Below are 72,089 nucleotides of genomic sequence, written 5' to 3'. Positions count from 1 at the left end.
GATATGGAAAGTTTGTTTTGGGCTTTGGATGGAAGTGAGAGGAGAGGTGTAGGGGTATGTGTAGCACCTCCTGTGATTTGCAGAGAAAGATGCTGGATGTGGTGGGGTCATACTCTTTCATTATTGACTCTTCAGCTAAGAGAAATAAGTGCCTCCTATCCACCTATCCATAGCCCCTCATAATTTTATACACCTCAATCAGGTTCCCTCTCAGCCTTTGCTCCAAAAAAAACTTGAGTACATGCAGCCTTTCTTCATAGGCACCTAGGAACATTTGATTACCTTAGTGGAATATAAATGGAAGTTGTTGTTGCATAGTCCAACAATATTGTTCAGCTAGACGTTATTCATCCCCTATATTGCCACGTATGTACTTGTTTCCAGCATAAACCCTTTTTGTGAAATAGATCTTTTTCAAAACTGCAACTGCTCAGTGCATGCAAAATAGGGCAGATATACTACATTTCCGCTTTCAGATTTTTGACAACTTGATTCCTGCTTGACTTCAGAAAATGAGTGCTGACGAGACTTTATTTCCCCGAAATAGCTCTCAGCAAAAACAGAAAGATCTCTGTGTCTGTAGCATTTTATCCTTTTGTCATCCTTACTTTGTTCTCAATCATGTAGCTTGCCAATTTTGGGTATCTGTCACTTACAAAGAAGGCTATTGGAAATTCTATAGGAATAATTATACGAAAGATATTAATAACAGAATATTGCTTACTGTTGGCTGAACAACAGATTTCTGTGGCATGGTAAGTGAATTTCAAAATATTTCACAGCTTGTACACAAAACAAGATAGCTATCCAATATTAATGAGAAGGGTGGAGGGGAGGCTGCGAATGGTCCATCAACTTCGAATTTGATGATGAAACATCAAGACGTTGTTATAATTTACTTTTACATCTCCCACCTGGCAGCCAGCCAAAGGCGCTGCATAGGGAAATCATTGACAGGAAGTCAGTGCCAGGAAGACCCCAGCAATTGGGAGAGAGATGGATGGGAGTAGCCATTATTGACACCACAGAGAGAGAAAGGCGCTATTTCATGGGGAATGAGATGTTGGTGGGGAAGAGGCTGCAATTGACAATGGAGGAGACAGAGGTTGTGTTGAGGGTTCCAGGGAAGCATTCCAGTTTCTGGAAAAAGCACTTAATTTTATAGAGCAATCATACCCATCTCCCTTTCACTGCTGAATTTTCTGACCATGGAATACTCATTTTGTAATAGTAACAATTAATACAGGCTCCCAATTACCCTATTTAAATATCAAACTCCAGAGCAGCAAGACAGCAACAGTTCATTGTTTTGTGAAATACATTAGTTTGATCCTCCAGCTATGGAAAAATTGTTTCACCAGGAATGAAACTACCAGCTTTTTATACGGCTATAAACTTGAGTCTCGTTTCTAGGTCTGTTCCACTGAGAAATAAAATGGAGGCATTACAATCAATAGAGGGGGATGTTTAAATCTAATAGGGATAATAGTAGATTGCTTGACAATGCACAGTGCACTTGGGCTGACCTACTAATACAACAGGAAGGTACCCAAATCTCAATTATGAATGCCATTGTGATTGGCATTTTGTGAATTCAAAAATACTTTTACCAATAATTTTATATGACTCAACGAACCAGATGGTTTAAAATTAAGTGCTGGCTCATGTGATATGAAATTTAGTCTAACGACTTGTCGGAAAGTCTGTGTCCTCCAGTTTTGATTGAGCCAGGCTTCATCCGATCATACATGGAATTACGAGTTCTGGTCATAAAACCATTGGAACCACGACTCGGGTTTAAACGCCAGAAGAAAATGAAGCCAAGCTGAGGTTAACGTGCTGCTGGTAATGAGTACTGAACATAATAACCAGTTTACAAGCAGAATGAAGCAGCACATCCAAATTGGAACTGGATAATTCCAATTGGCTTGAGTTGCCCATATGCGAATATTAAAATTCAACTCTTGCCACTGGTTGCTGACAGACAAAAGAAGGGTGTAAGAGATTATTTTAGATTGAAGTTTTGTTGTTGTGTGATATGTTCCAGATTGGAAGCCAAATTTTATGTTTCAGATTAGCAGAACAGGCTGATACCTGTGGCATAACGGGAATTAGGTTTAATCTGGTTGTTTGCTGATAAAGGATAGAAAATTTGATTTTTGACAGAATATTGTGGTGTTACAGTGTAGCACGGTAAGGTAGGAGCTAACTAAAAATATTATTTCCAGGATCACACTCTCTTCATAGCAGAATAAATTTTATTTCAGATGAAATACAAGACCTCATCCACCACATTTGCAATTCATTACCAAATTAATTGATTTTTTTTCCCCCTGTTGTTATTAAGACAAGATGTTGTTCCTTGAACGCATGCTGGATTAATCTTTTAAGAAAAAGGCGGGGAAAGAAAGCTTCAAATGAGTCATTTTTTCCAGTCCTGCCTAATTTAAAACTTGCTTAGAATCCTAAACAAAAGCTTCCATGCTGGTATTTTGCAGCTTAGCTCCATGGTGTCTGATTTCAGGCAACAATGCCAAGGTCATAATTTTCGGCCGCTGACAGGGCCCCCAGATGTCTTTGGTAAAATTAATCGCAGTTTGCCCGAAGGTCACCAGCAAGTAATCCATCAGGAAGTAATTTTAAATCACATTCCATGGCAAAAAACAAAAAGTAGCCATTTTAGCCCAGTTCATGCAGAGGTAACATAAAAGCAAGTTCGGCTCTCTTTCCCCTGCAGCTGGCAAGGGTGTAGCTTGTACCTATGATAACATTTCCATGCCAAAGATTTTGAGGAACATGAAAATTTTATTCCCTTTGGTGATCATATTTGCATTTAAATATTCTTTTTTTGGAAAAATTAGAATTTCCTACTGTTTTTAATTCTAGCAAATGTAATTAAAATATAATACAACAGTTCTGAGAATAAAAATCACTTATCTGTGTGCCAAGATATTCTGGCTTTTCCCTGTCTGAGGCAAATTTACGTTTCAGTTTTTAAACACAATCTGCTGTTGGCAATTGTTGTAACATGAACCCTGCTCTGAAATTCAGCTTTAAGCTGTCTGACTCATGACTCTCCTGTGAGAATTTATGTAATTTTGTATTTCCTTTACACATTGGGAATCAGAAATCTTTGCCACTTATTAGAAATGTACACCAAGGATACTACGGCTGAAAACCGGAGTTTGCAATTCTTCAGAAAACTACTTTGTAAGTTCAGTATCTCCCTTTCTGCGTCAAACTGGATCTTGGTCAGTTTGGCAGAATCAGGAAGAGCTAATATTGGCTTTGGGAAATTCATTTTGTCCATATAGATTTAATCCCACGGTTTAATAGTCTACCTTTGCCCTGTCTAATTGCATTCAGTAGAATAAAGCTGACCAAGAAATTCAATCTGAATTTCTGAGGAAGGGCTCCAACCCGAAACATTAACTTTCTTGTTCTTCTGATGCTGCCTGGCCTGCTGTGTTCCTTCAGCTCCATACTGTGTTGTACCTGTCACTGGCAACTGTAATTCCTGCTATCTCCAAGAAATTCAATTGCTACCTTTCCATATTTTAAATAAGCCAAATCACCTAATTATAACTAGTTAATTAAGATTAAACCTGTCTTCAATGCCAATTAAACAGTTTTCTACATTAGGTAGCAGACTATTTTGTTATATTCTATGGGGTCTACCAGGGATCATCACTGGACACAAGTGAGTGGTTGGTGGGGGTTGCAGGAAAGGGCAAGAGTTGGGGAGGGATGGCTTTCAGCAGTGCATCCCTTCTTCCTGATAGGCTTTTCTGGTTGGACATCATACAGCACAAGAGAGTCATGCCACTCAAACAGATATTGAGTTGTGCCAATCTCGCAATGACTGATAAACTTCATTATGCTAAGAGATTGATGTTGAGTGCCTCATGAATGAGCCAAACCATCTTCTAGCCATGAGTAAATTATTAATTGCAGGAGACTTCCCTGTCGCATTGGAGTGATGACATTGCCTCATCCTTGATTTAGTGGCTTTGACAACCATGTTTCCTGCTGTGACAGGAATTGGGAGCTCCATTGATCCCAGATGTCACTGTCCCAATACCTGCCCTGGAAGTTTATGTTGCTGATCCGTTGAGTGCGCTATTGATTTACAGGGTGTAGTGGTGATATCTATGGTCTAGTAATTCAGAACCATAGTATTCTTGGTACAAGGGATCAGATCTAATATAAGGAGTGGTGAAATTTGAGTTCAATAAAAATCTGAAATGAAAAAGCTTCAATGCTTGTTAATACTGGACATGTCTGTTTATGAAGTACGCTTGAACAATACAGTTTGAGTGCAATTGCCACATGAAACATCAGCTGGACTTTTGGCACTTTCAACCATGTTATAGGTGAGTCTGCTTGTTAAGTCCAGCAAATGTTTACACATACACTGAACAATGATTTGTTTATTTCAATGGTTTGTTTTATATCACTGCAGTTATTAAATTCATTGTGTTGAAGTTTAAAGGAGTTGTCACAAGAAGGACATTGATTGATGATTGTCAAGAGAATTAATTTATTTAAAATCAAAATCTGAATACAAGAGAAATTAAACTGTTCATTTAATTGTATCAAAATAGTTAATGATCAGTGAGACTCTTCATCTTCTGTTTTGTTCAGTTTGAAATCTGCTCTGCTGATTTTCATCTGAAAATTGGCAAGCTTTCTATTCTATACAATTCTCAGAACATCTACAATGTTTGTCATTCCCACGAGGTTTTGTTCTCTGTCTTTTCCAGATGCACAGAGCTGTACAGTTTAGGCAGAGCATCCGGTATATTTAGCTTGTAATGATGTTTCCTATTGCTTCTTCTCTATTTCACCATCAAACCCACAGGAGAAAAGATAGTAATGAGAAAATGTAAAAAGAACTGATACTTTATTATATTGCAGTGTTCCAAACTATGGGATCAAGTACAAGAGGTACAGTGTACCATTTTACTTCGCATTATGAAATGTACTTTCTGCTACTTAAACATGGAACACTGCTGCAAATTTCCATATCCTGCAGACCCACTAATGGAAAATAAGATAAATGATCGATAAGCTACAATTTTGGGAGGTGTCATTGGTTAAGGTAGAAAGTTGACAATGTCGTTAGGATGCAACATGAAATTTAAACACAGATGGCACAAAGATTGTGCTGAGTTTCACCTCTAATTTTCTCCTTGGCTATGCAGGTCATTGAGTCCAGTGCACAGCAGCATCTTCTGGAATCTGACTTCAATGCCCCCGTTGGTGAGTCGATGCTCACTGCTGTGCACAGAACCTTGGAGTGGCTGGACAAGTGTGCAGCCATGTTGTTTTGAGGGACCATTAGCCATTAAGCAGAGATCCTTTATTCCACTGACGTAAGGTCTTTACAAACATGAATGGTCATGAAGATTGAATGAGGAAACACTGTACATACATAGAATTAAGCTTGTAGTTCATATCTAGTTAAGAAAATGTTTTTTTCCCCCACTGGCCAGGCGAGAATATCATGTCCATCCCTCACTACATTTGAGCTGAGTCTCTTTGTCAAGTCATTGTGGAGAGCTTTTGGCTGCCCCTTGATTTGAGGATGACATCTAGTCAGGTTTGTTGATTTGCTTGCCGAGCTAACTTGTCTTCATTCAGACGTCTCAACACCATGCTGGGTGACATCATCAGTGAGGCGTCCAAGGAAACAATGCTGTTCTACTCCACTTGGAATTCATCCTGTCCTGTCCGATGTGGTAAGTAATGTCATTTTCCAGTTTTTATCTGTATGGGTTTGTATATGATGTCCAATTCTGTATGTTTGTTGATTACATTATGGGCGAGAATCATACCTCTAGGAATTCCTGTGTGTGTCTATGTTTGGCTTGAGCTACTATGGAGGCGTTGTCCCAGTCAAACTGATGGCCTTCATTGTCTGAGTGTATTGATATGAGAGACAGTTCATTGTGCTGTTTTTCTGCGAGTTGATGTTCAAGTATTCTGATAGCTAGTTTCCTTCCTGTCTGATGTAATGTTTATGGCAGTTGTTGCATGGTAATTTGTAAACCATGTTTGTTCTGTATGTTGTGGAGATGGGGTCTTTATTTCTTCTGAGTGTTTAATGTGGAGTGGCTGCGGGCTTGTGTGCCTCCATGATTCCTATTGGTCGTAGGAGTCTTGTTGTTAGTTCTGATATGTTCTTGATAAAGGGCATTGTGGACAGTGTGTTACGTCATACTGTGTTCTCTTCTTGTTGGCTGTTTAGTAGGCCTCTGTGGATGGAGTAGCAGGGATGACCATTCATAGCAAAGATTTTGTATAGGTGTTCTTCCGCCTTCCTGGGTAGTTCTGGAGTGTTGCAATGTGTCGTGGCCAATTTAAATAGTGTCCTAAAGCAGCTTTGTTTCTGGACATTGGGGTGGTCGCTGTGGGAGTTGGTGATTTGATCAGGGTGGGTTGCTTTTCTGTATACTGAGGTTTGGAATTCCTCATTGGTCTTATGCTCAAGTCTAACATCCAGAAACGGAAGTTGATTGTTGTTTTCTTCTTCCTTTGTGAATTTAATCCCTGCAATTACATTATTGATGAGGTGGTGGGTCTCTTACGATTTGTTGAGTTTAATAATGCCAACTGTGTCGCCTATGTACCAGATCCACAGCTTCGGTTGAATACTGGGGTGGGTGGTGTGTTCTAGTCTTTGCATGGCTGCTTCCACAATGAGTCCTGAAATAGAAATTAGCTATCAGAATACTTGAACATCAGCTAGCAGCAAAATGGTACAATGACCTCTCCTTTATATCAGTACACTCAGACAATGAAGGCCATCAGTTTAACTGGGACAACGTAACCATTGTAGCCCAAGCCAAACATAGACATGCATGGGAATTCCTAGAGACATAGTTCTCCACCTGTATTGCAATCAACAAACATATAGAATTGGATCCCATATGCAAACCTGTACATATCAAAACTGGAAATGACCCTACTCACTGTAACAGACCAGACAGTATAAATTCCAGGTGGGGTAGAACAACGTTGTTTCATTGGATGCCTCACTGATAATGTCACCTAGCACAATGATGAAATGTCTGAACGAAAACAAGCCAGTTCAGCGAGCGAGTCAACAACTTCAGCCACAACCCAAGCTACAGATCTTTGCTAAAACTTTAAACAAACTAGTTAGAGTCACAAGTTGTTGCTATGTGTCTTCTTGTGACTTATCACCCTGATTCTCAGACCTGCAATGTGGTAGAATGGCCTATGAAGCAGTGCACAATTTGCTTTCTCTCTCTCACTTCTGCTGCTCTGCCTCATCAGGAAGGCATTTGGCCTTGAGGTGTTATGCTTACTGATGGATAGGTTATTGTCTCCATGAAGCCTCTCCCTGTCAAAGATGCCCTTTTCTCTAGTAAGATCCTACTCAACTTCTCAGGCTCCCTTCCCGGTGACCTCTCTCACCATTACCATGTGCTGCTGAAGGCGCTGTTGCACAGGAATGAAAAGCCCCTGTAGAGATTTATATCTAATACATGTATGAAAAAGTTTGGCAAGAACAATTGCTTACAATAGCTGATGCTGCTTTATTAATTGACTGAGAAAAGCACCTCTGTTGTTTATACAAAATTGTCCCTTTCACAATGCTCTATCATTTATTTGTAATTTTTACTTTTATGTGAAAGCATAAATTTATTGAAGTGACAGCAATTGAAAACTGAGTAAATTCAGTAATAGAACAGAAATTCAAACAATACGTTTCTATCTGCCAGTACTGTAAGTGATAAATTCCATATTTGATCAGTTGTCCAATCACAGTTATTCTTGTCCCTTACACTGGTTATTTCCAGTAATGGGTGTTTATCTGATGATCCAGCAAATAGGAAGCTATTGGCAAGAGTACTTTCTGATGTGGCATTGAGCCATGCAAATAAAAACATGATCAGTTCAACTCCTGGCTTGTGCTAACTGGATGATCTCTGCCATCAAGGTATTAAAATATGCCTCGATTTTTCCTCAGTTAAGAAAAGGAAAGGCTAACTACCTTGGCAGTGCGGTGGCTCAGTGGTTATCACTGCTGCCTCACAGAACCAGGGACCTAGGTTCAATTCCACCCTCAGGCAACTGTCTGTCTGGAGTTTGCATGTTCTCCCTGTGTCTGCATGGGTTTCTTTTGGGCGCTCTGGTTTCCTCCCACAGTCTAAAGATATGCAGGCTAGGTGGATTGGCCACGCTAAATTGCCCAAAGTGTACAGGGATGTGTAGATTAGTTGGGTTTTTGGTGAATGGGTCTGGGTGGGATGCTCTGTGGGTCAGTGTGGCTTTGTTGGGCCAAAGGACCTGTTTCCACACTGTCGGAGTTCTATGATATTTATCATCCACATTTCATCTAGGTGTTTCCATTTCATCTAATTTGTCTGAAATGACAATTTGTGGTACTCAGCTGAAAGGCCTAAAATTGTGAATGAAAGCAAAATGTGCATTTTATTTTGTGAAAACTCTAAAAAATATCATGACATCTTCCTTTCTTTCTTACCTACCGAAAAACTAACTTGTATTCATTTTTAACTGAAGCACATTCAATTTTTCTATTTTTTTTTCTAAGAATTTGTACTCAAGAATCTGTGCCTAGGTACCTAAGATAGTGCCTAAGATTGATAAGTGGCAACTTGTAAACTTTTCACTGAACTCATGTGAGTACATGTAACAATGAAGCTAATTCAATTCAACATATCTGTTTTGAGGCCTGAGGAAACACCTTAGCAAACACTGAAATCAGTAAATCAGTTCAACAGTTTCCCAGCGCTGTTGGATTCCCCTTCTTGTATACAGAATGTAAAAATGGACATTAGAGCAACAAGTGTACGCAGAACTCTGACAGAATTCTCTTTGGTAGAATAGAACTTGAATATTGTTGACAAGAGTGACATGGCGTGGAAGCTTTTCATCTTGCATTCAACAGGTTAAGTGCAAAAATGCCCAGTTTCAAATCGTCACAACAAATTATACTACAGTCAAAAAAAAATCACTGCAAGTTCCTGGATAATTCAAAATATGCACCATATGCAAACATATTCCCTTGGTTTCCAGAGACTGTGTCCTGTGTGTGAATGTGAGCTGCTTCAGGCAAATGTGAATAAACTGGGGGCTTGAGGATCCAATAGTTCCCTGCTGCTTTTTTATGGTGGCAATCCATTGGCAATGCAGAGCCAATTTACCCGACCAAACAGCATGTTTTTGTGGCATAAATTGTGATCATTTGAAATTCACAATCTTAAAAAAAACTTTGTTGCCATTTTTTGTTATTTTTCATTTTGTAAAATGTCCTTTAGCAATATTCAAGAATTCTGTTTGTCAACACTTGAAAAGTAAGCATTTGAGGATGGTTTTGTGGCTTTGATCTATATAAACATGAATGCTACTTTGCCAGGCTCAAAATGCCCAATGGGGCTAGGGAACCTGTGTGTTGAACTCATTTAGAAGATGCTCCTAATGCCTGAGTAGCAGTCTTTATACATAACTCCTATTCCAACTGTGTGTTGCCACCTGGCATCTTTTATGCCCCCTTATTCAGTCTCATAGCAGTAGTGTATATGAATGACAATGTACAGCCATAAACCCTTAAGCAATAATTAAATATAGCAGATTGACAGACTAACAAGATATGTTGCCGGAGTAACTTATGAAATTTAGAAGTGTAAAATTAATATGATTTGTATCAACTATGAGATTAGCAGCAGGATCTTTTTCAGGCAGCCATTCTGTGTATCTGTTACTACATTATTGCACATTGACATTTAAAATTCTGTCCCAGGGGTTATTGATTGGTCCATTCAAGCTGTGTTCAATGTTTATTTTAATAATTCTGCAGGTGATCATAAAAAAAATCTCTCTTACATTTCACTCCCTTCCGACACTGTTTTGTGACAGAATACGAGGGGAAGTATAGCATTACTGGATCAAATTTCCTTCTTCTCAAATATTGTTCAGTCACAGTGACTCAAATCCACTTCAGCTTATCTGCCCTTTCTGCTGCTGGTCCTTTGGAAAAGCTGAATGCTCATGTATGGATGAGTATATAAGCTGTACAATAAAAAGGAAATGTGGTTGAAAATCATTGAATAGAACTGCCAACAGCTAAAGGATTATTGGCAACAAGAGTGTACATTATTAAATTCTATGAGATGGGATTAAGATAAAGAGTGCTCGGTATATAAGAAAGAATAGATTAAATTCTTGAAGATAAAAGCTCAAATGTTTGCTGTACAGGTAAAGCAAGTCAGAGCTCTTGACATTAAAGGGGCAATTTCTCATTTAATTCACTGTTTTAAAAAGATAAAACTAATGGAACGATTAATTTATTTAATTCCCTTTTATCCCCTAACGCTGATATCACACTTTACAGATCATTATCCCATTTTCATAGCTTTGCCAAAGTGGTCATTTCTTAAATGTGTAGTTTGATGATAAATGTTGGCAAGCTGTTACACTTTTGACAGAGGTATATGAGAGCCAAGTCAGAACTTACCCCAACATATGAACATGAGAATTATGAGCAGGACTAGGCTGCTTGGCACATTGGGTTTGCTCTGTCATTCAACAGGATGTTGACTGATCTGATTATTCCACATCCCCACCTACCTTAATAACCTTTCATCCTCTTGCTTATCAAAAGTTTATCTATGTCTCTGCTATTAAAAAATTCAAGAAAACTGCTTCCGCCACCTTTTAAGGAAGAGAGTTACAAAGGCCTACAGTCCTCTTTGAGAAAAAATTCCCATTTCTGTCTTAATTGGGCAGCACCTTATTTTTAAGCAGTGACATCTAGTTCTAAAAATCATCTCATAAGAAGAAACATCTTTTCTGCATTCATTCTGTCAAAATTCCTCACAATCTTATTTGTTTCAATCTCATTGCCTCTCACCTTTCGAAACTCCAGCAAACACAAGTCTGGTCCATCCAAGCTTTCTTTACATGATAACTTGCCTATTCAAAGTGTAAATACAGTAAATTTTCTCTGAACTGCTTTCAGGGTACTTACATCGTCCTTAAACAAGAAAGCCAATACTGTAGACAGTTCTCACTGTGACACACAAATACATTATGTAGCACAGGCCATCACCAACAGCTTTCTAGTTTAAAAGTAATATCTATATGTTTCAAGCAAATTTTACCACCAGCCAATGTTTTGTACACAAATAAGCAACAGGTCAATACAAGAAGAGATTTTTCCAGATTCCCCTCCTCTGTCTCAGTCATCACCTTGGTCTGCTCCTTCTCCACTCAATGCCCGCTATAACCCATAGAACCCATGCAATTACAGAAGGTGACACATGCCTGTTTAGTTCCTCCCTCCTCACTATCCAAGGCTCCAGACACACCTTTCAGATGAAGCAGCAATTTATCTGCACTTCACTCAATCTAGTCTTCGCTGCTCACAATGTGCTGTCCAGTACACTGGCGAGACCAAATGCAGACTGAGTGACAATTTCACTAAATATCTATGTCCTGTCTGTTAAAACGATTCCAAACTTCCAATTGCCTGCCACTTTAACACACCACAGTGTTCCCTGGCCAACAGTTCTTTCTCAAGCCTGCTGCAGTGATCCAGCGAAGGTTAACGCAAGCTGAAACAACAACATCTCATCTTCCACTTAGGTACCTTATAGCCCTCAGGACTCAACATTCCGTTTAACAATTTCAGAATGTGAACACCTTTCCCTCACATTGGTTAACACTACGGGCAATTTCGCATGGCCAGTCCACCTAGCCTGCATATCTTTGGTCTGTGGGAAGAAACCAGAGCACCTGGAGGAATCGCGCACAAACATGGGGAGAATGTGCAAACTCCACACAGACTCAACCATCACCTGAGGGTGGAATTGAACCCCAGGCCCCTGGCGCTGTAAGGCAGCAGTGCTAACCACTGAGCCACTGTGCCAACCTTAGGTAATTTAGGTGGATTGGCCATGGGAAATGCAGGGTTACTGGGATAAGGTAGGGGCATGGGTCTGGCTGGGATGCTCTTCAGAGGGCCAGTACAGAATTGGTGGGACAACTGGCCTGTTTTCGCACTGTGGGGATTCTTTGATTATGATTCTATTCAATCTCTCTTCAAAAGACAGCTTTCTCATGCCAGCCATTAACTTAATGAGCCTTTATACAGATTTTCAGTCAAGTATGTTCTTCCTTAGGCATAGAGAACAAAACTGCACATAATACTTCATGCATAGTCTCATCAAAATATTATGCAATTACAGCAAGACTACCTTACCTTTGTACTCCAACTCCTACTCCAATAAGGATCAACAAATCATTTACTTATCTTATTGTTGCTAGACCTGCAACTTAACTTTCTGCCTTTGGGGTGTACAAGGAGACCAGCATTTAATATTTTCTCACTGTTTGATAAAAATCTGCTTGCCTACTCTTCCAATGAAAGAAAATAACCTCATACTTCGTCCCTAACGTACATTCCCTAACTTTATATTATCAGCAAGCCTTGATGCATTACCCTAAGTTCCCTTGTCTGTTGTTAACATAATTTGTAAATAACTGACAATAGACAGTAGACAATAGGCAATAGGTGCAGGAGTAGGCCACTCAGCCCTTCGAGCCAGCACCGCAATTCATTATGATCATGGCTGATCACCCACAATCAATATCCTGTTCTTGCCTTATCGCCATAACCCTTGATTCCACTAACTTTAAGAGTGCTATCCATCTCTTTCTTGAAAGTATCCAGAAACTTGACCTCCACTGCCTTCTGGGGTAGAGCATTCCATATATCCACCACTGTCTGGGTGAAGAAGTTTTTCCTCAACTCTGTTCTAAATGGCCTACCCCTTATTTTTAAACTGTGTCCTCTGGTTCTGGACTCACCCATCAGCTGAAACATGCTCCCTGCCTCCAGAGTGTCCAATCCCTTAATAATCGTATATGTCTCAATCAGATCCCCTCTCATCCTTCTAAACTCAAGTGTATACAAGCCCAGTCACTCCAATCTTTCAACATATGATAGTCCCGCCATTTCGGGAATTGACCTTGTGAACCTACGCTGTACTCCTTCAATAGCAAGAATGTCCTTCCTCAAATTTGGAGAGCAAAACTGCGCACAATACTCCAGGTATGGTCTCACCAGGGCCCTGTTCAGCTGCAGAAGGACCTGTTTGCTCCTCTACTCTTTGACCTCTTTGACCTCTACTCAATTCCTCTTGTTATGAAGGCCAGCTGCGTTAAGTACCAATTCCTGTGGCACCCCATTAGTTACAGCCTGCAGATATGAAATTTATCCAGTTATTCCTGGTCTCTGCTTTTGTCCTTAGCCAATCTGTAATCAATTCTACTGTTCACCATAACTCCTCAGACACTTACCTTCTGTAATAAGCTCTTAACTGTCACTTATTGAAAAAGCCTTTTTAAAATCTGAATATACTGCACCCAATTGTTCCACTTTCTCTCCAAAGCTAGTTACATCCCAAATATTTCAAAAAAATTTGTTGAATATGGCTTTCTTTTCAAATAAACCCATGTTGACTCTGCCTAAACATACTGCAATGTTCTTAGCACTTTGTTACCACTTCTGTTATAATGGAAATTAGTGACTTCTGGTGATTGATGACTGATTTAAACTTGTCTTCTAACCCACTGGAACCTTGCCGGAATAAGAGTGAAATTTGAAAGACCACAATCAGTGCATTCAGTATCTCAGCAATTACCTCTTTATAATCAGAAGATATCTATATCTATTTGTAATTCATAAGTTACCTGAAATTAGACTGTTTTCTAAAAAAACGTTATCTAGAAAACACTGTTTCTCTTCAAAGGTCTTCTGTAGATTTTTTGAATTCTTGTAGAATATTGTTTTACACATGAAATTTATATGAAGTCTGAAAACTCTACTGCCCAAGATAAGATTTAGACAGCTGAGGTTCACCTCTCTAAAGTTGGGGACTGCAAAGGTTATTCTCATTCATTTCACCTGTCTGTGTGATAGACTCTACTGCAGCTAAAAATCAATCCTGCTAACTGGGACAAGAAAATCCAAAACTTCTTGAGGATTCCTAGCCTTCTACTAGCTTTCCCAGCCTCTTTTCCCATTTATATGTTTCTGCACATTTTGAATCTGATTAAAATGGTGAATGCTTGTGTTAACAAATGCTTTGTACGCTTATATAATGGGGATGGCTCTCAAGCAGGATCTTCATTGTGATGATAACAACCGATGAGGCCGGAAATCACAGGCCTCACTCCCAAACACCTCATTTCCCACTTTCATGTGGTTGGATGTCATAAAATCATCAAATGCTTATAGCATGGAAAGAAAGCATTCTAACCATCATGTCTATGCCTGCAGTCTACAAGAACAGCCCAGTTTGTTCCACCTCTCAGTTGGACTGTGCCTTGCTGCTAATAACCATATTTGTGAAACTTTGCAGTGAAGGCACTTGGGTAAGACTCCCGACCTACCTTTTAAGAATAGCATTTTCTGGAACTGTACCGTTACATAGTGCCACATTTGAACAGACAGCTAGGCAAATACTTGTGATTTTATAACATGTTTATTTGTTGCACAGTATTGACCCTTTATAGTGAAATGTAACTTCCTATTTGAAATATCATTTTCCTGTTAAGTTAGTAAATATATTGTCTTGGTTTACGGTTTCTCTGCAATTAAATGGATGAGAATGTACCCAGCCAGTGCAGTCAACACACTGAGTGTGCAAGTATGATTCATAGAGGCCATTGACCAAGTGAAATCATTAATTGCTTCCATTGGGGTGGAAATTTGGCAGCTTTGGAGTGTGAAAGACAATACGTGCACAGTAAATCTTATAAGTGCAGGTTTTGCCTTTGAACAGGTTTCTCTGAACAGCCAAAGTTTCGAGTGTATGTTCCAGATTTCCAGCATCCATAGTATTTTGTTTTTACACAGGCTTTTGAAGAACGTCATGTCCATTGTGAGCTCTGAGATATATTACTTTATCCAAAGATGTCATGTTATTTTGGGAGTAGAATTCTGCCAGCAAGCCATCATGATCACCCCAACTCAAATAAAAGGCTCCTTTCTATGTCATGACCATGGCCTTGCATACTTACCTTTCAGTGTGCAATTCTAGTAGCTGCAAACATTGCCTTACAGTGTTTGTTATGGAATGTGTCTGTGAACTGGAAACTTCAGATTCTGTTTCTATGTACCTAGGTCTCATTACGGTTGCTTGGCTAGCATGACCAGGAGGCAATTAGTGCACAGAATTTAAGGGTCATGATTTCTTGAGACTATAACTTTTAATGGTAATTCTTTGAATGGCCAATTAAGTGCAAATCAAAGTCAGATTGGCTACATTACAGAATTACTGCAGTCATGATTACTTCAATTGCCCCTAGCACGATCTTCAATTCCAAGAATTTTACTTTGCAACTGAAGAAGAAAACAATAACTCACTCAATCTACTTTGCATATAGTATCAGACATTGTGTTTTGTTATTGCACATCAGAAACTTGCCATGGAAGATTGTAAGTCCAAATCCATTTTTAACAACAATAATTTGCAACCTCTATCTGTGGCACATGAATTTCTCCTATCCTCCATGTTCCCTTTTGTGTTACTGTCTTGCTGACCCTTAAAACTCATATTCATTTATTTTAGCCCTATTATATAACTATTAATGTTGCCATTTTACATTGAGAGCCCATGGCTTTTGGAATTCCTATGCCTTTTTGAGCCTACACCTTGCCATGTTCAGTCCAGAGTGAACTCCCTCTCCTCCCTTTTGGAGATTCCAAAACCCTCTTCACAATGCGGGTCGTTTATTCATTGACAGGATGAGGGCATCGCTGGCTAGGCAACATTTATTGCCCATCTTTAATTGCCCAGAAGGAAGTTGTGAGTCAGCCACATTGCTATGGGTCTGGAGTCACATGTAGGTCAGGTCCACCCTATTAGATACAATTGTCCCTATGACTGGCACCATTCTCTCAGTGACCCAATACAATGAAGCCCCAAGATTTGAGTTGCCCACTTTCCCCAGGTTTCATGGACTGCTCCTTCACAAGCCCTATGGGCAGCACAGTGGCTCAGAAATGAGTCGGAGGGCCCACTATGTGAAAGGCGCAGGGATGCTTCAGAGTAATTAGGATCTGTTAATTGAGAAGGAAAATGCATGGCAGGTGAAGTGTAACACAGATAAATGTGACATTATCCAATTTTGTAGCAAAAACAGAAAGGTGATTATTATTTAAATGTCAATAGATGGGAAAGGAAGAGTGCGACGAGACTTGGCTGTCCTTGTACACTAGTTGCTAAAAATAAGCAGGCAGGTTCAGTACATTGTGAATAAGAAAAACAGTATGTTGGCCTTCATAATGAGAGGATCCACGTACAGGGGCGGGGATGTCTTGTTGCATTTGTACAGGGACTTGTCCAGCACATAAACAATTAATCAAACAAATGTAGCCTGGCTAGGAATCTAGATGTGGCATTTCTGATTAACAAATCAAAACAAAACACATCATAATCGGATGTGTAATAGGAATATTGATTTGTAAAGCCTATGTACTTTAACATTCTGTTGCATTTACGAGTAAAATTAAAAGGTACATAACTATGTTATTGGTGCTTTCTTGTTTACTGAATCGTGACATGAGTTAATAATATATTCGTGAAGCACATTAACTTATGGTGTTTGTGGCTTGAAGATATTTCCATCAAAATGAGTGTATGTGCCTAAAATGATGTCACAGTAGCTAATCCAACAATTAGTTAGCAAGTTCTCTTGGACAATAATGATCTAGTGCTTGAGATTGGAGCTGTAGAGAGGCACTTTGTTGAGATGTAGATAGATAGAGTGTCACTACTACTCTGATTCTTGTGTTAGCTCCTGTAATTCATAGGTGACAAATGATTCACACAGAACTGAAGAATAGAACAAATTGTTATGAAAGCACTAGGCATCTAAGTACTTGCATTATAATCATTGGCATATGCATGTCTGGACTCAAACTAAATAATTTGGATGTACTTCTCTCAGTCTCAGTTTAACATGCTGCAAGAAAACAAAGCTCTGTAAGATTCAGACCTCAAACTTGATATCATTAGGTCACAGTGACATCATTATGACCATGTCCCTTAAACATACACTGCATTTCTGTTGAAAGAGATTACACAATAGAGAACATCATTTAGCAAGGCCTTGACCTGTTTTTTTACTGGTATCTTACAAATTGTCAGGCCTGGAAGCATTCTGGACATCAGGTTTTGAACAAGTGTCAGTAGACCCCAAAGCCAGCATTTACTTCAACTGCTGCAGGGCTCTCAATAGAAGGTATAAACTTTTACCTTAAATTTATCTACCACTAGCAACCGTGAAAATTCACATTTATGAAGCAGTAAGTACGAATGGATTATGGTCAAATGGCAATGAACTTATGCTCAATTAGCACAGTGTAGGAGAGAGAGGAAATGCAGCCACATCCTTGTCCAATTTTGGTAGTTCACTCAATGCACTTCAAAAGGAGACCTTTTTAATGATCTTAAAGCCCCATGCCACTGATAAGCTGAGAAATGTTATGAGTTGTTTTTGTACTTGGGAAAGAAAGAATTGCTTAATTTCTAAGACCAAATATGTACTTTTCTTAGGCATTTTGTTGCAACAAAACAGCCAATCATTGTGGCTCAAATATTACAAAAGTTTGTCATTCCCAAGAGGTTAGCATGATGAGAAATCAGTTTTGGTCTGTATTGTGGTCAGACACTGATTTTTACTTGCTGATATTCGCATTCTTTTTTGACTCAGAGGGCAATGTAGTTGTTAAATACATCAGAGTAAAAGCAATTACTTTTGTTTCATAATTCTACGACACCTGCTCCAACATCCCTATCTTGACACTCATATCCTTCAATCAAAAAAAATCTTAAATATTTAAAATTCCTAATTTGAAACGCATTACAAGGTTACTTTGAGCAATCCTGCAATCAGGAACAATTCCAGACTTCCAAAATTCATTTGATCTCCAGATGAAAATCAATGAATAATATTTTATGCATCCTCCAACAATTAATCTGATTTAAAAAAGGAACTGAGACTGAGATACTATATTCATGAGAGTGAAGGTATCTTTGAGGAGTACAAATAGAACTAGGTCTATAGTGCCATGGTTGGTTCACTTTTACAGGGAAGTTAGGAAAGAATATTAATTGAGACCGTTAATGATAGGAAATTCTAAAATTAGGAGAGTCCATTACTACAGCCACAATGTAGATTTAAGATGGTATGTTGTCCTATAGATGCCAAGATCAATTACACCACTGAAAATCTGCATGAATTTTCTGCTGTCTTTAAGAAGCTTGGTAACGGCAAGAAATGTTTGCTAAATACAACAAAAATGGAAAAATCAGAATCACGATCTCAAGAAAAAATTCCAATCTTCCCCTTCAGGTTTGAATGTAAGTTTAGAATCTTTCTATTGAGCAGCAATTACCTTATTATCATGGGTTTGAATTTTATTATTAGCCGAATTCATCTCATTTCTATGCAGCTTCAAATTCTCCTCTCCTTCCTTGAGAGGCCCATCTACCCCAATTCCTGACAAGAAAATCAGGGCCATTACCTGACAGCAGCAGCTCACCCCTTCCTTGTCTGGGCCTTCATCCAACTCTAACTACACCAGAACACACCATCATGCTACAATGACACCATCCTCCTCCACTCTCCACCCAAACAAATTGGCAACAAGCAGACACCAACCTCATCACATCATCATGCTTCCTTTCGGACCAACTCACATGCCACTTTAGTCCTCCAGAACTTCATTTTGGAGCTCAGGGACACTTATGCTTAGAGGTTTCTGCCAGGTCATTTTGCACAAAGGGACACCCAGCTATGTCATAATTCTACTCAGAATACATCTTAATGCACTTAGTCATTTCTTAGCGCTTGATCACTTTGTGCCTAATTTTATGTTATCATCTTCTGTGGCTTGCATTGCTTTTAAATGCATTTGTTGGTCAGTGAGATAAAGTACTACCCACAATTCTCCCTCCCTTTCCTCAAATATCTCTGGGTTCCTTTTGCTATAATGAGAAGTTAGTCTGCCTTTCTGGGTCATTTCCTTCGGGTAATGTTGCAGGGCTGCAGTGCAAAGGGGTAGTCCCTGGCTTGCAAGGTCTCAAGTGGTGCTCAGGTTTAAATTTGTCACTAATGTAATGACATTGAAAAGTACTGCTAGCAGTGAGGATGTCCAAATCTCTTTCCGCATAGTTCTATAAGATGGGAACTGAAGAAGTTAGTTAAATATGTCATGAGGTGAACAGCGGGAGATTGAGTGAAAAGTGTTGCCGGGGGCCATGGCAGACTGTGTGCCATAAATCTCACTTGAATAAACATTAACAAGGAATGGGAAAATTCAGCCTTTTTTTTCAATAGGGGATGTTCTATCTGAAAATAATGATCACTTGGAGCCCTTTCAAAGTAGAGCCAGTTATATGACAACTGTTAATTCACAGGTCGGCGCAACATCGAGGGCCAAAGGGCCTGTTCTGCGCTGTATTGTTCTATGTTCTATGTTCTATGTTCACTGTCAACCATAAGGCTATCAGCTCATTTTGACACTATTGACACCTTGACAATACCAAATGAAAAGAAATTGACTTTGTGAAGTACACTGGTTGCGGGGTCCAGCAGGAGATAATATGAGTTTTCATGTTGTATTGTGCTGGCCCAAGCCATGTAAAAACATTTCTACTTAATCATTGTCAAGTAGATGCAACAATGTGTACATATTTGGTTTGTGTCAAGATGATCAAATAAATATTGCTGGCGGTCGACCATCCTAACATACCACATTTTATACAATACTGTCTGAAGCATGATGCACTACGATTGGGATGTCTCTGAGGAATCTTCCAGCATTACGGTTCATCAAACTTTCCGACTACTTTTTGTACTTTTTGATCTGATGTCGCTGGTTCCTTTGAGAATAGCAAGCTCTACATTTAGTCATCCTGTGCCAAAGTGAGGACAAACAGTCTTGTTTACAGATACTTGTATGATGATGGTGACCACAGAACACTTGGACTGCAGCCTGATCAGACTGGCATTCCTGTGTCCTTCCCTTCATCTACCTCCAGCAAGCTCACATATTGGGGAATTCTTAGTAGGAAGTTCGTATTGCCATTAGCAAGGAAATAAGAAATTAGAAATGTAACTGGCACAATCGGCTTTCTTTAGAATTCAAGTGTCAAAACAAACATAAAATATGAAAGAATTAGGAAAATTATATCAGAATTCATTGGCAACTGGAACAGATATGAGACAGGTGGCAGAATCAATAAAGCTTTCTTGACACCAATTTCCAATATGAAAGTTCCCCAAAGCAGCTTCTAATCTCATGAATATTGCTGTCTATTTATTGTGAGACAGCATTGAGAGAATTCTCCTCATTTGCTCATTTCACCGCCTAACATTCCTGTGCAATGATTCCTCTGACACCAAGATAAGTCTAAATACCAGAAATACCAGAGTACTGGTATGAGTGATGGTACCTCTGGGGAGTACAGACAGAACCAAATCCACAATTTCATGGCTGAGTCAGCTGCGCAGGGGGGCAGAACAGCATTAGTGATATGTGATTTTGTAGTAGGAGAACAGGATGGTATGTGTCTTACCATTGCCAGGGTGAATTATGTCACTGAATGACTGCAGGGCTCTCTAACGGTATGGGTGGGGGTGGAGGAAGGGGTGAAGGGAATAGATTAGATTAGATTAGATTAGATTCCCTACAGTGTTGAAACAGGCCCTTTGGCCCAACAAGTCCACACCGACCCTTGAAGCGTCCCACCCAGACCCATCCCCCTATAACCCACACGCCCCAGAACACTACGGGCAATTTAGCATGGCCAATCCACCTAGCATAGAAGGAAGAATAAACAAACATGGCTAAGATCTACATCTGTGCCAACAATATAAGTTGAAAAACAGATCAGCTCCTGAAGTCAGAGCCTTGGATCTTGGAAAGCAACTGGTGTGCAGACTCTCAAAGGTTATAATGATCTCCAGATTATTGTCAGTGCTACGCACCAGTGAGTATAGGGGGGAGTATAGTATAGGGGGAGAGAACAGATAACTGCATAGCTCAAGAGTAGCATCTAGAGGCTAGAGGGAGGAGTTTGGATTTCTGGGCTAAGGATTATTTTTATTGGATGTTGAACCTATGAGCACCAAACAGGTTTCACCGAAACAGACGGCATGCCTTTGTTGGGTGTTTTGAAGCATTACTCAGATCAATTTAGTCAGACAGGGATTGGGAACCAGATAACATTAGAAGTCAGCTTCAGTTAAACTGATAGCACAAGTTTAAGAAATAGCAGGCATAAGTGGGGTCAGGCTAATAGGTAATACCATAGAATCTAAACTAAGTTTATACTGTATGTATCAGAATTAATAGAACATAATAAGTGTGGTCATTGAGCTCCATGTCAGCCACACAGAAACACAATATATGATGATAAAAGAGACTTGACTTACAAAAAGAGTTGAATGGGCTTTTAAATATTTCTGGATACCACATGTTCAGAGAGGAAAGAAAGGAGGAAGGCAGCCATATTCTTTAAGGAGAATGTTACAGTGTTGAAAAATGAGTCTTTCCTACAAAACTCAAAGATAGACTTTATTTGGCTTGAACTACCCAAAGGTAGATGCATAAAGATGAGGTGCATTCTTTACCTTTTCCATCAGTTTGTGACCTATAAATCTGGATTTTACAGGAGATCGGGTTGTGGCAAGGAGAAGTATACAGTACACTTCTCCAGAAAAGGTAGTTGGAAACCAATCAACATTTCAAGAGACAGTAGGAACTGCTGATGCTGGAGAATCTGAGATAACACGGTGTGAAGCTGGATGAACACAGCAGGCCAAGCAGCATCAGAGGAGCAGGAAAGTTGATGTTTCAGGTCGAGACCCTTCTTCAGAAAATCTTGACATTTCAAGAGCCTGCTTTGCAACAATAACATAGTGGGGCAACTTAAAGAAGCTCAGGATTGGATTACTACCTCTCAGTGGACAAGTTGCACTACACTCATGGGCTGCCAACCATCTGATCGGTCAGCAGCTCAAGCAGTCCAATTAGTGCTAGACCTCAGTCATGAGACTGGACATTGCCAGGACTGCAAAAGGCCCGTAGAGATTGTTGAAAGTGTCCAGCCCCAGGTAACGATGGGACAGGTTAGAGCACCCTGGGGACGGTAGCATGAGGGATAGAGGCACAGATTTTGCAGGCCATGCAGGAAGAAACAAAGGGTGTTAATGTCCAGGGAGCATCCACCCCCTTTCCCACAATGCAAAGAGGACATCAATAAACAGTCTGCTCCCATCCCTTCCAGCCTTTCAAAAAAAACGTTGTTAAAAAAAAGCCATCTTCTGCTTGGGAACCCTGCAGCCCAATGGTATCAATGTGGATTTCACAAGCTTCAAAATCTCCCCTCCCCCTACCGCATCCCGAAACCAGCCCAGCTCGTCCCCGCCTCCCTAACTTTTCTTCGTCTCACCTACTCCCTCTTCCCACCTCAAGCCCCACCCCCATTTCCTACCTACTAACCTCATCCCACTCCCTTGACCTGTCTGTCCTCCCTGGACTGACCTATCTCCTCCTTACCTCCCCACCTACACTAACCTTTACTGGCTCCATCCCACCTCTTTGACTTGTCTGTCTCCTTTCCACCTATCTTCTCCTCTATCCATCTTCGATCCGCCTCCCCCTCTCTCCCTATTTATTTCAGAACTCCCTTCTCCTCCCCCATTTCTGATAAAGGGTCTAGGCCCGAAATGTCAGCCTTCTTGCTCCTATGATGCTGCTTGGCCTGCTGTGTTCATCCAGCTCTACACCTTGTTATCTCTGTAAAAAAAAGCCTGTCCACTCTTGCCTGTCTGTCACTGCCCATGGTTTATGATGGTAGAGGCAGATTGACCCTTAAGTGGACAACAATGGAAGTGTTTAAAATTGATAAGTTACCATGACTGGATCAGGTGCAACCAAGGATACTGAGAGATGTTAGACCAGAAATCACAGAGACTCTGGCCACAGTTTGTTAATCCTTCTGAGAAAAAGTGGTGGTAACGGAGATAGGAAACTTCAAATGTTGCACCCTCATTCCAAAAGGACTGCTAGGTTATAAGTCAAGCAACTACAGGCCAGTCAATTTAACCACTAAAATATGAAAACTCTTAGAAATTATAATGTTGGATAAAATTTACAGTCATTTGGATAATTGTAGATTAATCAAGGAACACCAGCAGGCATTTTTCAAAGGGCAAATTGTGTTTAACCAACTGGGTTTGAGTTTTTGATGATGGAACAGATTGGATTAAAAAAGGTAAATTTGTTAACATTTTGTTCATGGACTTGCAAAAAGCAATTGGTAAAGTGTCACATACCAGGGATGTGAAAAAAGTCAAAGCTTATGAGTATCAGCATGAATAGGATGTGGGCTGAATAATAGGAAAGAAAGTTGTGATGCACTTTCTGATTTTGCAGACTATGGAAACTATATAGTGTTGTATCCTAGGAGTTGCTTTTCTTAATTAATATTGATGAGTTTGACTTGGATATGTAGGACAATTTTAAAACTTACAGATGGCACAAAACTTGCAATATTAGGAGGACAGTGCAGAGTTCAAGATGACCTAGGCTGGAATTGGTGGCCATGTAGAAAATTCAGTTTGATGCAAAGAGATTTAAAATTATATATTTTGAAAGAAAGAATGACTAGGATATTAAAAGTGCCTACACTCAGACTATGTACTCTTAACACTGACTTCATTATTTAACAGATAAATCACATTGTTAGAAAGATTGATGTTCATCTACAGCTCTATAATTAATGAATAGGGCATACAACACATCCTTGAGCATGAGCTCACCAGAACCATAATTTGACTCCCAAAGGACAATATGCAAGAGTTGGCAATTGTGCTTGTTTCTTATAAATGTGACGCTTGGTTTGGTTTATGATATTTTTGACCAAATGATCAAATCACTGGAATGTGTGGTTTTGAAATGTGTGAGTCTTGAAATGAAAATTATGTTGATGTAATCCTGCTCAAGTAGCCAACAAACCACTTAACCAGCAAAATAAATGTCAAAAGATGTGTTAAGCCAGGCGCAGCAGATATAAAGATTGATGCGATCATATGGATGGAAAGCCCTATTTTCGTACCATTGGAAGCCTTTCTAATGGATTGAGATGAGGGTTGGAACAGACAGATGCCTGGATGGGGAGGGGAATGTACTACCAAACACAAATGGTAGAAACTACAGGACAATTTTTATAGTCATTTCCATTTCACTGATTTGGACGATCGTAAAACCGCTTTGGGATTAAAGGAGAGCGCAAAGTATGAATATTACTGTAAAGAAACAGTACATAATTAAAATGAGCACAAAGGAAAGTAGCAGTTGTCACAGTTGGATACAAATCTGCTCTGCAAACGCAAAGATGCATCAAGAAAGAATTTGTAAATTGGTTGTGCCTTGTTTTTGCAATCAAAATTGGACTCAAGCTTTATTTCAATAATTTGAATAAGAGCCTGTTGTGAATCCAGAGATATTTGCCCACTACACAAGGTTAAAAATTCAGACAAAATAAAAGCCAAAAGAATTGCGATTGCTGTAAACGAGAAACCAAAACAAAAATTGCTGGCAAAGCTCAGCAGATCTGGCAGCACCTGTGGAAAAAAATTGAGCTATGTTTCAGGTCACTTGCTGAATAAGGGTCATTCAACCCAAAATGTTAACTCTGATTTTTCTTCACAGATGCTGCCAGACCTGCTGAGCTTTTCCAGCAACTTCTGTTTTGGAACAATTCAGACAGTTTGCCTTGCACTTACGCAGGCCTTGCGAGGCTGTGGAAGGAGGGAATTATTATGGCCAGCAGTAGCCAGAGAAGGACTGTGGAGCCAGGAACGTTACACAGCGATTGTTACTAAGGCCACAGCAACCATTGATGAATCCCGTGAGGAACAAGTCCACAGCGTGTTCCAGCCTTTGCTCTGCTATCTTGTGTAGGGGTCTTGAAACAGGAACCGGGTCTCGATCTACATACGTACAGCGCCAGATTTCAATTACAGACAGGTATCATAAGTGCCTCGTCAGCCACCTATGTCAATGTGATAGTGCTCATAAAATTGCCATAGTCCTACTGGATCATAGGACAGCTGTCTCATTAGAGAAAGAGAGAGAGAGAGAGAGAGAAAGAGAGAGAGAGAGTGGTGATGGTTTAATCTGAGATTTACCATGCCTCAGGCAAGGACAGTTGGGGGAAGGGGCTCAGTTATATTAATTGGCAGGGCAGCTGGTTTGTGATGCAGAGTGATGCCAACAGTGTGGGTTCAATTCCAGCACCAGCTAAGGTTACAATGAAAGGCATTCCTTCTCAGCAGTTCTCTTTCCCAAAAAATGGGTGACCCTAAAGTTAACTTGCCAGCATTTGCCTCTCTAATGACAGAGCAGCACTATAATCTCATAATACTACAGTGAAACACTTGCACTGATTGGATATTGTCTCTTTTTGCCTCTCATTGCTCTTGTTTATGGAGGTACAATGATGAGGAAATCCAATTCCTAAACAATGAGTGAAAATAATAAACTTTTAAAAATAACGTCATACTTTTCAAGACAGCAAACATACCAAATCATCCTGTGTCAATCCTAATCATGTTCTTATGTTTAAAAACTGAACTGGCACATAATTGGAAAGTACAGTGTGGTACATCTGTTGAAAACTCAATGTGGAAAACTTCAGTACATTCATGGAAAGTATGATCAAAACATTCTCCAGGGAGAATTTGGCAGATATTGGAATTTTATATATTTAAGAGCTATTGCTGTGTACTACAACATATAGTCTATGTTGTACCACAGTGCTGGTGTTGGACTGGGGTGGCGAAAGTCAGAAATCACAGAACAACAGGCTATAGTCCGACAGGTTTATTTGGAAATATAAGCATTCAGAGTCTTGCTCCTTCATCAGGTGTTAGTGAGAGATGTGGCATCAGACACAGTATTTATAAGTAATATATCAAAGGGTCACACAACTGCTGACGATGTATTCAACACACCTAAGATGCTGTTAAATCTTTAATCAGTTAGAAGGTTTTAATTTATTAATACATGTATGTAAATCCCTGAATTTCCTTCAAATCACTGTCCTGAGAGAACTAAAGGCTTTATCAGTGTAAAGAAGAGGTGACATTTTAGGTCAGACAATGTACGTTACGTGTAAGGTCTTGTTTAGATTCAATTTGTGTTTTGGTTAGGAGTCAGATTGGTTTTAGTTCTAAAGTAGGAATTTATAAAACACCACATTGACTGACTGACTATAAATTGCATGCTTTTGAACAAAATAGAATGTATCTGTAAATACAAATTAACCCCATAGATTTTATCTGTTAGTCACTGTCTCATAGCTGGTCTGCTGTATCCTGAGCGGAAGCTGAGAATATGGAGTCTATCTCAGTTTCAAGGTTATGGTGCTTGCTGTAGAGTTGGTGTATGATATGATTGAGGAGTTTGACATTATTGAGAGAGGCAACAGCAAAGTCTCTCAAAGTAACCATTGTTGTAGATTGATTTGAGTGTGTTCATGATCTGTAGTCCTTTTGGGATCTTTTGTGCTTTATGCTGATAAACCTTTTGTTCTATCAGGGCAGTGACTTGAAAGAAATTCAGGGATTTACATATACATATTAATCAATTAAAACCTTCCAACTGAATAAAGACTTAACAGCATCTTAAATTTGTTGAATACATCCTCATCAATGGTGTCAGAGATAATGGGAACTGCAGATGCTGGAGAATTCCAAGATAATAAAATGTGAGGCTGGATGAACACAGCAGGCCAAGCAGCATCTCAGGAGCACAAAAGCTGACGTTTCGGGCCTAGACCCTTCATCAGAGATATCTTTTACTTATAAATTCTGTGTCTGACACTAACTCTCTAACTACCACCTGAAGGAGGAGTAAGACTCTGAAAGCTTGTGTTTTCAAATAAACCTGTTTGGACTATAACCTGGTGTTGTGTGATTTCAGACCTTGTCCACCCCAGTCTAACACCAGCAACCCCCCCCATCATGGCTACCGTTGACACCACCAACTGCCGGCTCAAAGTGGAGACCATCTCCAAGAAGATCGCACATATTGACACAGGCATCAAGTTTCTACAGAAATGCAAGGAAGCACAAAAGATCATGAACCCACTCAAGTCGACCTACAACACTGATTACGCTGAGATCCTTTGCTGACGGGCCTCTCACAAACTGCTCAATCGTCCCATAGACCAACTCTACAGCAAGTCCTGTAACCCTGAAATCAAGATAATCCATATTCTCAGTTTACACTCAGGATACAGAGGACCACTACAAGACACTGACAAACAGAGAAAATCTATGGTGTGAATTTGTATTTACAGATACATTCCACTTTGTTCAAAAAGCACACAATTTATAGATAGCCAATCAATGTAGCGTTTTATAAATTCCTATTTTAGAAATAAAACCAGTCTGACTCCAAACCAAAACACAGTTTCTAAACAAGGCCTCACACCTAACATGCATTGTCTGATTTAAAATGTTACCTCTTCTTTACACTGATAAAACCTTTAGTTCTCTCAAGGCAGTGGCTTCAAAGAAACTTGAGGATTTAGATATACGTATTAATCAATAGAAACCTTCTTACGGATTAGAGATTTAACAGCTTCTTAGATTTGTTGAATATATCCTCATCGGTTGTGTGATCCTTTGATCCTTTACTTATAAATTCTGCAGTTGGTACAACCTCTCTCATTAACACCTGAAGAAGGAACAAGACTCCAAAAGCTTCTGTTTTCAAACAAACCTGTTGGACTATAACCTGGTGTTGTGTGATTTCTGATGAGGAGATGATTATGAGATAAGATGTGTTCCATTATTAATCATAATAATTGTCAAAATATGGTGCTCAAATGGATAAAAGTATCTCCGTATTTACCAGATACAGCATAATCTTACTATTCAAAGCTGGTACGGTGGAGTGAATTTTTATTCCAATGATTTCAATGAAATCGGTGGACAATCCACTTTGCCAAATTAGCATACACATGGTTATACAAAAATTCATTGGAAAACATTTCAGCCTCTCGTGTTTCATGTAATGTGTTTTAATTGTTGCCCTTTTTAACATGAAAGCAAGTTACAGCAGAGATCACATGACTATGTAAGTCATTACATATGGTTGATTCAGTAATCAGTCTTTTCATAATTAGTCTTGTTACCAAGATAAGGGCTTAAGGAGTGTAAGCCACAATTGTACAATGTACAAATACATCTCTTCAGTCATCTAGGATAACCCAGTAATTTGTAGTGTACTACTGGAAGAGCACTACACAACCTTCACCAGCTGTGTTTGAAGCAGGCTAAATGTATACAGACACGAATGATGTAGGATACTGTCACTGGTGTAATTTACTGCCTTATGGGAGGCAACTGTAGAGTCAGGGGAACCATGTAATCAGTTGAGAATAGGCAGGTGGCGATCCTGGCCTGCTTGTGTTTGGTGTGAAAGGTTCAAGGAAAGCCTTCCCATGCCAGCCTCTGATCAGCTGTTCCACGACATTAAGGTTTCTGAAGGTATAGTCACATTGCAGGAATCAGGAAGCCCAGTGGCAGGAAAGATAAATGGCTGATTAGCACTTAATTCTATCAGATCTCCTTGTTTTCTTCTGGTGGAGGAGTCCCTGACTGTAAATTCCACCCAGAGTAGAGTTAAGCAGGAAGCATAGGTAAGTAAATGGAGAGGAAGGAAAATCACTGATGGCATAAGGCAATAAATTAATATAGTATCAAGAAGAGAATAGGAAATTGCACACCTCCATGCACATGATTTTGGTCATAAATGGTTTATAAAGGCTGAGCTCAAGCACTAGTTTAATAAAAGACATTCAACCTGAAAATGACCTATTTATACTCTGTTTTCTACTTTAATCAATTCTCTGTCCATATTACCCCAACTCCTTAAGCCTTTTTCTTGGTAAGAAGACTAATCATGAAAACACTGCTTAATAAATAATGTATCTGGCTCCTGTATATAATTCAAAGTTTATGGACTTTGCTTTTACATTTTAATAACTTACCATAAAAGGAGCATAGTTTTAAAAATATTCCTGCATGAGAGTGGTATTTGTTTTACATCAACAAGCTGTCTTCTGTCTGTTTATAGAGACTATCTATTGCAATCATTTTCCATTACTGTTCGTTGGATCCTAAAACTGCAATGAATCATGGGATTCACATTCAGTGGTGTTCAGCTGTTGCTGTCAGGGCCACACTTTTCAAGCTGCACGTTGAATATTCACAATGCATTTGTTAACACCTGGCAAAAGCCGACTGACTTCAGACTTAAAAGTTTTAATTGAGCACAGATCCACATACTTTTTGAAGATGAAATGATGATTTCTCAGGTTGAAGAATATTTGGGGGATTCGTTCAAATGGAAAAGTCTGGGACAGCTAACACACAAACATTTGAACATACAAATATGAATTAGGAACATTATAAATGATTCAGCCCCCTGAGCTTGCTCTGGCTAATTCTGTATGTGCCTGCAAATGCACTGTCCTGTTGTTCCTCCATACCTCCGGCTCAAACAGTTTCCATATAAAGGAGGGTAGTGTGCTTCAGATTTACAACAACCACAGTTTTGTTTTTTTATAGTTTGTTATTACACCTGCCACATTGACCAGGATTTGCCATAATGAATTCATCTCTGTTTCTTTGTAACTTCCTGCTCCGATTAACCTTAATACTATGTGTCATTAGCTAATTCACATTTACAACTCTATACAGCTTACGTATGGTTAGTTCCTAACACTCATTCTAAATTAAAACTGCTGTTTAATGCATGTCTTTCAATCACTAGCAATGATACAATTATGAATTAGCCTTTGGCATTTTACTAAAATGAACAGGATTCAGCCATCACTATAATTAGCACAAAACAGCAGATCAGTAAAAGGTTTTCATCAGAACTTTAAATGATGCATGAATTTCTTTTTAAAAAACTAACTGCAAGGATGTTCCAAATTTTTTCTAAGCTTTTCTTTACCTTTCTTGAAATGTCGTAGCTTTGTAACTATCCATGATGTAATTTTTTGCTAAACTACTTTAGAATCAAAAGCCTTTTCTACCTTGTTTTTCTGTGAGGTTGGAAAGGCAGACAGTCTATTAAAACAGATTTATATCAATGTACACATATAGTGATTCCATTCTTCTCCAGCTCTCTGGTGAACTGAGTGATGTTCCCAAACTTCATGTATTATCTGACTTTAAGATGCACCATAAATACACGAAGGAACGCTGCTGTATGGTTCTCTTTGTCTATCCACAATAGAGCTGTTCATCTGACATTTTTAACATGCATCAGGAAGGTCAAAAATTAGCCAATGTGATGAAAGAGCTAAATATAGAGAAAGAATGGCCCGACTATTTTTGAATGAATCTAGTATTGTTGTCAAATCTAAGGTATCTATGTTTAATCAAATAGGTGTGGGTTAGTTTCCTGACAGGTAAATGATAAAGATGTTTCATTCAGATATCAGTTAATAGGTGCCCTTCATTCATAGAAATTTGCACATGTTTTTGAACAGAAGTTATAATTTACTCATGTAATCAGTGGAACATCAAGTAACCTAATAAGGGAACAACTTCACCCCCTGAATTAATTTTACCACATACATCACTTTAAAGGCTGTGAGACTGCATCCAGAAACTGTAGCCATATAATAAGATCATTCTAATCTCTACAGACAACAAAAAATAGCTAAGTAGAAAACCAAAATAACTGTGGATGCTGGAAATCAGAATATAAAACAGAAATTACTGGAAAAAATTGACAGGTCTGGTAGCATCTGTTGAGCGAAATCAGAATTAACATTTTGGGTCCAGTGGCCCTTCTTCAGAATGGAAATGTTTTTTTAAAAGAATAGGCCTTTACAAGTGGGCTTTAACAAATTGAAATTGCTTCATGAACAATTCATAAGCAAATCTGATGCACACGTCAGTGAAGTGACCTTTATCATGGAACAGCTAAATTTATAACAGTAAAGATCTTGCCAGGGAACAGTTAGCTCAGTTAGCTAGATGGCAAATGTATTGTTCAGAACTGTGCCAATAGCACGGATTTGAATTTCTGATCTGACTGAGACTCTGCCTCCTTGTCTACTTCATGTGTGATGTAGAATGGTGCCTCTCAAGCCATCTAATCAATATTACAGACGGATGCTTATGTCCCTTATGGACTATGGTTAATTACCTATCTAAAGGTCTTAAAAATAAACCAAGCAGCACTTTGCACACAGGAAAGATAAGACTACAGCTAAAACACATGTTTCAAATTGATTCAGAGAAAGTACGAACTGCCGATGCTGGAGAATCTGATGTAACAAGGTGTAGAGCTGGATGACCACAGCAGGCCAAGCAGCATCAGAGGAGCAGGAAAGTTGACGTTTTGGGTCTCGACCCTTCTTCCCTTGAATGACCTATCCCCATCCTAACTCCCCAGCTACACTCATCTTTACTGGCTCCATCTCCGGCTCCTTGATCTGTCCATCCTTTCTCCCACCTATCCGCTCCTCCCACCTCAACCCCCACCCCCACCTTCTACCTACCAAGCTCATCCATGCCTTCTTGACCTATCTATCTTCCCTTGACTGACCAACCCCCACCCTAACTCCCCACCTACACTCACCTTTACTGGCTCCATCCACGCCTCCTTGACCTGTCCATCTCCTCTCCACCCATCTACTCCTCTATCCATTTTTGATCCACCTCCCCCACTCTCTCTCTCTGTTTATTTCAAAATCCCCTTCCCCTCCACCATTTCTGAAGAAGGGTCCAGACCCAAAATGTCAGTTTTCCTGTTCCTCTGATGTTGCTTGGCCTGCTGTTCATCCAGCTCTACACCTTGTTATCTCAGATTTTTCATATTGATGCTTTGCTGGTGGAGCTCTGAATAGGAATTGTTTCTTTACCCTTGACTCTCTGCATGTTTCCTGATATTATTAATTCTTGGTAGGATACAATTCTGCGACAAATGAGCCAAGACAAATAAAAACAAAAAACTTGCAATTATAACTATTCTTAATCAACCTGTTCAAATGCCTATGACACAACTCTGGAACCTACAAGGGACCATAGGACTTGCAATTATAAATTTTCTTAATTAGCCTGTTCGGAGATATGATTACCTACCTCTGGACGAGGTGCGACTTAAACCAAAGTCTCCCCACTCAGAGGTAGGGACACTACTACTATCACTAGAGCCCTTAGACTTGCAATTAGACTGTGTGCTCTGAAGAATGGCAGAACGCTTGCATGGTATATAAATGCTAGTACAGATCAGTTGGATGAAGTGATTTGTTCTGTGCTGTCGATTCTCCATAATGTTAAAATTGCTATCAAATGCAGATTATTGTTTCCATTACAAATCATAGTCTGCATCTTCCTTACATGGATTCAGAATCAGCTCACTCATAGAAGGCAGATGGTAGTGGTGGAAGGGTGTTTCTCAGGCTGGAGGTCTGCGATTATGGTGTTCCACGGTGATCCAGACTGGTTGGGTTAGTAAGTTTGCAGACTACAAAAATCAGTGGGATTGCGGACAGTGGAAAGATTGTAAAAGGATTCAGTAGGATATAGGTTAGTTACAGATATGGACAGAGAAATGGCAGATGGCGTTTAATCCAGGTAAGTGTGAGGTGCTGCACTTTGGGAGATCAAAAGTTAGGGAAAAGTGCACAGTTAATGGCAGGACCCTGAACAGCATTGATGTACAGAGGGATCTTGGGGCTCATGTCCATAGCTCCCTGAAAGTGGCCACGCAAGGGATAGGGTGTTAAAGAAGGCGTATGGCATGCTTGCCTTTATTAGTCGGGGAATTGAGTACAAGAATCAGGATGCTAAGGACCCTTGTAGGTTCCAGAGTTGTGTCATAGACATTTGAACAGGTCGATTAAGAATACTTATAATTGCGAGTTTTTTGTTTTTATTTGTCTTGGCTCGTTTGTCACAGACTTTACAAGACTTTGGTTAGGCCATATGTACAGTATTGCATTCAGTTCTCATTACCACATTACAGGAAGGATGTGGAGGCTTTGGAGAGAGTGCAAAAGAGGTTTACCAGGATGCTGTCTGGATTAGAGGGTATGAACTATAAGGAGAGGCTAAATAAACTCAGATTGCTTTCTCTGGAGTGGCAGATGCTGAGGGGAGACTTGATAGAAGTCTGTAAAATTATGAGATGCATAGATAGGGTTGACAGTCAGTATCTTTTTCCCAGAGTTGAAATGTTTAATACTAGGGGGCATGCATTTTAGGTGAGAGGGATAAATCAAAGGCGATGTGAGGGGCAAATCTTTCACATAGAGTTTGGAATGCACTGCCGGGATTGGTGGTGAAGGTGGATTCTACAGGGGCATTTAAGAAACTTTTAAATAAGCACATGAATATGCAAGGAATGGAGGGATTTGGGCAGGCAAAAGCAATTAGTTAAATTTGGCACCATGATCAACACATCATGGGCCGCAGGGCCCATTCCTGTATTATATTGTTCTTTGTTCTATGTTCTAATCTATTATTGAAGAAGGCACAATTCTTTTACAGAAAAGTATGTTAAGTTTTGAATATCTTGATATATTTATTGCATTCTGCAAACATCCAGTGGAGCCAGGAAAGACTAACTCTTCAGAGTGGTTTGTATAACTCCTGACTTGCAATCCAGAAATTCCATGCTGTAAACAAAATCCACTCTGCTTTACCAAAAAAGGTTGGCGAGAATAAGTTCAATTAATAGTTTCTAAAAATTTATTCTTTGCTTTGAAAACCCATTAATGGATTTTATACATATATATGTATATATTCATATAACACACATATGAGAGCATTTTCTATGTGTAACAGTACTTTGGAGACATTGTTAATTTGATCTTTTACTTTTCCATTTGTTTTCACTTTTGGCTTAACTTCCAATGGTGAAAACAATTAGGTGGGTATTTTCTTAAGAACTAAAGCAATAATTGTTATCAGATTATTCAGCTGTGGAATAAGCTGTGGATAAGCGTTTGGACGTACATGGAATAGTGCAGGTTAGATGGGCTTGAAATCGGTATGACAGGTCGGCACAACATCGAGGGCCGAAGGTCCTGTACTGTGCTGTAATGTTCTATGTTCTATGAAACCATCACAGCAGAATTCAGCCCTGCTGTCAACCAATATCCACATGTACTTTTTAATGGGAATCATTGAGTAGCAGTCAGGGGGAGAGATCCCAGCTGTTTTTCCTGTCTAGCCCTGAGACTGTTGTATCTCCAATTCAGCCCCAGCTAAAATGAGCTAGCTCTGCATAGGATAACTTGACAAACCTTCACTTATTTCATTACAAATTCAAGATACAATGTCATAAATCACGTTGACAGACAAATCATATCTATTCCTCACAATGTCACATACTTTTTCTGTTGTTCATCACTCAGACAAATGTAGATGTGTACCACATTAAGCAGAGGTTCACCTGCACATCTGTCAATGTGGTATACTGCATCCACTGTACCCGGTGTGGCTTCCTCTACATTGGGGAAACCAAGCGGAGGCTTGGAGACCGCTTTGCAGAACACCTCCGCTCAGTTCGCAACAAACAACTGCACCTCCCAGTCGCAAACCATTTCCACTCCCCCTCCCATTCTTTAGATGACATATCCATCATGGGCCTCCTGCAGTGCCACAATGATGCCACCCGAAGGTTGCAGGAACAGCAACTCATATTCTGCCTGGGAATCCTGCAGCCTAATGGTATCAATGTGGACTTCACCAGTTTCAAAATCTCCCCTTCCCCCACTGCATCCCTAAACCAGCCCAGTTCGTCCCCTCCCCCCACTGCACCACACAACCAGCCCAGCTCTTCCCCTCCACCCACTGCATCCCAAAACCAATCCAACCTGTCTCTGCCTCCCTAACCGGTTCTTCCTCTCACCCATCCCTTCCTCCCACCCCAAGCCGCACCCCCATCTACCTACTAACCTCATCCCACCTCCTTGACCTGTCCGTCTTCCTTGGACTGACCTATCCCCTCCCTACCTCCCCACCTATACTCTCTCCACCTATCTTCTTTACTCTCCATCTTCGGTCCGCCTCCCCCTCTCTCCCTATTTATTCCAGTTCCCGCTCCCCATCCCCCTCTCTGATGAAGGGTCTAGGCCCGAAACGTCAGCTTTTGTGCTCCTGAGATGCTGCTTGGCCTGCTGTGTTCATCCAGCCTCACATTTTATTATCATGGAATTCTCCGGCATCTGCAGTTCCCATTATCTCAAAAGCAACAATCTGCCAAGATACCAGGATAACGATGGGTTTTATACAAGACTTAGTGTAAAACGATTTGTTGTTTCCTGCCCAAATTCATCTGGTCTACTTTACATAACAAAATATAGCCTCAAGCTCTCAGGCGCCTGAATTTGAACAGTATAGTCTAAGATAATGGCAGCGTTGAATCAAGTAATGATGACACCAGAGAACACAGCCTCTGGACTCCTCGCGCCAGTCCTCCGCAGCAACAGAATTTATAAACATTGCACCTAAGAGTGGTATATCAGTCGTTTACCGAGCTTTTTGTCACCTCTCTACCAACCCTGTTCTACCACCTCCGCCACCCCCAGCACCTCACCAAGTTTCTCCTCGTGTACACAAGAGATGACTGCAAGTAGGCTATTCAGCTATACACACCATCACAAGTGGTCCAGGCATAGGCACTTTAGTATCAATCTTTAGTGAAGACCTCGCCTGTGTTTGTTCTCTGTAGTTGTGATACGGTGGTAAGCTACCACTTCCCCTGCGACCCACTATCGAATTAGGAGCACAAATTATATCTGTGATCAACAACAGAGAGAGGGATTCAACCAGGCATTTTCATTTCAAACTGGACTGTTTGTTTCCCTAACAGTCATCAGGATCACTTGACAACTCTTCATTTTGTCTGAAGTTGTGGCTAAAATCTGAATGCAAATGGTTTGACAGCGTTACTACGAATTGAATTCACAAAGAGTAAAAACACAAATATGTTCCTCTGCAAAGTTCGAAGTTTGACTGCAACACTAAAACAAAAGGAATCTTCATTTATTCGTTGCAAAGTGAAGACGTGTTGTTACGACGTAAGTTAATCCTGTTTTCCAGATACCATAAAGAGAAAACTATCTATCAATTCAATGATCAGACTGTTCACCGTAAAACTGACGTCCCTTCGAGATACAACGCCAATGTCATTTTTTTCTCTTTCATTTGTTTACTTCTTTCGATACGAAGAAAGCAGGTTAACGAGACGAGCAGCTGTCATTCTTAATACCTTCAGAAACCTGTAACATCATCCGACCAGCAGCTGTTAACCCGTATTGCAGGCATGCAGAATTCTTCAGAGACTGCGTCTTTTTGTAGGGATCTCTGCAGTCAGCTTGCATCTGCAGGAACCTCTAATTGTGTAACCACAGCCTCACTTTGTAGGACATGGCAGCCAAAAAGCAGAATGAATATAGCCATTTAATTCATTATGCCGTATAGATTTCAGAAAATCAACATTGGGAAAGGGGAGTTGAGTAAACTTGATCCCCCTCTAACTGCCATCAAGCCCCTCCCTCAGGAAATACCTGTCTGGAGGAGGTTGTGGGGGCTGGGGGTGCAGTGTGTTATGGGGTTAGGGTAGGAAGTGAGTCAGACAGAATGAGTATTGTCGGTAAAAGCTAGTGTGTCAGGGCTGTGTGACAGACTGCTATTTCCTACAGGCTATTCTGAAAATTGTTTTGCAAGTGGGCTTTCAGTCCCCTGCTTGTCAATTATCAGCAAGAAGAGCCATCTCTGCCACTCTTCAGTGAAATCCGTCCAGTTTCCCCTCCAGCTACAGGTGTGACCAAGGCTGCGGGTAGAGCCAAACTTCCTAAAATAAATAAAAACAAACACAGAATGTTTTTCATTTTCTACCTTTTAGATACTGTATTCCTTGATGGGTCGATGTTATCAGATGAGCTATTTAGTCTCCTTCTGGTAACAAACAGAGTTTGGAAGCTGATGTCATGTCAGGCAATTTTTAACACATTCATGGTTAAAATAAAAAGTTTCCAAACAATCACAAGAAGTTAACAACAGTAATACAAACGCCTTTCTTTTTTGTCTTCTTTGCACCATTCCCACCCTGAAGGAAGCAGATCAAACTGGGATTCCCCCCAACAAGCAATGCTCCAATGCCTTTATCAAAGAACCTTCAATTCAATATGTCTAAACAGAAAGTACCAACAGTAGTGAGGGAGTCACAATTTGGCCCAATTTTCCCCTTTCCATCGGCACTTACACTGCACCAGGGTCCTTTATTATTAACCAGAATGAGCACTGTGGCTAATTCCTCAATTTCCTCTGAGATGCCTCAACCAACTGCAATACTCAACTATTGTTCTGTTTGAGTTTGACTAAGAAGGCACTGACAAGCAATTAAATCCAGGGCCAGTTTAGTTTAAGTAATTTAATCACACACATCTAGATTTTGACTAGTTTAGAGATATATACTCAGTTTGAGCATAAATTCGAAAAGTAGAAGTAACTAGCACTGATATTTCATCTTCATGATCTCTGACTGTTTTAAAGCACCTTTCACATCTAATTAGGTAGTTTTAAATTGTTATCCCTAATTGTAGACAACACAATAGTCATATTATATATGCCATCAGTTCCCAAAAATATTAATAATGCAAATGACATTTTTTATTGTGATGTACGTTGACAAAAAATGAATGACTGAGTATTTGAACAGCAGCATCTTTATCATTGCTGCAGTGGGAGATAAGAGTGATATGAGAAGGAGACACCAAGACAGCAAAACCTGGCCTGAGAGATGCCACAACTGCTGCGTAAACTCCAGCATACTTTACCACAATAAATCACTGCTCTTGAAAATCTCCTAAACCTGTGCATAATTCCCTTCCCCCCATTTCCAAGGCAAAGCTCATTACTGCCACTGGAGGCTAGACTATGACTTCTGAAAACTAAAACAATCAGTGGCAGAAATTGTGATTTTAAAAGAAGGAAAAACTTACAAATACATAATTCACAATCTCGGGATATTCCAAACTGCTTAACTGCCATGAAGTACTTTCAAATTGTAGTTACTGTTGTAGCATAGGAAATTGACAGCCAATTCATACAGTAAGTTCTCGCAAATTGTGACAGTGACCAGAAAAATGTATTTTTGCAATGTTGATTGAGAGCTAAATATAACCAGGGCATCTGCTTGTTATCAAAGTAGTGCTAGGGATTCTTTAATACCACCTCTGAGGATGAACAGGGCCTCGGTTGGATGTGTCATCCAAAAGGTGGCACCTCCCACAACACAGCACTCCTTCAGTATTGCACTGGAAGCAAAATTGATTTTGGGGTGCTCAGATCCTGAAGTGGAACTTGAGCATAAAATCTTTGGACTTCAAAATGAGAATGCTACCACTGAGCAATGATTGGAACTGAAATTGGACTCACGAGGGGCGCCAGGAAGTAAGTGATATGCTGTGATCCAACACTTTCCTGACCTCAATTTTTAGGAATTATACAGGCAATTTCATAGACTTCCTCAGGAGCAGTACAATTGTGAAATTACAGCATCATAAATCCAGAAGATTAGGCTCATCATCCAGTGAACATGAGTTGAACTCCTACCACAGCGAATTGGAAAATATTTCAGAACAGAGAGAAGAACTAGTATCAGTAAAAATGCCCTTGCAGCCATAGGATTATTCCAAACCAATTTCCAAAGAAGTGGACTCAAAATATTAACTTGGTTTCTCTCTCCCCAGATGCTGCCAGACCTGCTGAGTTTCTTCAACACTTTCTGTTTCTGTTACAGTTGGACTGTTGTGTTATGAACCTCCGAAATATACAGAGAATGACGTTGCTGTTTCTAGATCTGATCAACAGCTTTATTTTTGAAAACTTTTCAAATATCTGCGCAGCCATAAGCTTATTGTTTGCCTTTGATTTTCTTTGTAACCGCAGGCAGGCTTGATTATTTGTACACACCAATCAAAGCAGTCAAAAGACATAAATAATCAAATACCAAACAATTGAATATTAAATCATTTCCTCTATGTAAAATGTAAACATTATATTAAATTAAACCATCCTAAAACAAATAATATATACATCAAGTCATTTCAGCAAGTCGATTTTCCCAAAGTACTAAAATAGTCCGAAGGATATGAAGGTTACTTTTGACACTATTAAGGTTAATGAATCTGTGACTGTGCAGCTGGACAGGCACTGTGAAATTCTATCTCCTTCCCAAAATTCACAAACCTGCCTGCCCTGGTCGACCCATCGTCTCAGCCTGCTCCTGCCCCACTGAACTCATCTCCACCTATCTGGATTCCATTTTCTCCCCTTTGGTCCAGGAACTCCCCACCTACGTCCGTGACACCACCCACGCCCTCCACCTCCTCCAGGACTTCCAATTCCCTGGCCCCCAACACCTCATCTTCACCAGGGACGTCCAGTCCCTATACACCTGCATTCCGCATGCAGATGGCCTCAAGGCCCTCCGCTTCTTCCTGTCCCGCAGGCCCGACCAGTCCCCCTCCACCGACACCCTCATCCGCCTAGCTGAACTCGCCCTCACCCTCAACAACTTCTCTTTTGACTCCTCCCACTTCCTACAGACTAAGGGGGTGGCCATGGGCACCCGCATGGGCCCCAGCTATGCCTGCCTCTTTGTAGGTTACGTGGAACAGTCCCTCTTCCACACCTACATAGGCCCCAAACCCCACCTCTCCCTCCGGTACATTGATGACTGTATCGGCGCCGCCTCTTGCTCCCCAGAGGAGCTCGAACAGTTCATCCACTTCACCAACACCTTCCACCCCAACCTTCAGTTCACCTGGGCCATCTCCAGCACATCCCTCACCTTCCTGGACCTCTCAGTCTCCATCTCAGGCAACCAGCTTGTAACTGATGTCCATTTCAAGCCCACCGACTCCCACAGCTACCTAGAATACACCTCCTCCCACCCACCCTCCTGCAAAAATTCCATCCCCTATTCCCAATTCCTCCGCCTCCGCCGCATCTGCTCCCACGATAAGACATTCCACTCCCGCACATCGCAGATGTCCAAGTTCTTCAAGGACCGCAACTTTCCCCCCACAGTGATCGAGAACGCCCTTGACCACGTCTCCCGTATTTCCCGCAACACATCCCTCACACCCCGCCCCCGCCACAACCGCCCAAAGAGGATCCCCCTCGTTCTCACACACCACCCTACCAACCTCCGGATACAACGCATCATCCTCCGACACTTCCGCCATTTACAATCCGACCCCACCACCCAAGACATTTTTCCATCCCCACCCCTGTCTGCTTTCCGGAGAGACCACTCTCTCCGTGACTCCCTTGTTCGCTCCACACTGCCCTCCAACCCCAACACACCCAGCACCTTCCCCTGCAACCGCAGGAAATGCTACACTTGCCCCCACACCTCCTCCCTCACCCCTATCCCAGGCCCCAAGATGACATTCCACATTAAGCAGAGGTTCACCTGCACATCTGCCAATGTGGTATACTGCATCCACTGTACCCGGTGTGGCTTCCTCTACATTGGGGAAACCAAGCGGAGGCTTGGAAACCGCTTTGCAGAACACCTCCGCTCAGTTCGCAACAAACAACTGCACCTCCCAGTCGCAAACCATTTCCACTCCCCCTCCCATTCTTTAGATGACATGTCCATCATGGGCCTCCTGCAGTGCCACAATGATGCCACCCGAAGGTTGCAGGAACAGCAACTCATATTCCGCCTGGGAACCCTGCAGCCTAATGGTATCAATGTGGACTTCACCAGTTTCAAAATCTCCCCTTCCCCTACTGCATCCCTAAACCAGCCCAGTTCGTCCCCTCCCCCCACTGCACCACACAACCAGCCCAGCTCTTCCCCCCCACCCACTGCATCCCAAAACCAGTCCAACCTGTCTCTGCCTCCCTAACCGGTTCTTCCTCTCACCCATCCCTTCCTCCCACCCCAAGCCGCACCCCCATCTACCTACTAACCTCATCCCACCTCCTTGACCTGTCCATCTTCCCTGGACTGACCTATCCCCTCCCTACCTCCCCACCTATACTCTCTCCACCTATCTTCTTTTCTCTCCATCTTCGTCCGCCTCCCCCTCTCTCCCTATTTATTCCAGTTCCCTCTCCCCATCCCCCTCTCTGATGAAGGGTCTAGGCCCGAAATGTCAGCTTTTATGCTCCTGAGATGCTGCTTGGCCTGCTGTGTTCATCCAGCCTCACATTTTATTATCTTGGAATTCTCCAACATCTGCAGTTCCCATTATCTCTGTCCTGCACAGTTCCTGACAATTGCGTAGGGCACAAGAGACAGGAGAAAATCAGTGACCATGCTGTAGGATTCTCTGACTCTATGACTGTATGATCTGCTGTGTGGGGAGGGACCTTAGTGGTCCTACTGGACAGGTGATACAGAAACGGGACTTCCTCTTTCCACAAGACCACTAGTGGAGACCATGACACCAGATGATGCCAGCCTGATGTGAGGTAGCTGCCCCTGTTAAAGCACCCTCATGCCTTCTGAAGGAATGCACAGCACTGTCAGAAGTAGGTCAATGACTATATGCACTCCACCAGCATAAGTGCCACCATCTTCTCTCCGAAACCTGACACTCATTCTGGTTCTTTACTGTGCTCATCAACCAACGAGGTTCAAGCTCTACAACTCTCACTATTACGTGCACTATCTTCCCTTGCTTTTCATCATCCAACTCAATGCCCGACAGCACTAATCTCACATTCCCTCTGTCCCGAGCCTACACATTCACTTGGGACATCTCCCCATCTGCACCAAAAGTAACAGTTGTGACACACATTTTCATCTCCATCAATACACAAGCAATGAAATTAAAGATCACAACAGCTAATGCAATGTTAGTTATGAATACCAAATGGAGGTGGCAGCGATCATCACCAAAGCAATGATAAAGATATAAAATAAGTCCAGCACAGACTTGTACAAGGCAATCCTTGATTGCAGAAATAAGCCAACTAAATGCTTGGAATGTTGCCTCGTTCAAAGAATAACATTACACCACATGCAACTATTCTCCCAACAGCAAAAAGCTACTCAAATTTCTTTGCTTGAACAACAAGATAAAGGGACAACAATAGCAGCCAATTTTCATTTAGTTAAAACTGCTAAGTCATTATCAGAGCTGAGCATCAGAAAGCCAGTCAGAGTGCAAACGTTCAACATTCTCAACAAATGTCAGCCCAAGAGGCAACTTGGGACCAGTGATAAATAGTTTCCACCTCAGTTGTATGCACTGGGGTGGCATGGTAGCTCAGTGGTTAGCACTGCTGCTTTATACCACCAGGGACCTGGGTTTGATTCCAGCCTCATGTGACTGTCTATCTGGAGTTTGCAGATTCTCCCCGTGTCTGCATGGGTTTCCTCCAGGTGCTCGACTTTCCTCCCACAGTCCAAAGATGTGCAGGGTAGGTGGATTGGCCATGCTAAAGTGTCCGTCATGTTCAGGGATGTGTATATTAAGTGGATTATATGGCTGGGTCTGGGTGGGATGCTCTGAGGGTTGGTGTGGATTTGTTGGGCTGAAAGGCCTATTTCCACACTATAGGGTTTCTATGCACGTGAATGACCAATTATGTTGTCATAACTATAGGCATCGACGTACAAGTAGAGAAGCTGTTTCTTCACTACAGGCAGCTGATCTGGAAGATCTTACCGCTGACACAAAATAAAGAGCAACACCCCGAAGAGTAAATATCACCTTAGGGATGAGCAGATACCAGATGAATAGTGAATATAAATGTGCATGATATGCATGCATATAAAAGACCAGCAGAATTTAAAGACTGTTTATACAGTACATGTGCAGACGCTGATGGAAGTGAAACTGACTAGAGTTAACACATTATTCCATTAATGAATGATGACTTTCATGCAGCAATGGTAACCTTCACAATTAGAGGATATTTTTGAGAATATTTGGCCATGGTGGGCTGTCTTACATATGTGGTGGTATAGATATAATTTGATTATTGCAATATACTTTGGTCTGAAATATTTTTGAGAGCAATTGCTGTTGCACCAAGTGTAAATGTGTGTTCTATGATCTACCTTCTGCCTTTTATTCAAAGATAACATCCAAGAATTCTTTCATTCAGGCCACTGTGATATTTAAAACCTTCACCACTATTATGAACATATAGGCTTTGAACTCTGAAGTGCTTGGGACCATAGTACGGAGGAACCTCTCGATGAACAAGGGAAAAATTTAAAGTAAATTTAAACTATTCTCCATTTCAATATGAATTGTGTCTCACGTCTCAGAGATGTGAAGAGGTCTCACAGCCGTTATAATGTTTGAAAGGGAACTTTATTTACAAACATTTTCAAAGCCACAAATTTACAGTTTAGTTTTAATTTATATTTTTCTGTAACTGCAAGTTACAAGATATTAAATTGATAGAAAAAACATACAACCCTGAAAAGGTTAATGATTGGGTAAAAGATTAGGAAATTCTTAGAAACCAGCAAAAATGAACTTCTACAAGTACGTAGAAAGGAAAAGAGTAACTAAAATAAATATTGGTCCCATAGAGTGGCCAGGGAAATGGACAATGAAATTGCAAAGGTGCTGAACAACTATTATATCTATTTTCTTGGTTGAAGAGATATTAAAAGAATTCAAAAATCAAAGAACATATTGCAAGGGAGAAGATAAAATAATCATCACCATTAGAGTAATGATCTAGAAAGATTAACCTGACTGAAGCCTCAGAAGTAATTTGAATTTGAGGAAACTGGCATTGAAAGTTTTTACTTGCAATGGTGACCATGAAACAATCACTAATTATTTTAAAAACCCATCCGGTTCATTAATGCCATTTAGGGAAATAAGTCCTTATTGGGTCTGACCACAGATCCATAGTAATATTGTTGACTCTTAACAGCCCTCTGAAATAGCCCAGCAAACTATATGGTTCCAGGTCAGTTAGGAATGGGTAATAAATGCTAGCTTAGCCAATACATCCCGTGAAACAATGTTTTAAAAAAACTCTTGCTAAAGGGGACAAGAGTTGCAGTCTATTCATCTTGCACTGATCAGGACTATGTTGCAAGAGTCATGCCTGAGAAGACCATAAGACCATAAGACATAGGAGTGGAAGTAAGGCCATTCAGACCATCAAGTCCACTCCGCCATTTAAATCATGGCTGATGGGCATTTCAACTCCACTTCCCTGCACTCTCCCCGTAGCCCTTGATTCCTTCTGAGATCAAGAATTTGTCGATCTCTGCCTTGAAGGCATCCAATGTCCCGGCCTCCACTGCACTCCGTGGCAATGAATTCCACAAGCCCATCACTCTCTGGCTGAAGAAATGTCGTCTCATTTCAGTTTTAAATTTACCCCCTCTAATTTTAAGGCTGTGCCCACAGGTCCTGGTCTCCCCGCCTAACGCAAACAACTTCCTAGCGTCCACCCCTTCTAAACCATACATTATCTTGTAAGTTTCTATTAGATCTCCCCTCAACCTTCTAAACTCTAATGAGTACCATCCCAGGATCCTTAGTCATTCATCATACGTTAAACCTGCCATTCCATGGATCATCCGTGTGAATCTCCGCTGGACACGTTCCAGGGCTAGTATGTCCTTCCTGAGGTGTGGGGACATCATATTAAAAAGCCTGTGAGGAGAATGCTAAATGCTGGGCATACTTAGATGTGATTCTGCACTTGGAAATCATTTATTAAGTAATATTAACTATACTAAGAGTTACATTAGAAACAAATTTAAGATCATTAACTAGACTTGCAGTGTGATGTATTTGTGTGTGCTAAAAGCTACACTTATTAATACACAGAATCCTGTTTATGTAGGCACAAGGAATTTGTATATGGTTTACTCCTCTTTCATGAAAACCAAGCTGTGATGGAGATTTCCAATCTCCACTGCATTCCCATGGCAACACCCTGACTGTTCAGAACTTATCTATCTATAAGAGAATGAGGATTGAGAAGTAATTGTTCTTATTGCATCTCCATACCAATCATGGCTCAACCAATCAGGGATCTCTTCTTCTGCGGTATAAATTGGTTCCTCTGTTTTTCAAATCTATTTCTTGCCTCATTGTCCTGGAGATTGCAAAATGAAAAACTTAGCTTCTTTTAGCAATGCTTAAGTTATGTACTAGCATATAATAATTTTAAAAAAAGAAAGTGCATACTTTCATATAATCTTCCAAGATTCTGTAGAATCTGGAAAGGGTCTGGCAGATTAGAGAGCCACAAATGTAACACTGGAATCCGTTATTGAGGAACAGTTGCAGAACAGGGCTTCTGGTAGGTCAAGTGGCTAGAAGTTAGCCAAATTTTAGCCCTGTTCAATCTCATTCCTTGCCTCCTCGTCCTACTGCATAGTAAAGTTGCAGCATAAGTTGCATTTTGCCAAATCTCAAATCATCGTGTCTACTATCTGAAGAAGTTGTAGCTGGGCATTTAGAAAAGCAAAGTAGAATTTTACAAAAGTAAAATCACGTTTCTTTTTTAACTCACTTGTGGGACATGGCTGTTGTTGGCCGGGTCAGAAGATATTGCCCACTCCTAGCCTTGAGAAGGGGGCATTTTTGAACTGCTGCAGTCCATGTGCTGTACGTTGACCCACAATACCCTAATGGAGGGAATGCCAAGATTTTGACCCAGCAACTCTGAAGGAATGGTGATATATTTCCAAGTCAGGATGTTGCTCGGCTTGAAGGGGGTCTTTAACAAATTTGTTTGTGTTCTTGAGGATGTAAAAAGCAGGATAGCTAACAGGGAATCCATACATGTAATATATTTGGGCTTGCAAAATTCATTTAGCACATTGATAGAAAATTGGCTAACTAACAAGAAACAGAAAGAAGTCTCTTTCAAATTGACAAGTTGTGACCAGTGGGATACGATAAGGATCAATGCTGAAACTCCAACTAGCTACAAACAATATTTATGATTTGAATAGTGGGACAAGGAGTATCGTAACCAGATTTGCTAACAACACTAAAGTAGCTAAGAAAACAAGTTGTGAGGAGAATAAAAAGTCTGCCAAAGGATGGAGATAAGTTAATCAAATGGAAAAAAAAGGCATATGGAGTATTAAGTGTGAAAATATAAGGCAATTCACTTTGACAAGAAAAATAGAGAAGCAAAATATCACTTAGATGGCGAGAGACTGAAAGGTGCTGTGGCACAGGGAGATCTGGGGGTCCCTATGCATGGATAAAACAAGTTCACAACAGTACAGCAAATAATTAGGAAGACAAATGGAATGTTAGTCTTGATTGCTAGATAGATCAAGTATAAAAATAAAGAAGACTTGCTACAATTGTGCAGGACACTGGTGAGATTGCATTTTGAGTACTGAAAACAATATTGGTCTCCTAATTCAGTAGGGACTTACATACAAGGTAGTTTAGAGAAAAATCATTAGGTTGACTCTTGGAAGGAAAAGTTAGCTTACAAGGAAAGATTAAGAATATAGAACATATACTCATTGGACGTCAGAAGAATGAGAGGTAATCTTATTAAAGCACATAAAATTCTGAAGGGGCTTGACAGCTTGGTGCTGGGAAATTGTTTTCTCTTATGGGAGTTGATAGAACTATGGTGCACCAGGTGAAAATAATGTATCTCTTATTGAAGGAGATGAGAAATAATTTCTTCTCGCAGAGGGTTGGGAATCTTTAGAAATGTAAATAGATATGTGCAACAGAACATCCTCAGAAAATATTTTTTTTTCTGGGCAACTTTGACTTTTACCTTCTGAAAGCAAAATCCATGTTGTTAACAGGAAGTTGCAAAAGGAGCTGAAACTACCGTATATTTGAATACTATGTGTTTCAGTTAATGACCCTTCCCCAGCACTTAAGGAGAGTACTTGCATTATCAAATGAACCATTTACAATATGGTGGATACTACTCAATAGCAGGAACTGCATAAAAGCATTTTGCTCATCATGACGGCACTCCTGTCAAAAGACTTGTTATCGTTGGTCATGTACACAAAAGGATTATTTTGACAGGATTTCTGTTAGTTATAGAAAAGGGTTCAGGTTCCCAGAGTTAGGAAAATGTTTACACAGTGTAATCTGTAAATTTGATAGTTTTTGAAGAAACCACATCACAGCATGGGTCCCATTTATTAGCTATATACTAATGATCAAGCAATTAAGTCGTAGGCGGCAGTGCTCCTTCCCATCACTGGACCCTCACAGGAAGTGTCATTAAACAGAAACCTTAAAGCACAACTGTGTTCACTTAGGATAAATGTTTTTCACAACAAGCTTTGAAGAATTTTTTTGCAATCACTTTAGTCTTATCCTTAACTATTGCAATACCAGTGCTCTAACTGTGCAGATATGTTCTTCAATGTTAGAAGCGTTCTGTTGAGTGCATACAAACAATAGTGGGCAATGAAATAAATAGTCAGAACTGGGAATCTTAACAGTTCCGTATTATTTCTAAAATTCTGTCTGGTTTCACTTTTCGTAAAACCCAGCATGAGGATTTTGACATAAACATGGACATAATTATTCTAGATCCTGTTACAAAAGATATACAGATGTTTCTGTTCAATCCTTAACAAAGTAATTCGTAGAAGAAAAAAGTGCAGATGGTCATCATGAAACATTCCACTTCAAACCTCAGATACTGAGTAAGAATATAAACATTTAGACATTACATTTTCTACAGCTATTGTGCCCTTTATGGAGTCTTTGAGGTCTGCACCACAGAAAAGGGTCTTTGCCCCATCTATTCTGCACTAGTCAAAAACAACCACCTAACTATTCTAAGAGATAATGGGAACTGTCGATGCTGGAGAATCTGAGATAGCAAAGTGGAGAGCTGGATGAACACAGGAGGCCAAGCAGCATCAGAGGACCAGGAAAGCTGATGTTTCGGGTCTGGACCCTTCTTCAGAAAATGAAGCTTTTCTGCTCCTCTGATGCTGCTCGGCATGCTGTGTTACCTTGTTATCTCACCTAACTATTCTAATCCCATTTTCCAACACTTGGCCCATAGCCTTGAATGCCTTGGCATCACAAGTGCACATGGAGTCCTCTTGTAGCATTCATCAAATTCTAGCAAAGGGCTTTCTATTGTTATTTAATAGTATCTCAGATTTATTTTTAAAAGACCTGCCACCTTTGACAAAAGTAAAATCTTGGTGCTAGATAGCTGACCCTAATTCTGTCTCTAAAAGTCCTAGATCTAGACCATCAGCTCAAGGAAAATAAAAAGTCCCAGCATCTAACATGTTAAACTGCTGAATTTCGATGAGATCCATCCTCATTCTTCTAAACCCAATGGAATACAGGTCTTGTATATGCAATCTTTCCCCATGCCCATATTTCAAGAATTAGTCTGATGAACTTTCGTAGCCCTCCTTCCAAGGCTTTTAATTCATCCCTTACAAGCTGAGGCCAAAATGATTTTTGTAATCATACATTCTAAACTTTTGGAATTTTCCAAATCCCCAAGTCCCAAAGATTTGCATCCAACAATTCTAAAAGAGATAACTGCAAAGAGTAATCATAGAATCCCTCCAGTGTGGAAGCAGACCATTTAGCTCATTGAATGCACACTGACCGTCTGAACAGCATTTCTCCCAGATGCAACCCCCTACCCTATCCACGTAACTCTGCATTTGCAATGGCTAATCCACCTAGCCTGCACATCTCTGGACCAATGGGAAATTTAACATGGTCAATACACCTCACCTGCACATTTTGAACTGCATCCATAATGGATGTACTAGTTTTGATCTTCAAAAATTTCCTTAATTATAGAATGATCCAGGCATAGTAGAGGTTGGTAAATATATCTCCAATGTTTAAGAAAGGAGGAGCAAGAGAGGAGAGAGATATAACAGGCAATGACAAGCCAACTAGTGAATAGGAGATAGCTGAGGACAACTGTCAGAAATCAAAAATGAGCCAGGAGGGGTCCCGGAGGACTGGAAAATGACTAATGTAACAGCCTTGTTTAAAAAGGGAGGGAGACAGAAGTCAGCAGGCAATTGGCTTGTTAGCCTGACCGCTGTCGATTGTAAAATTTTAGAATAAAAGAGCAGGCGTATATTGTTGAGGCTGTGTAATGCTCTTGTCAGACCACATTTAGAATATTGCAGTAGTTTTAGGGCTCTGTATTTAAGGAAGAATGTGCTGGCCTAGGAGTAGGTCCAAAGGAGGTTTATAAGAATGCTCCCAGGGATGAAGGGCTTGTAATATGAGGAGGGGTTGAAGACTCTGGGTTTGTACTTGACGGAGTTTAAAAGGAAGGCAGGTGGATCCGATTGAAACTTACAATATACTGAGAGGCCTGGAAAGAATAGACATGGTGAAGATGTTTCCACTAGTAGAAGACACTAAGACTTGAGGGCACAGCCTCGGCATGAAGAGATGACCCTTTAGGACTGAGACAAGGGAAATTTCTTTATTTAGAGGGTGTTGAATTGCCATAGAGGGCTGTAGAGGCCAAGTCATTGAATATATTTATTAGAGATAGATAGGTTCTTGGTTGGTAAGGAGATCAATGGTTATGGTGAGAAAGCAGGAGGATAAGGCTGAGAAACATATCAGCCATGATGGAATAGCGGCGCAGACTCAATGAGCCAAATAGCCTGATTCTGCTCCAAAATCTCATGGTCTTATGGTCCTATCAGTTGTCAAGAAATTGGAGTCTATCATCAAAGAATAATAGAGTCATTCTTAGAAAGTTCACAATATGATTAAAGTCAACATTGCTTTGTATAAGGGAAATCATATTTGACAAATTTATTAGAGTGCTTGAGTTTGTAATGAGCGGAGAATAGATAAACGGGAACCAGTGGATATAGTATACTTGGATATCCCAATTGTCATAATAAGAGTTCAGGGATTCTTGGTAATATTTAAGCATGGATTGAGGATTGATCGATGAGTAGGAGAAAAGTGTAGGAATAAATGGGGCATTTACAATTGACAGAGTGTGACTTGCTGTGTGTTGCAAAGAAAAGTGCGGAGGCCGCATGTTATTATTCTATGCTGATTATTTAAATGAAGATACAAGGAGTAATATATGGTGGCTTTGCTGACAATGCCAAGCTAGTGGGAATATCAGCTGTGAGAATGACACAGAAAGGCTGCAAAGAGATACAGAGGTATAATAGTAAGGGAAGTATAAAGGCAGGTGGAGTATATTATGGTGATGTTTTCACTTTGATCATAAGGATGAAAAAGTAGAACCTATATTAAAAAGTGTGAATTTTGAAAATATTGATGTTCAGAGAGACCTGCCATGCATAGAACACAGAGAGTTAACACAAACATATAGAATAAGCAGTTAAAAAGGCAAATGGCACTTTTGCCTTGATTGCGGTACGATTTGGGTTCAGGAATACAGTTTTTTGTGACAATTGTGCAGGGTTTTGGCTAGTATATTCAAATATCATGTGCAGTTTTGGTCTCCCTCTTTAAGGAAGGAGGAACCTGAGTTGGAGGTGATGTAGTGAAGGCTTACTGGATTGGCTGTTGGGATGTGGGTTGTGTCTGATGTTAACACACCTAGTCTATACATTCCCTGAACATTAGGGGTAATTTAACATGACCAAACTACCTAACCTGCACATCTTCAGACTGTGGGAGGAAACCAGAGCACCTGGGGGTAACTCCCACAGACACGGGGATAATATGCAAACTCTGCAGGGTGGAATCAAACCCAGATCCCTGGTGCTGTGAATAGCAATGAGAAACTTCCTCAACTCAGCCTATATTCTATAGAGATTAGAAAAATTTGAGATGACTTCATTGAGAAACAGAAGATTCTATTGGTACATGACCCAATAAATATGAGTTTCTTTTTGCTGGCTATAAATTGTCAGTCTCAGGATAAGTGGTAGTTCTTCATTCAAAACTTTTGGCTCCATGTGTTGTGAATCTTTGAAATTCTCCATCCTAGAAAGTTGTAGATTTCTGGATAGAACTTTGTTGAATATGTTTGAAGTTGAGATGGGCATATTTGGGAATCAAAGGGATATGGACAGCAGGAAGGAAAGTGGAATTAAAGCCAAAGATCAGCTACAATTGTACTGAAAGACAAAGAAGGTTCAGTTGGAAGCATAGTTTGCTCCTGCTCTATGTATTGTGTTCTGGAGTTTTTTGTAATAAATTCCAACCTGCCATTTGCTTTCCTAACAAATTGCTATTCCTATATGGTGAACTTCTGTGATGCATTAAAAAGGATCTTGGCCCCATTGGATACCAAATTTCCCAATCTGTCATTTTTTTTAAAAATCCATTCTTTTTAACCAAATAACATATTTAATATTGCATTCCATCCATCACATTCTTCTCCACTTCCACAGCCAGGAGAATAGGGTACTAAGTGAGTAGGATAGGTAGTGATAAGCCAGATAGGTAGTGTACAAGGTTGTGGGAACAGGGAGGTCAGGAATTATTCCATTCTGGGGATCTTGGATGGGTGTCAGCTCATTGGGGAAGGGTGTGTGGATCATTGGTGTTGCATCCTGGTAGGGCGGGCAATGGTTGTCAGATCTAATGGCAGGGAAAATGGTGTCATGATGGGCTCAGTGGATGGAGAAGGTTTTGGGTTCAAGGAGTAAAGAGTAGGTATCAGGCTAGGGTTTCTGGGAGTGTGATGGGTTTTTAAAATGTGTAGTTTGCAATGTGCATGTCGTATGTTTTGGGGGTCAATAGATAATAGACAATAGGTGCAGGAACAGGCCATTCAGCCCTTTGAGCCAGCACCACCATTCATTATAATCATGGCTGATCATCCACAATTGGTATCCTGTTCCTGCCTTATCCCCAAAACCCTTGATTCCACTATCTTTAAGAGCTCTACCCATCGCTTTCTTAAAAGTATCCAGAGACTTGGCCTCCACTGCCTTCTGGGGCAGAGCATTCCATATATCCACCACTCTCTGGATGAAGAAATTTTTCCTCAAGTATGTTCTAAATGGCCTACCCCTTATTTTTAAACTGTGTCCTCATTTTAATAGTCATTTTAATAGTTACTCAAGAGATAGACCCGGCATTTAATAGTCTAACTGCTTAACTAAAGATTCACTGAACTGCAGTGGAACCCTTCAAATTCTCCCATTTAAATGGAAGCTTTTAGAGGGTCAGGTTTAGGGGAATTGGTCATTAGAATCACCAGTTTCTCAGTAATTCCCTCAGAGTCTGCTGCGATGGAGAATCCACAAGCATTGTTTCTAAATACACTACACAATCGATCTGATCATCACAAAATCCAGGCCATTATGTCCCTTTCCTTTATTTGTGTTGACTCTGTGTAATTATGACTATGATTATTTGAGTCCCTCATTTCAGGTCACCAAAAGTAGATGTTAGTATTTTTACATAATTGAATCCAGGCTAGCTGAACTATAGTTCACTGATTTTCTCTCTCCTTTCTTGACTAGCGAGGTTACATTTGCTGCCTTCAAATTCATGAAAACGATTCTACAATCTACATTTCTGGTACATCACAGATTTTTACAAGTGACTTGCCACTGAGATACCTGAGATGAATTTTCAACTTAAAATTTTAAACTGTTCCTGTGCTTCTTTCCAGAAGATTTAACGGTTGGTATAAGTATTGCGATGAATAGGATATGATGACTGCTTGGATCATGGGTTTAGTGGTAATTTATTGAACCAATACAGAAGAGTAGATTTTTTCTCTGGGGAAAAATGTTCAAATCTCAGCATGGCAGCTGGTGTAATTTAAAAATTCAATTAATTAATAAATCTCATGACTATTAAACTATTGGATTGTTGTAAAAACCAGTTCATCTACTAATGTCCTTTAGGGAAGGAAATGTCCTTACCTAGCCTATAATATGTGACTTCAGACTTATAGAATAGTAACCTATCAAATAACATATCAAGTCAGTCAAATTTCCAAACAGTTTCAGAAGAGTCGGAAAGAAATAAAAATGGATGGACCATCCAGCATTAACCAAGGCACCAGAAAAGGCATCCAACTCAATCAATCCTGCACAGTTCCCCTCACAAAACTCAGGAAGCTGGAGCCAAATTTGGGAGAGAGGCCTTGTAGTCAAATCTAGCAGTAGCCTGCTATAGTGTTACCTTATAGATACTGCCCCAAACTCATCAATCACCATCATAGGGTTTGTCCTGTTCCACTGGGAGGTCAGAGCTACCACAGTAGTATACAGTCAGGACAGAGTTCCTCAGGGATATCTCAACATTTACTTTGGGCGCCATGGACGCTCGGACATTATGTCAAACAAGCGAAAGAAAGCATTCCGCTGATTACCATTTACTGCTGGCTCTTATCTGATGAGTCAGTACTTCACCATGTTGAACACCACTGTGAAAGAACAAGTGAGGGTTGCAAAGACACAGAACATACTCTGGGTGGGCACTTCGATACTCGACACCAAAAGTGACTCAGGTAACCACTAATGATGAAACTGACAGTTTCTGAAGGACATTTCTCCAGGTCTGGGCCTGCAACATATGATAAGTGGGCCAATAAATGTGGACAACCAACTTGACCATGCCCTATCAATCAACAGTTGCAGATGCAATCATCCATGAAAGTAATTGTAGGAATATCCATGTGAAAAGAAAGTCTCATCTTCTCACAGAGGATGCCCTCCATTGTGGTGTGTGGTGCTACCTCTGTACTGAATGGGATAGAGTCATGGAGTCATACAGCATGGAACAGACCCTTCAGTCCAACTCGTCCATGCTGACCAAGTTGCCCAATTTAAACTAGTCCCACTAGCCTGTGTTTGGTCAATATCCCTCTAAACATGATCTATTCATGTACCTGTCAAATATCTTTTGAATCTTGTAGCTGCACCTACATCTACCACTCCCTCTGGCAGCTCATTCTACGTATGAACCATCGTCTGTATGAAAATGTTGCCCCTTAGGTCCCTTCTAAATCTTTCTCTTTTCACCTTAAAGCCCTTTGCTTTGAACTACCCTCACCCTTGGGAAAAGGCCTTTGTTAGTCACCTTATCTATGCCCCTCAAATCGAAGCAGGGCACACATGATGCACTGTGGGCTATCCACAGCACTATTGTATTCAAGCACAATCTGTAGCCTCATGGTCCTGTGTATCCCTCATTATTTTCCCTGAAGGTAGAAGACTAACCCCAGTGGAGTGAAAGTTTGTGTAGTGCATACCGTGAGCAATACCAGATATACCTAAAAATGAAATGCCAACATAGTGATATTACAAAACAGGACTACACGCACACCAAACAGTGAAAGCTGCATGTAATAGATGTAAGTGATTCCATATTCAATGGATTAAATCAAAGCTCCACAGTTCTCTTGTGGCCAGTCTTAAATGTTGGTGGATAATTAAACAAATGGCTGGAGGACATGTCTCCACAAATATCCTCATCCTCAATGATGGGGGAGCTCAGCAGATCAGCACAAGAGACAAGGTTGAAGCATCACCAATGATCTTCAGCCAATAGTGTTGAGTGGATGATCATTCCCAGCTTTCTCCAAAGGTCCATAGTATCACAGAAACCAGTTATCAGCTCATTTGATTCTCTTGCCATGATAATAAGAAATGGCAGAAGGCACTGGAAACAACAGCAATGAGTCTTAACGATATTCTGGCAGTAGTACTGAAGGTTTGTGCTCCACAACCAGCTGTGGTCCTCGGCAACTTTTTCCTTTACAATTACAACACCAGCATCTACCTTGCAGAGTGAAAAATTGTTCAAAATGTACACAAGGAAAAGTAAGATCTAATCTGCTTAATTGCCATCGCATCAGTTAATTCTCCATCAAAAGCAAAGAGATAGGCTGAAATTTTCCAATTTGGGGTTAAAGTATTCCAGTGAACTCCTTAGGTGGCATTGCATCTGCAATGGCCCAGGATACGTTATCTCACAGGATTACATACTTCTCACTATATTGTCTACGCAAACAGAATATTGTACAAGTGACTCGATAAATCACATGTGGCAAGAGAGCAGCAATCTGAGCCCCTGACAGGCCTTCTACTGTTACAGGTTCTGGCATTATACTTAAAGATCAACTGGACCCCAACTTCACTTGCTGCAAGCCAGAAACATCCACTTAGTCTGCTGGTCACCTCTGACAATGAAACAATGCCTGGTAATGTCACCACCTTCTCCTTGCTAGCTGACACTCACAGGGGAATCTTTCACACTAACTCTGCCACTGCCCAGGTATCTCAGAAAGCCTCATAGCCATCAAGCCTCAGAATCATATACATGATCTGCACTCAAGAGCTTACACCCATCTCATACTCTCAAACTAGTAGCCTTCATAGGTACTGCGTTTCCTAGGGAGAATTCGCCTCCCCATATGCTAATGCATGCTCACAAGGTGCTCCTGCACCTAGTGACATTGCATTTAGTCCTTCTTCCTATCTCATTGCAGGAAAAAAAAATGGGCCATAACCACACAAAGAAGGTTAAGACGGGGGAGGGATGCCAAACATTATGGTTCTCAGCACCTTTGAGGAAAGGGCATTACAGCTGGCCAGGGAAGACCTTCTTGTGGTTACAGGGAGACACGTGTCAAGAGTCGCAGAACCAAAATTGCAGTAGTCGCAGATGGTCCTCAAAGTCACCCTGGAAAATGTAAAGTTTGAGAGGTGGACATATTTCATGTTAGTTTATTATCTTTATGGAGCTGAATGCACAGAATTTATCCAGGCATGGTTCAGGAACTGGCATCTCATTTTGAGCAGGTCTTTTCTTTTGTACAGTGACCTGGGTGGAAGCATCTGCAGCATTGTATTTCTTTTCAACATTAGTCTAAGGATGTCTTAGAGGTGCAATTACCAGATGTAGAAGGCTTATCCCTCGTTATCAAGCATCCATCCTTACATGGGCCAAGAACCTTTGAAAGAGGCTAGCACATGTGAGCAGTCCAGGATGAAAGAATCAAGGCCTCTAACACAGGCCTGCATTATCTGGCTGTTGTGGTCACAAATGATTTGTGAATGGAGTGGAATCCTTTTCATCCCGAACCTGCAAGAAACCAGCAAGAACCCTAACGCCCTGACTGCCCAACACGCACCTGTTAAGGGTAGACTTGTAAAGAGAGCATCAGGGACCTACTAGGTACACTTACAAATTACACCTGAGACACATCACACCAAAATCTGGTCACTCCCAGAAATTATCCACTCCAAAATGAAACTATGAACAGCTATTACTTTTATGACTTCTGAGATAGAACTGGCACCCAGTGCATAAGGACACTGGTCTTCCTCCAGCAGTTTATCATTCCATGCATGAAAAATTTTTAAAAGAACTAAAAAATGTATGATCAAAGCATCAACAACCTGAAATAATTGTTGATCATGAGGGTTCAATGTCAGAGCAACAAATAAAGCTCTAACAATCAAAGGAAATGTAGTTGGTTTCAGCACATAGCTATTTTTCTCAGTTATTTTTCTCATCCTAACCTCACACTGTGAGGTCCATTATGGCATTTCTTTCCCACCATTTAATCAATCAGATTATTCAAATCTCAAGTATTTCTGCTCTATATGACTCAATTACTCACTGCACCAACTAAATAACCGATGCAGGAATCCTGAAAAGATGATTGGTCAGTATTTCAACCTTCATATCAAGGAGACTTCACAATCTACATTGTTCAAATATCTCTTAAATATCTTAAAAATCAATTTCTCAAGCCTGTGAAAATAGTGTGAAGCACCTTCCCTGGTATAGTTGAAGTTTTTCTTTGCTTGGTGGTAATTATTTGTAAAGTCATATAATACATAGGAGATAGTTCTGGTTCAGATTACAGATGTGTGCTCTAAATTATCCTTTACCTTACCATAAAAAGTATTTTTACCATTAGAAGAGCATTTCAAATGTACCAATGGGAGCGATCGAGGACTTACTGGGCCAAGAATCACAATGCGCAACTGTCAATAAAGTAGTTGAAACTGCTAATATCCTTCCAAAAAGCCAAGAATGGATGATCCAGGAATTGGCACATTCAGTGAAGAAGGGCCCAGATCCAAAATGTCAACTTTCCTGCTCCTGTGATGCTGCCTGGCCTGCTGTGCTCCTCCAGCACCACACTGTTATCTCTGACTCCAGCATCAGCAGTTCTTACTATCTCTCATTGACACATTCATATTGTTTTATTAGAGAGTTAACTAATGTAGTTGGTTAAAATATTGAGCCTGAAAATCTGGGGTCATTCTGTACTCATATATCACGCACTCCAGCTTTAACTCTGGTGCAATTACCGCTGTTAGCAGCTAACTGCTTTCAAACCCAAATGCAATAGCCTCCAATATAGCACCAAAAATTCTTTGGATAATTAGAATTTTATTTTATCTTTGCACGGTTCCTGCAGCCTGTTCACAGTGTGTACTGAGTAATTGGCTTGGAATGTGGAAGGGCAAAGGATGGTAAGTGGGGAGCATCAAGGGTTTGCACTAAGTTAACAAAGAGGCTATAAAGGGATCATTGGTGGTAGGTGGAGGGCGTGGGTTAGCATAGACTGTATAAGGGATCATTACATGATTTACCATGAAGAGTATGAAGTGGATGGATAGGGACATGGATTGTTGTTGGGGCAATAAGGGCCAGTGAGGGTCAGTGGAGGTGCATAGGTTAGCATAATTTGGCACATATGAGTTTAGGGGAATGAGTGTGATTATGTGAGGATTTAAGGGGGAAGGCCCAAGGACCGAAGAAACTGATTGGTTAAAAGTTCCAGAGAACTGTGAAGGCCTTTAAATAGCTCAGCTGCGCACTTTGCAGTCCTTGTGATCTCCTCCGTGACTGGCAGGTCTGATTTTATCCTACACACTTTGGAATGAAAATCTCACTTTTTAGGGCGTTTTTTCCGAAGGCGGTTGTGGCAATCCATGAAATTTGCCAGCTTCAGAGTATAAATCTAGGCCTCTTATTCACTCAGAGATAATGGGAACTGCAGATGCTGGAGAATCCAAGATAATAAAGTGTGAAGCTGGATGAACACAGCAGGCCAAGCAGCATCTCAGGAGCACCAAAGGTGACGTTTCGGGCCTAGACCCTTCATCAGAGGGTCTTATTCACTGCTGATTCTTAGACTTGGTTTAGTTCAAAATAAAGTAATTGTGTCAGATTCTTTCAAGGTAACATCAAGATTGATTCATAATTTGAACAGACAACATTTATTCATAAATTAAACTACTCTTTCTCATTAATCAAAATATGGTTTTTTGGACATAACCTATTATAGTAAGGAAAGCAGACATGTATAGTAACAAAATACCCAAATTTCTTTAACAGAATGATCTGCTTGGTTGATTTAGATTCAAACAATGAATTAAATTTGTGACATCCATTTATATAACTTAGCTTTTCATAATTACACCCCTGTTATTATGCACCCTTTTAAAAACATTTCTCCAGTGCTAATTTGTTCAAGGGTTTATTCCCATATCTAAATGACTATCCAATACACATGGTTAACACTTGTTTGTTTTATATTAATAAAGCACTAACAGTTATAGAGAAAGTAAATGCAGCAGAATTACTCTCTTTAAGAAAACAGCATCTGGCCATCTGTAGACATCTAATTTTGACCTGTGAATAAATGAATCTTGAAAAGTTGCATTGTATTTGATAAATGTTCCAGCTTTCTCCCAAGCAATTTAGCAAATTTTGCTTATTTAAGGATTGTCCCTTGTGGCAGCAGGTCATAAAATTTCATCTAACAGTCGGTGGGTATTCAGTCTGAAGCCAATCTGTTGCCATTTAAGGGGCCTATTCAGCTTGCTATGCAAACACCAGCAGCAGTCCGGCTTTATTATACAGTCTCACAGTATTCAGGATGCAGAGGGGGAGGGAGGAGAGAAGAAGGTCACATTAATACATTCTAAACTTTGTTTTTAGACCAATATGAGAACACAATAGGTCTTTGTTCCACTGGTATTATGAGCTGTGTGTTATTTATAACTGTGTTAGTGATTTTTTTCTGAGAGCCACAATTGAAACCATGCTCATACGCCATTCTCTGGGGCTGACAGTGATGGCCTGCAAGTCTGTGTGCCATTCTCCACACTTTCAGTCATGTCACTGTGGACTGTTGCCAAGTGGAGGCCAGGCACTTACAGAAAGAGAAATAATAAATTAAACCGTTTTTAATTTAAGGTTTCTTTTGAATAGCTCTCCCTTATTATTTTACAGGTGGGTTTTGTTATAGTAATTTTACCTTCTTTATTTTGCCAACTTTCCCAGAGTTAAGGCCTCTGTTGGGATTTTAATCGAATGGAGTCAAGACATCATACATTAATTTATCCAAGTGGCCATTCTTCATTTGTGAGTCTACCCAATAAATGTCAATAAGCCCATTTAATCAGTGAAGTATGTATTGGGCTCTGGTATGTATATATTGATATTTTCCCAGGTGTGACCTCGAGCATCATTAGACCTCACCTTCCAAATGGATGGGTATTACCATCTAGAAGGAAGAGGTCAGCAGATACTTGGGAAGACCATCACTTGCAAATTCCCCTCCAAGCCACACACCATCCTGACTTGGGAATATGTCACTGTTTCTTTGCGATTGTTAGGTCAAAATCCTGGAACTCACCAACAGCATCATTGCTGGATTGCAGCGGTGAGATAGATTACCATTAACTCTCGAAGGCAACTAAGGATGGCTAATAAATACTTGCCTAGTCAGTGACGCACACACCCCTTGAACAAATAAACATTTTAATAAGTCGGAAATTTGCATGACAGGCTAGCTATCTGCCACAGTTCCATTTCTGAGAGACCTTACTGGAGGAGTCAAAGTGGCAGAGATGCATGATTATATTGGAGCTGGAACATTCTCCAATTAACCAACTTTTTGGGACAGGAAACTGTGTAAAATGTGTTCCTAAAGGCTGTCTTCTAAATCCACGGCGCAATACTAGAACTATGCCTCCATTCCTCTCCCATGAAGCTACCAGTTCTCTTTCAAGTCTACTAAAAGACTAATCCACTACACTGAAATAGAGTCAGAGGAATGTAATTTCCACCCACCCTGCTCAATTTCCACCCAAGATCAGCCTCAAATAATTATTATTGCTGTGTCAATGGCGGTAAGGGGTACTATGAGTCAGATGCTGCAAACACAAAAACAAGATGTCAAAGAATGTTGGAAATATGAAACAAAAATAAAATGCTGGAAGCATTCAGCAGGTCAGATAGCTTCTGTGAAGAGGGAAATCGAATTAGTATTTCAGATCATTGGCATTTCATCAGAACAGTTCAGAATTGTTGGCCGAAATGTAATGGCATGCTATGGTTTGTGCCACTAGGACAACTTCTAGCTATTCTGAGCCCATGCATGTGAACACATGACTATGGAAGACATTTTTCCAGCGATGGTCAATTAAGAGACATCAATATCAGTGGCATGCCCCTCTACACTGCCGGTCCAACGAGAGGGCTTGAAGCCACACCAGTAGCACGGATTATGGTGGTCACAAGAAGAAAGAGAGAGAACTTCTATGTTGAAGCATCTTTATAGAGCTGAATGAATCTTTTTCAATATACTGTAACCATGCAGACAGGACCTGGCAAAGCAACAGCTGAACCTTCCATTGTTGGCATCATAAGCGTGGGTATAGCTATTGTCCCTGGATAGCCCCTCCATGGCCAATAGACCACTGTTGAAGGAAGGGCCCCACCCCAACTTGGTAGCCATTGTGAGGCCATCTCTCCGAATGACAACGATAGTGGGGCCAACTTTGGCCAATGACCCAGCAAAAGAAAATTCAATTTTAAACTTTAAAAAGACATGTTTACCTTCTAAAGAAATAGTCACTTCTAATTCAAACAGCTCAAATTTCAATTTGTACCTCTTCCATATCTATAAATAATTGGAGAAGCACATTCCTGTTTCCAGTTGGAAGTCTCAATGGATACATCTATTGAAGTAACTATGAAATTGTCAGCTTTTGATGTAAAAACCCAACAGGTTTATTAATGTACTTTAATGATGGAAACCTGCCCTCTTCACCTGGTGTGGTCTATTTTTGTGACTCCAATTTGTGTCAATGTGGTTGACTCTTAGATATCCACTGAAAAGGCCACACAAGCTACTCGATTGATAAAACAGCCTTGAAAAGCTGTAAAAATAATAAAACAGGATGGAATTCTTGGCTTTAACCAAGCTATAAGTTATGCAGCTCAGTGAAAGTCATTCTCAATAACATTTAGCATGTGATGGCAAAGTTGGGACAGCTGAGATGAGATGAACAACAGCTCACACAAACATACACAGAATCATATTTGTCTTCAATTTTCCATCACCATTGCTGGACACAGTAATATATGGTCCTGTGAGATTGGGTCTGAGAATCTTCAACGTTAAAGTTGCATGCTATGATGCCTCAAAGCATTGGGTCAAAAATATGAGAAAATATCCACCTGATTACTGTCTAGCTTCCTCCCTCAGTCGACGACTTTGTGCTGCCCCTGCCCACAGCCATATATATCATGAGTTTGAAGAGGTAGACAGCAAAGGCACTGAATAGAGAACTTCATTGTCCATCACCAAAAGTGGCCCAATAGCACCATTGCTGATTGATCAAACTTTAAAAGACAGGTTTGTTACATTAGGGTCGTGGCAGGCATTGAAGATACCAACAGTAGAGAATAATCTCCTTGATTGTCTCCTGACCAATCTTCTCATCCCAAATACAAAGTGTTCGAGGTGGCACTTTTAGAGTAACCACTGCACAATCTTTGTGGAGACGAAGCCTCATCTTCACATTGTCAGCACCTCTAATTATAACATGTATTATTGTCAGGTTAAATGGGATACATGTCAATTAAGAACAGAGCTAGCAACTAAAATCTAAACATTCACAATGTACTTTACATCTGAAGCAGCAAAGTTGCATTCCATTACAGACTGTAATTTTCATGGTGTGACATACCCTTTACTCCTCAATCAACTTAAAGTGAGATAATTAAACTGGTTTCAATGGGGATTGCAGAGCACCATGCCACGAGTAGCATCATGCACACCTGAAAATGCACTGCTAACTGGTGAGGCTACAACGCCGGACAAAATGCTTTTCAGAAAGCAGAAGCAACATACTGTAGACAGAGCTAAGCAATCCCAAAGCCAACTGAATCAAGTGCCCAGAGATAATAGGAACTGCAGATGCTGGAGAATCCGAGATAACAAAGTATGGAGCTGGATGAACACAGCAGGCCAAGCAGCATCTTCGGAGCACAAAAGCTGATGTTTCGGGCTTAGACCCTTCATCAGAAAGGGGGGTGGGGAGAGGATTCTGAAATAAATAAGGAGAGATGGAGAGGCGGACCAAAGATGGATAGAGAAAATAGGTGGAGAGGAGAATATGGGTGGGGAGGTAGGGAGGGGGTGGATCAGTCCAGGGAAGATGGACAGGTCAAGGGGGCGGGATGAGGTCAGTAGTTAGGAAATGGAGGTGCGGCTTGAGGTGGGAGGAGGGGATAGGTGAGAGGAAGAACAGGTTAGGGAGGCGGGAACGAGTTGGGCTGGTTTTGGGATGCTGTGGGGGGAGGGAAGATTTTGAAGCTTGTGAAATCCACATTGATATCATTGGGCTGCAGGGTTCCCAAGCAGAATATGAGTTGCTGTTCCTGCAACCTATGGGTGGCATCATTATGGCACTGCAGGAGGCCCAGGATGGACATGTCATCTAAGGAATGGGAGGGGGAGTTGAAATGGTTCGCAACTGGGAGGTGCTGTTGTTTATTGTGAACCGAGCATAGGTGTTCTTCAAAGCAGTCCCCAAGCTTCTGCTTGGTTTCCCCAATGTAGAGCAAGCCACAACTGGTACAGCGGATGCAGTCTACCACATTGGTGGATGCGCAGGTGAATATCTGCTTGATGTGGAAAATCATCTTGGGGCCTGGGATGGGTTGAGGGTGGAGGTGTGGGGGCAAGTGTAGCACTTCCTGCAGTTGCAGAGGAAAGTGCCGGGTATGGTGGGGTTGGAGGGGAGTGTGGAGCGGACAAGGGAGTCGTGGAGAGAGTGGTCTCTCCAGAAGGCAGACAAGGGTGGGGTGGGAAAAATGTCTTTAGTGGTGGGGTCAGATTGTAGATGGCAGAAGTGTTGGAGGATGATTCGTTGTATCTGGAGGTTGGTGGAGTGGTATGTGAGGACTAGGGGGATTCTCTTTTGGCGGTTATTGCAGGGGCGGGGTGTGAGGGATGAGTTGCAGGAAATGCGGGAGACACAGTTGAGGGTGTTCTCGACCACTGGGGAGGGGATGTTGCGGCCCTTGAAGAATGAGGACATCTGGGATGTATGTTCGTGGAATGCCTCATCCTGGGAGCAGATGTGGCGGAGACGAAGGAATTGGGAATAGGGGATGGAATTTTTGCAGGAAGGTGGGTGGGAGGAGGTGTATTCTCGGTAGATGTGGGAGTTGGTGGGCTTGAAATGGACATCGGTTTCTATGTGGTTGCCTGAGATGGAGATAGAGAGGTCCAGGAAGGTGAGGGATGTGTTGGAGATGGTCCAGGTGAACTTAAGGTTGGTGTGGAAGGTGTTGGTGAAGTGGGTGAACTGTTCGAGCTCCTCTTGTGAGCACGAGGCATGCCAATTTAGTCATCAATGTAACGGAGGAAGAGGTGGGGTTTAGGGCCAGTGTAGGTGCGGAAGAGGGACTGTTTCACGTAACCTACAAAGAAGCATGCATAGCTTGGGCCCATGCGGGTACCCATGGCCACCCCCTTTGCCTGTAGGAAGTGGGAGGAATCGAAAGAGAAGTTGTTGATGGTGAGGACGAGTTCGGCTAGGTGGATGAGGATGTCAGTTGAGGGGGACTGGTTGGGTCTGTGAGGCAGGAAGAAGCGGAGGGCCTTTAGGCCACCTGTTTCAGCCATTGGCCCTGACACATCTTTCAATGTTCAAATCATTACAGGCAGTCAACTTCTAGTATGGCATTTGGCACTCATCCATCACATGGATGCACTGACAATCATCTTAAACATGAGAAACAGGTGCAGCACCATTGACTTTCTTTACAAGATTGCTGTATCAATTTATTCCATCTCTATTTATTGATACTGGAATTCAACCACAGCACTGACGATTTTATTTCATTTTGAAAAATGTTTTTATTTAGTGATTTTATAAGAAAGATTAAATTCATAGAAAGCCAGTTTCATAAACAAACCCAAATTCAATACGGAAAATGAAAGTACTGGAAATACTCAGCAGATCAGGAAGTACCTGTGGAAAGAGAATCAGAGTTAACATTTCAGGGCAACGTCTTACAAAGTGAACAGAGAAAGCAGAAAGATAGACTAATTTGTGTTAGATGACTGCCCTTTATTCTCACTCTTTTGATCAGGTTGAAACTGTTCTTGAGGAATAGAGGGAGATAAGAGTTACACATTTAACATTTATATATGTGTTGCACTGGGCAGCAGAAAGTACGCCTTTAAAAATACACTGTTAGAATGATCTGCAATCTTTCAAGAATGTTTTTGACTGTAACTTGCAGTGGAATCTGTGCAATGCTGCCTGGCTTTTCTCAGAAATGAGGCAAATTTAAAATCAATGTTATGTTGAACTTATGCCCGGGTTCATGTTTTTCAGGAGACTACTGGAAATGCGACAGAATTATTGGCTGTATAAAGACTGGTTGATTGTACTGCAAGTCGTTCATTACATGTTTGGCACTTAGTTGATGTTCTGTCTAAATTTTTACTTTTATTAAATAAAATGCCATTATTAATCAAAACATCATAATGGAACTTTAATAAGTCATGTTCTATTAATTGTTTCTAATTGCTAACATATTGATGAGTTCTATATCAGCAGTATTCTCTTGGGATAGCTCTGAAATGACGTGAAAAATATTCGACTAATACCAATTTAGCCAAAAGCACACAGTAGGATTCTCTGTACTCTATTTTTAACTGTTGAGTGCATGCAAGCCAATAATTGCATAGATGTTGTTACAGACGTAACTTCAAGTAACTGGGATTTAGTAACTCCTGACCAGGAATATGAAATTGATCAGGGTTTTTGGCCACAATCCAATGCACTGCGTGAGAAGTGCACTTGCATAGACCACAGGTGAGGAGAAATTTCAACTTTTCTAACATTCCCTCCAAACTGAAATAATCTAGCGTACTGTTTGGGCTGTGATCTTTCCTTTGCCGGTTATGTTTTAAATAAGCTAAATAAGCTGTCTCTAATAAGCTAAGGTAAAACAAGGGCAGAATCTTAAAGGGGTCTCAGCAGTGTGGGTTATGGTGAGATGTGTGAAAAAGTTGGAAGAGAAACCCAGTGAGGTGTTTCTCGATGTCAAGATTATCTTGACTCAAGTTGCACACTTTTTGTGAATGTCCTGACAAGACTTTCACCTGTCAGTGGCAAATTGCCAACTGATGGTAATGAACAATTTTTAAGGTCTTTACTGATTACCAACTTACCAAATAACTAGCCAACAGGAATACACAACATGAAAACCACTGCGGGTGTTTGGCGAGTTCAGTTCACTGCTTCCTCCAAACAAACTCCATCTTGCCTTTCACCAAACTGCAGAGTACAGCATGATCAATGAGAACCAGCTGCCCACACCCTTCCACCACAGACACTGACACCTGACTTTCAGAGAACTATTGCTGTCATCCTGGTATCTCTCTAATGAATCGGAACTTTGTCCAAAAACCTAGGGTTGTCTAGCAGAGCAGAATGGCAACCAGCAACATACAGGTGCATCAGGCGGAGGCACCACACAAGGACAGGCAATGAATCCACAGCATGGGCCAGGCTGCCTAAGAGGGTAGCTCCCTTGCTCTCTCAGCAAGCATTCACCTCATACCCACCAATATTCTCACAGCATGCAGTGCCTTGCCCTATCCATGTCTTGCAGTGGAAATTTATGCAGTCACAGGCAGTGGGTGTCCTGTGCTTCCATCTTCACTCAAGGGTGAGTACATCTTTGTGCGACATCTATCTAGCACATATACCATGCGACCTTAGTGTTCATCCAAACACACAGCATCTGCAGAAAGCAGTCACACATGTTTGAAGGTTTTACTGGAGTAATCTACAGGAAAGTCCATGTGGACACCATTCATCAGGAGGCCCAGCACAGTTAGTCAAGGACAATCTCCCATACCACTCCCAGGTTTCAGCTATGGCTAGGTGTCCAGCCGAAATGATTGTGCACAGAGGAGCTGTACTTCTGTGCTCCAGGGAGTACATAAAGGACAGTGCTTTACTTTCATAGAGGTCAGTCCAGGAGGACATCTGTCATTGTCACACACTTACACAGTTGCCAGCCAGGAGTCTGGGTGGATATGGCCCGGTGCTGTAAGGTCAGATCACTCAAAAGGAATTGGCCACCGTCATTCTATCATCTACATTCACAGAAATTAAGGGTTTGGAAGCAGAGGGTGACGATCAAAAGGTTTCTTTTGTGTCTGGAAGCCCAGTGACATACCACAGGGTTCATTGCTGGATCCCTTGCTGCTTGATATGTACATTAATGATTTAAACATGAACGTAAACTCACAGATTACAAGAAAATTGTTGGTGTGATAAATAGCAAGGAGAAAAGCTTTAAACCACAGGATGACATAGATGGCCTGGTCGGATCAGCTGAACAGTAGCAAATTAAATTTAATCCCGAAAAGTGTGAGGTAAGGCATTTTGAGGGGACTGGTAAGGGAAGTACAAGTTGAATAGTAGAATCTTAGGAAATACAGGGAATCAGAAGGATTTTAATATGTGTGTGGTAAGGACCTTATTTTTATTTTGGGTTCTTGAAGCTGGGGATTGAAATGTGCTGTTATAAAAGCCAGTGTTTCAAAGGATGGCTGCAATTTTGAAAGCAAATAATGTGCCAGGCATTGTTTAAATGAGCAGTGATTGGATTTTGTGTTGCATGTAACTTGGAGGCAACAGGTTACTGAGAGAGAGCAAAGCGTTTAGTTCTTCTCCAGTTCAGGAACAGTCGACACTATTGTCTGCAATTGAGACTCACTTAAACCTGAAGAAAACCAATTTATCTTGCCTGTAACAGTTGTTGCAAGCTGTTACTTTTAATTGATGAGTCAGACCTTTTGCAAGGGAACTGGCCACCCTATGTATCTTAACAACAAATGGAAGTATTCAGACAAAAGTGACTGAAGCAATGTGCTGACCAACTTAAGACACAGCTCAACAAGAGAACCAGGAAATAAAGACTACTGAAGTGTCTTTCCATTTCGTCCCCTCTGCCCATAACCTATTTAACTCTAAATGCTTTCTGCCTGTATCTGTAAGGAAGACTTTATAAGAAGTTTAGAGTTTTAAATGGTAGTGCTATATGCTGATAGTTTGTGACTGATTAGCTGTAGCTACATTCTGACTGCTTGTAATAAATCGTGTTTCTTGTTCACTACAGGACCTGTCTATGCCTCCTGTCAATATGTGTATGAAAGTCAAGTAAATAAGAAAATTTTACATACATTATAAAATCTTTAACTTCTGTGACAACCTCAGAAATAGTGGAGCTCAATTTCCAGTGCACTATTCCGGTGAGTTGTAACGATGTCCTAGAACCTTAAAAGCAGCATGACAGTTAGATAACAAGGCGTGGAGCTGGATTAACACAGCGAGCCAGGCAGCATCAGAGGAACAGGCAAGCTGACATTTCAGATCTGGGCCTTCTGTCATTTTCTGGCCTGCTGTGTTCATCCAGCTCCACATCTTGTTATCTCAGGCTCCAATATCAGCAGTTCCTACTATCTCTGACAGATACATAAACTGGTTAAGAAGGCAAAGGCAATACTTCTCTTTCTTAATAAAGACATTGAATACAAAAACAAGATTATAGTGGGGCTGTATGTAATGTTAGTTATGTCACAATTGGAGAACTATGTGCAGTTCTGGTTGCATTACTGTAGGAGGGATGTGATTGCATTAGAGAGGGTACAGAAGAGATTCACCAGGATGTTGCCTGGGCTGGAGCACTTTAACTATGAAGATTGACTAAAGAGGCTTTTTTCCTCTGTGCAGAGAAAGCTGAGAGGATCTGTTTGAGGTGTACAAAGTACTGAGGAACATAAACAGGATTGTTAGGGGGAAATGTTTCCCCTTTGTGGAGGGGTCAATAGCCATAGGGCACAGTTTTAAGGTAAGTAGCTGGAAGTTTAAAGGGAATTTGAGGAAAGATTTTTTTTCACCCAGACAGCTATGGACATCCAGAACACACTGCCTAAAAACGTAGGACAGACAGGAACTCTCAAAACATTTAAGAAGTAGCTAGATTAGCATTCGAAACACCCTGGCACTCAAGGTTGCAGGCCATGTCCTTGAAAATGGGATCAGAATCAATGGATGTTTGATGACTGGCATGGGAATGATGGGCCAAAGGCCCTCTTTCAGTTCTGTAAAATCTCTACAACTCTATTACATTGTCTGCCTTGGTCCTTATGTGCCCTCAGTATAATTTCTTCCACCTCTCCCTCCCAGTACACCACAATGAGCTACTCTGTCCACAAATGGGGTGCAGGAAACCCGCTTTGTAGTGGACTCATTGACTGAGGGAGTTTAGATGGATGACATTGGAGATGTTTGGGTTTGGACAGGTCAGACACGCTGAAGGTCTTCTTGCCAAATGCAGGTTGACCCTTCTTGGCCTGAACTTCCAAGGGTCACACAGGCAGGCAGGGCGGAGGTGGAGGGCTCAGCCACCTCTGCAGTGTCCATTTGAAGATATTCAGATACTTGATTGAAAGTACTTAAAAAGGATTCTGGAAGATTCACCCCAGATTGATAGGAGGAAGTGATCCTAAACGAAGCCTGTAGAAGTTTAGGACTTTATCTAGAACGCTGCATATCTACCGAGATGCAGTGTTATAAACAATTGAAAAGTGGGATTTTCTAACTTGTCTATTAATTAATGTGTAAATTCCTGAAATTTAACATAATAGTTGCTACAAAATAACTCATTTGTTCAAAATTGGTTTTAGTTTGTTTAAGTTTGCTTGTTTGTTATCGCGAAGGTATTTAAAAAATCTTGTACAATTGTTTTCATCAGCCTTTGGGAAATTCACGTCTGTTTTTAAAATTTATTGATCTCTACAGACAGAGTAACAATACATTTTGTCTATTCTTACTCATAATAAATCAAACAATTTGTCAAATGATTGGATTCCTACAGGCTGCAGTGGATATATATCAGAAGGCCCTCATGACAAAATTGGACAAAAAAAATTCTCCAGATAACTGCGGCATTCCATAAACTTTATACTAATTGCAGAAGGTGAACAATAAGCATACGCCAATCAGGAAATAGTATGGTTCTCATGTCATCACCTATCAGACCAGCTACTTTTAATTGTGTTCCTGGCAATTGTTCATGGGACAATATTTAGCAGCAGGTTTAACCAAAAAGAAATATAGACTTCTACCAAGAATGGATTAGCATAACAGGTGATATACAGTGCCAGAAGCAGGGGCTATCAGTCCTATAAAAAGAAAGATAAAGTAGAAGGAAGGGTGATTTCTGGCAATGACAGAGCCCAGGCCATATTCGTCTCAAGGAAAAGTGATCTCCCTATATTTGGCTCACTTCCCCTGGCAAATTCAGTTGAGTCTTGACATGTCCCAGACCCTATTTGAACAATTAATGCCATTATTCAGCAAATGTTGTAAATATGTGCTTTGTTCTGAATGGCCACTATCCAATACTAAGCACATAATCAGAGTATCATTATTTTGTGAACTGCATGGAAATGGGATATTTCAGCAAAACAAACATTGTATATGAAAATGTTGCAAAACATAATTTTATAGATCATCAAAAGATTAATCAAGAGCGGCCTTGAGAGAATTTTAAAACTTTCCAGCAAATGTTTTCATAACGTATGCCCAAAAAAGGACAATAAGCAAGAATCAAATGTTAAAACTTCAGCCGCAATCATCAGAACAGCAAGAGAAAAATACTTCAAACAGGTAGTACAGAACCTGAGAATTGCTTTTAAAAAAGGCATATTTTGTTGAGACTTTGCATCTTGTACTCATCAGGACAATACACAGGAAATGCCAAAGTAAAGGGAAAACATATATGCTGCTAGATAGGAAACTGCTGATCGGTTGATAAGTGGATTCTGATTGATAGAGCTGTTGCCATGAAGAATATATCAATTAATGATGAATGAAAAGGAGTTAACTATCGGTCATCATTAGCTGGTGTATTCTCCATGGCAATGCCTCTACCAATCACAGATCACTTTCCAACCAATCAGCATTCTCCTCTCATAGGAACGTACAAACAGGGGTACACATTCAGCCCATCAAACTTATGCTGTCATTCAATTTGATCACGGCTGATTAAATAATCTGATGCAATTTACACACCACACCCTCAAAATCCTGTATACCACTGGTATTCAAAAATCTATCAATCTCTACCATAAACATTTGCAAAGGCTAACCTTCCATGGATTTCTGTGGTAGAGAATTCCAAAGATTCATAAGCCTCTAAATAAAAAAAATTCTCCTATTCTCAGACCTAAGTGGCATCCCCATTATTTTTAAATTTCCTCCCCTTGTCCTAGGCTCCCCATCCAGGGCAAACCAGGGAAATCATCTTCACTTCATCATCTTTATTCATCCCTTTAAATATTTTGTAAGTTTCAATGTGATTGCCCTTCATTCTTTGCAATTCTCATACGATATAAAAGTTATTTTTCCTTTACTTTTGTATTTCTGGTGAATTGACCTGATGAGCACAAGACAAAAAATGGCTCAACAAAATGTGTCTTTTTTTTCCCAACAATGCCCAAAACTATTATTTTAAGAATTCTTCCTTTTATCTCTTGAGACCAGCACTCAATGTGATATTCTATACAGATGCAAACAATCCTTTGGTAGTTCAGCCAACCGTCAACCTGGATAGTTACCATTGCCAAGCTGTTGGACAATGTACCTCATCCTAATCTTGTCTTCAATCAATGCCCAACAGGTATCATTCAGTCGTGATTAGGCTCAAGACTTGCTGACGTTTCTTCCTACTTAGCTTAGGGATGCCGGAGCCACTTATGACATCCCTATGAGAGCCCTGACTGTGTTTAAATAACTCTGTTCAGATCAGAGATCAAATTTGGGTCTAGTCTGCCTGAATTCTCTTATGCAGAAGTGAATCAATTATTGTCATTTTCTGGATTATAATAATGTCACTTAAAATCTTTAGAGGTTATGAATCTTTAAATATTTGTTTCTGTGGGCTTTTTAGGGTTATTTGACTTTGTCCCTGTGAAGATGTTTTTTGCTAGAGCAGCATTTAAAGAAAAAATTGTGATAACTAATGGCTTAGGAAAAATGTGATGTTATTCCTGTGGAATCCTGGGAAGCTGGAAGCACTTAACTGCAAGAACTACATCTGCAGAAAGAGCCAATAATTTGTTTAAGGAATTGACATCTGGTTAGTTAGCTTTCAAATAGGGTTGATGGTCTGACAGAAGGCAGCATTTGCATTGAATCAGTGGTATAAGTAGGTTTATGTACACCAGAATCTCAAATACAGGAAATGCATTTGTTATGATAGCATAACCATTTGGACTGGCTAACAACCAGTAAAAACAGACTTAAAAGGGATTGTTTAATATTTTTAACAAAATATAAATTAACGTTCAAAAATACGTACACATGGGCATTTGAACTGTGTTTTTAATCACTTTATGCTGCATTATTTAACATGATTAAAAATAACAAACTTGAGGATAATTTTTACACAGCTCAACAATGGAAAAAAGCTTTTGAAGGGTGTATAAAGCTAAACATTAAATCTCTATCGAATGGTTATTCGCTTTATTTCTGTCTCTGTAAAAATCCTTTCAGTCATCTCATCCGACAACCAAAACCTCTTCGTGTTCAACGAGATCTTACACAGATGTTGGTCAGTGGATTGCACATCCTTGTGGGAATGATGCTATATATACAGTCTCTACTACGGTTGCTATGA

The sequence above is a fragment of the Stegostoma tigrinum genome, chromosome 3 (assembly GCF_030684315.1).
Source record: "Stegostoma tigrinum isolate sSteTig4 chromosome 3, sSteTig4.hap1, whole genome shotgun sequence".
Lineage (NCBI taxonomy): Eukaryota > Metazoa > Chordata > Chondrichthyes > Orectolobiformes > Stegostomatidae > Stegostoma > Stegostoma tigrinum.
The sequence above is the reverse complement of the archived record's forward strand: the minus strand, read 5'-3'. Positions refer to the sequence as shown.